The sequence below is a fragment of the Eschscholzia californica genome, unplaced genomic scaffold, assembly GCF_041429995.1.
Source record: "Eschscholzia californica isolate CP2 unplaced genomic scaffold, dmEscCali1.0.p SCAF_3, whole genome shotgun sequence".
Lineage (NCBI taxonomy): Eukaryota > Viridiplantae > Streptophyta > Magnoliopsida > Ranunculales > Papaveraceae > Eschscholzia > Eschscholzia californica.
Genome location: NW_028238420.1, coordinates 27,956,544 through 28,028,632, shown reverse-complemented (window position 1 = coordinate 28,028,632; position 72,089 = coordinate 27,956,544). Strand labels below are relative to the sequence as shown.

Genomic DNA, 72,089 nt, shown 5'->3' with positions numbered 1-72,089 from the left:
GGCCTTTTCCTCCCACTACTGGCTAGTGGAGAGAGTCCAGTGCCTTAATTTTCTCTGACTTCTTCTTCCACTACTGGCTAGTGGAATTAGTCCAAGTACGTGTGTACTGGCTACTTATTCTCCACCGTTGGATCAAAACAACCCAAGGTCTTCTGATCTGGTTTCGTACTCTATAAATAGGGATGAACTCCAAGAAGGAAAGACACACAGAAACAATTCGTCTTCTATTTCTCTCAGTTTTTTTTCTCCTCTCGGCCTTTAAGTTCTGTCAAGATCAGGAGATCAGAATTGAGGTTTTTTTTTTTTTATTTCTGATAAGGAATAGTTGAATCCTAGGAGATCAGAATTGAAGTTTTACTAACAGAAGAAGCCTTCAAACCCTAGTCTTTTTATGTAGAAGACAACCCTAATCAGATTTCCCTCTTCATTTTGTTCCAAGAGGGGTTGCCTATAGATTATTCCTCTTTTCTTCTTCTTTTGGAGTCATTGGGCTTGGACATGGAGTTTGGGCTTTTAACTTAGAAACCAAGGAGGGTGCTTATCAAATCTTTACTTATCATTCTTTGTTGGAGTCTTGGGCTTTGGGATTCACTTCTCATTTAGAAATCAAGGAGGTACCTTCATCTTTTCTCAACATCTTCAGAAAAGACAAAATACCCTTCGACTTCTTTCTTCCATAACTTCTCCGTCCGAACTCCGATTCAACTTATGTTTTCGCCGCCGGACTCACCATAGACTCCACTTATCATTTGATCTCTGAACTTCACAAAATTACCAAAATACCCCTTGTTCTATTTCCTTCTTGTCTTCTCTACATGAGATAAAAATGTGATAAATGTTCTGTTTTATTCTGAATTAAGCGTTAAGTTTCAAATAAGGTACCTACCAAGAAAAACACATAAATAATTAGAAATAAAACTCGAAACAACTAACTCGTCCAAATTAAGTGATCCAAATGTGGCATTTTAACGCCGCATCAATAGTTCACACACGTACTACAAGTATTGTTCTTCTTTGGACCCAGATACGTTGGCCAACCATTCCGGATATTATGCCTCTATGATCACCCATGCATGAGGCCAGAAGCTTCCCCACGAACTACGTTAGCCAACCACTCGAAATAATATTCCTTTGGGCGAAATTTCTCTTTTTATGTTTGACAAGTCGGTGCTCTGATTTCAAATATAATTTGTGGAGATCAAAGAAGCGTCTACGCCTGGAACCTCCTGTGTGATGAAGCAAAAGATGCCCTCGTAACTTCTCACAAACTCTGTCAATTTTTGCATTTCTACTTTCGCTAGAATATTTCCCACATCTGTGGTCCCAATCTAGATAAGAACCATCATGTCTTCTGAGATGGCTCGTTTCCTCGTCTCCTCTGATTTGATTTTTGCTAGCTTAGTGCTGGGCTCGCTCATCTCTTCATCTATCCCAATGGAGTCTGCCTCATCCATTGCAATTAAATCCTTAACATCTAGGTTTAGCTCAACTTTAGCTAGGTGAGGTTCAGGTGGTTTTCTTACATCTCCAAGGGGAGCCTTGGTCAGTAAGCTATGTTAATGCCTTTGTTGAGCACCAAGCGCTTGTGAACCCATCGACGACTGTCGATATCTTAGCCGACGAATAGGAATCCCTCCCCTTTGTCGGAAGAGTGTAGACAATGAGAGAAAGAAGAGAGAGAAAAGTGAGGAGGAGGAAATAATTTTTTTTGTAATCAGTCGGTAGCCTTCTGTCGTACAAGAAGGGTGAGATGGAGAAAAGGAGAGATGAAGTGGAAGAGAGAAGGGGATATTATGTGGAATTAACGTTTTTACATTTTTTTGGGATTAATTTCATATTGATCTTAAGAATATTTCCAGAAAAGGTTCAAATTTTGTTTGGCCCTCAGAAGTCAAATATAACTGTCAGACACTTATACAGACTGAAACGACGAATTAGTCAGAAATTGGGGGGCCAAAATTATGTTGACCCTAAAATTAGTTACTAATTAGTACTTAATGAGGAAAATGTGGTGATACTCCAAAAGACTTTAATTCATTTGGAACACCAAACATGATACACTAAAACCAACCGTAACGACAACGGCATCAATATAGACCCGTTGTTCCCTCTTCCTTTCTAACGGCCTCGGAAGATGGAATAAAATATATATAGTAAAAGAATAGTTCTTAAATGCAGTGAGAAAGTAATACGGGGACCTATTTTAGAACCCTATCATATTACTCCATATTATTTAAGCATGTAAATTATAATTTCAATAAACTCAAATAATTTACTACTCCTATTACAATTTGTACTACCTGATGTTGGCATTAATCACATGTTGAACCTTCATTGGCACCCAAGGCCGGCCCTGGCCCAAAGCGAGCAAAGCCTCGCTTTGGGCCACCAAATTTTGGGGGCCACATTCGGATGGGGCGCCTTTAGATTTTGTTAGAAGTTAAAGTTCTCAACCAAGATCCAGTTAAAAAACCAGTCTTCTGGGCCTTTTTACGTTCATTCTTGGCAACATGTGGCCCCCACCTTCTTTTAACCAATTGAGCAATTAATTCACCCTACTTTTTATGAAAAAGAATTCACCTGACTAACATCACACTTATACATTTCAACAAAAAAAAAAAAAAAAAAATCACACTTATACTTTTTCTGTTTCTTTCTCTCTAATCTCTCTCAACATTCAACAATCAAGTCAGCCGCATGCCCACATCTCCACATTATATGTCCAATATATTTGTTAGTTATCATATTTTTAGGTCTATATAAATTATTCAACATATAACTTTATATTTTCTTGGCTTCATCATTTAATTCATTTCTTTTGTTTATTGTTACTATTACAAGTTATAGTAATTAGTATAAGCTGATTTTCAACTCCCATCTCAACTTTAAGTTATAATTAAGTGAAGTGTAATTGATTTTTAGGTTTCGTCAATTTTGTAATTAAGTTAAGTCTAATTGATTTTTTGGGTTTTGTCAATTTTGTTTTGTTGAAGATATTATGTATTAGGGAAGAAAAGAGAGGAAGAAAACCATATAATTTAGTTGTTGTACATGTAACTGTTATTTGTACATTTGCGTATAAGTAGAGGCGAGTAAAATATATAGGTAAAGACGGGCTGAAACTTTACATACAAAAAAAACTTTACATACAAAAATATTTTTTTGTATTAAAAGTCGAACATATAGAATCTAGTAGACAATATCTTAATTAATTTTAACTCATTGTGGTCAATTTATGCACTTAAGGGGTATCATGCACATAAGAAGAGATTTATATAACAAATCAAAGTATCTTCTTTAACTAAAATTACAAGGTGTTAATTTAAATACTAATTTCGGACATACCTTGTAATTGTTATACAATTAGGCGTATATCTATTGTTATTCCAAAATATAATTTAGCAAATTTTTTTGTAGTACTGGTGTTAGTTACGGTTAGGAAAAAAGACTAAAGTCATCATTTGAAAAAAAAATCCTCGAAAGACAAGATTTAAAAATGTGAGAGAGGGATTTAGACTCTTGACCTAGTCATAGAACTTCTGTATATAAGATTGAGTATATTTACAAAATCACAGGTGGACGGAATCAGGTTCTAGCATGAACCATTCCACATGTGGGTCCGCGTTGAATATATGCGTACGTAAGAGTTAGGGCCACATTTCTGGTGTCCGCTTCGGGCCACCAAAAAGTCAGGGCCGGCCCTGTTGGCACCTCTTTTTGTATAGATCTGTGTAAACCCTTGATCTTCTTGTTTAAGCTAGTTTGATCTCACTTCTTTCACATGGACTTGAGATATATAATACAATCGAGTCAATTCTAATTTCGACTCAATATTTCGATTTGGCTTTTATATTTTGATCAACACAATCGGGTCCAAATTTTTTTACTTTGATCTTTTGGCGTTTTCAATTCGCCCTAATGGAACTGTTTTTTTAATTTAGTTAAAGAAGACAAAATAAGGGAAGGAGAGGACAGTGACAGAATTATAAGGGAAAGAAACTAAAAAATGACAAGATTTTGTAAGTCTATGATGGAACTTGTTGCTAGGAGCTAAATGGGATTGTCAAAAATAAGGGTCCAATAAGCCAGTCGGTCAATCATTGGAAGCCAATAGAAACTAACCCAAAATTAATTCATTTATAGTTTTTTAAATAACACATATCTCCATTTGTTCTTCAGGATTTCCGGTGAAGAGAACTCTTCTCTTTGCCAAGAAAGAGAGGGAGGGAGTTTGACGAGCCAACGACAAAAGGAGAAAGACAGCGTGAGCGTAGTGTAAATTGACTTGGTCAAAATAAATTAATCAAGTCAAGTTAGGTGTGAGTGTGGTACTACAAAAGGCCTTTGCTTTGGGGAAACAAAAAGATTTTCCGAATTATAAAATTTTGTTTGGAAAAATAAATTGTTTCCATTTTGTTTCCCCACATCCTAATGGTGTGAAAAAGACCTGGAAGACCGTTACCCGATCAGTTCGACCGAGACAAAAAGTGTATGTGGGTACCCAATGGGCATAACGGTCAGTGCCCGACTGGCCCGAAAGAATTGGCGGACGGTCACGGTCAAAATTCTATGTCGACTGACCGCCCACTAACCGAGCGACTAATATAGCCCGTCCAAATACCCGACTGTTACTAATGACCAAATAAACCCGTCCATAGTTTTAGAGTTTATAACTGTCGGATTTTATAGACTTTATGATGGTCGTTGGATATAGAAGACCAAACTGGCCCCAAACCCCAACTCTTCATAAATACCCCCTAAGTAACCCTAATTCTCTTTTCCTCTATTTTCTTCCAAGATCCAACTAAGTAAGTAAGCCTAAATTCCATACCTGAACGGTTGTCGGATACAAGCCTTGAGACTCTACATTCTCTCTCTGATTTCTCCTTCTAGGACATAATCTTGATCATCTTAGTTCTTTTTCCTTTCCATTTATATCATTCTCTCTTTGAATCTCTCCATTCATTCGATGTTTTGCATCGAGCAATCGTACTACGAATGTCTGTATAACTTTGTGTTATGTTTTTTCTCTGAATCTTTAGTCCTTACTAGTTCCATTCATACTCACTTACTAGTTTCATTCATACTGACTGGTTTGGTTCATATTTCTTATTTAAAGGTTGCTTTAGGCGGATGGAAATGAAATTATAAGTTTCTGTAATTAAAGTGTTATTGGAAAGCCTAATCTGGCACTATAAAGATACGTCACATTTTTAACGGTCTAAACCGTTACAAATATGGGAAAATCGTTACAAGTAGCCTAATGTAACAACTACAAGCCGTCACAAAAAAGTTTTCAGCCGCTACAAAAAACACCTTGGCAAATACAATTGTAACGACTGCTGGTCGTTATAAGAAGACTTTTTATAACGGCTATCTGCATAAAGGTCGTTACAAAAAAGTTAGCCAAATTCCAAATCTGGACTACTATTTGTAACAGCTCGCAAGACGGTCCAGTGTCCGACTGGCCCGAAAAAATAAACGAGCTTGGACGGTTAATGGACAAATAATTCTTGAAATTGGTTGCTCAAATAAATAGGTGGACACCAACATTTTATGTTCGAGTCGACCGATTTGATGAAGTTGGAGCCAGGTATCGACCGGCCCGGCCCGGACCGATCCCCACCACTACGCACGCCCCTCTAACACCATTTATTTTGCATGCCGACAAACTGTCATTACCAGCGACGTTTAAAAGTATTTCACATCTTTTTCTTCCTTGTCTCATCCCACTACCACTACCAGCATTACCTCTTTCTCTCTCACTGTGTCACTGTCTCACTCTCTTTCAATCTCTCCCCTTCTATCTCGCTTACTCTTTAACTCTCTCATTGTCTCTTTGTATCCGCAAAGGAGAGGGCAGCCCCCTTCGTCGAAACTCTACGTCTTGTTTGAGGGAATCCCCAAACCAGAAGCTTTCAAGCTTGGGGAAATTCTGAAACTAGGAGTGTTCCAGTTTCGGCGCATCTCCTAAACCAGAGAACTCCTTGTTTGGGGATCTCTCCTAAACCAAAAGCGAGTTTAGGCAAATCAGCCTTCCTCATCGTCGAAATAGAAAGAGAGGAAGAGAGAGAAGGATGGAAGCAGAGATAGAGATTGAGTAGGGAGGAGAGGGAGGGGAGGTGGTGGTAGGAGGAGAGAGGAAGAATATTTGAAAAAATACTTTAAAGAGTCATCGACGATTGAAATATGTCGGCAACCGAAGAGGGGTGGTGGTGAGTTGCGGACCAAAATGTTTTTTCCACCCGAAAATTTTAAAATCCGAACTTTTTTTTTTTATTTTCCCAAAATAATGACCCTTAGAAAGTTATAAGTGTATATAAAATTTTCCAACAAATAATATATAACAATCACTAACGAGGAACTCAAATTTAGAGGCCCAAAGATCTATTGAACAACTTCCATGGATAAATTAGTGAGATGCTCAAAAGTTAGGGATCATTTTGAAATTCGTAAAGATTACTGAAGTTAATTCCAACCTCATCAACTAAAGACCTTGTTTATAATTGTGGCTGATTCCTATGCCATAGTGGGGCAGTTTCACTTGAAAGTCACTTGCTACTTACTAACTTACTACTCTTCCAAAGTCCAAAATCTCACCATTACAGACAAGAGGGTGATGAGAAATGAAAAAAATTTCTTCCCCATTGATTGGTAGTGTTTCAATAAGTTTGTTCATATTATCCTCCATTGTTTGTTTTCTGCTCGGTTGGAAGACCTCCTCACCGTCTTATCCTTCTTTATCACATTCTTCATACTTGCTCAATGGGAATGAGTACAAAGAGCCAGAGAAACATCTAGATGAAGTAGCAGTAACAACCAAGAGATTTAGCAAACTTGAGAAGCTAGAAGGTGTTCTTACCAGAGCTCGAGCTTCTATAAGACAATATGCAACCCTTAATTATGAAAGTTATTACCAAAGTTCAGATCTTTATGTCCCGAAAGGCGATATCTATCATAATGCTGATCTATTTCATAGGTACGTAATGCTTATTGTCATTTAAAACATTTCTAGTATATGATTGAATTTAAGTAATTCTTCTTTTATTTGAAACTAAGTTTCGAACGTTGGTCTACCTAGTGGTGAGACATCAGACATATATACATGTATGTTACGACTCAACCAAAATGAGCTATACTGAATTAAAGTTATTAATTATATGTGCAAAATTGTCCTAGGAGTTACTTAGAAATGGAGAAAATATTCAAGATCTACGTTTTCAAAGAAGGTGAACCACCGTTATTTCATGACGGTCCTTTTAAAAGTACATATGCAACTGAAGGTATGTTCATTCACCAAATGGAGAGAGAAACTAAGTTCAGAACTCATGATCCTGATGAAGCTCATGTTTATTTCCTTCCATTCAGTGTTTACCAAATGGTTCAATATCTATATGTGCCTGACTCTCGAGACGTCTTAGCTATTAAACAAATTGCTTTAGACTATGTTACTCTCATTGCACAAAAATATCCTTACTGGAATAGAAGCCTCGGGGCTGACCACGTCATGCTTTCTTGCCATGATTGGGTGAGTAAATTTGGGAAGTTTTTTCATATACCATTTAAATTATACAAGAACTATTTGAGATATTGAACCCACCAATTCAACCCACTAGTTAGAGATATGACGTTTATTTTGAACGATAATTCGACACGAACAGTATAATCTTCGTCAAACATTCTAAAGTAAAAATGTATTTAACTAGTGGGTTAAATTGATGGATTTTTTTTAATACAGAAACTGATGTTTAGATATCACAGGGTCCACTCGTATCATTTCATGTTCCGAATCTATACAACAATTCTATTAGGGTTTTATGCAATGCAAATACCTCAGAAGGATTTGACCCTTGGAGAGATGCATCTTTAGCTGAAGTTAAACTCCGTAAAGGTGATATTGGCGGCACCATAGGAGGTCTCCCGGCTTCTAACCGTACTGTACTAGCATTCTTCACTGGGGGTTCTCATGGTGATATTCGTTCGATCCTATTTGAGCATTGGCTAAACAAAGATAAAGATATTCAAGTTTATAACAAGCTTCCAATGAAATTATCTTACCATGACATGATGACCAAGACTAGATATTGTCTTTGTCCAAGTGGGTATGAAGTAGCCAGCCCTAGGGTTTCCGAGGCCATTTATGCAGAATGCGTTCCGGTTCTAATTTCGGATAGTTTTGTTCCACCGTATAGTGACGTTCTTAATTGGAATTCTTTTTCGCTTCAGATTTCTATCAAGAAAATACCATATCTCAAGAAAATTCTAATGGCAATACCCGAAGAAAGGTATATTGAAATGCAGAAGAATGTGAAGAAAGTTCAAAGACATTTCCTAGTACATGGTACTCCTGAGAGATTTGATGTGTTTCATATGACTCTTCACTCAATTTGGCTTAGAAGGTTGAATATTCGAATTCATGATTGAATAATCTTTTGAGTGAACTCCCTATGTATGTAATTACTTAATTATGACGGAGTTAAAGAAAAATTATAACGGATTATTTAAATTTAGTTTTTCTTTTTTGAGCAAAGCAAAACATCTATACATAATCCAGGTTACGAAGTTCAGGCCTAGGGCACAATACAAGAAAGCATCATAGGGACCAAAGGCGTAACAATTTAACGTCTATACAGGACCCCGCCATATTACGAGCGGTTTAATTGCGAGGACAATAGGAAGTCGACACGTCCGTGCTACGCGTCTTCTCACGTAAGCCGTTGATCACGTGGCATAACCACCAGGGCACCTCCGGTTCAACGGGTAGATTAAATCTAGTAAAACCCTGAATCCCCCTCCTCTATAAAAGACTCCAACATCATCTCCTCTCCCAGTTCTAAACCTAAACGAAACCCTACCATTTCGCTATGGAGAGCCCACACTGGTTCATATAAGTCTATATATATGTATTCATTTCATTTGTCATTTTTAGTATCTCTTAAGGGTATATTGGCCCTTTCACATTGTAACAATTCTCTATATAATAAAATCTGTTGGCCCTCTTTAGGCATCTTGACCTATACAATTTCATGGTATCAAGAGCCGCCTAAGTGTTATTCTTCCTTCTCCTTGATTTCAGTGTTCTTCTTTCATCTTCTATTCTTTTCTAATGGCTGACTCCACTCAGCACACTTCTTCTCCTACTATTATCTCTACTCCAAACCCACCCTCTTCTTTTTCTTCATGTTCCTGAATTTAAGAAAAATCTTATCTCCATCCCTCTACTTCTTCGAGATATTGATTGTTTTATTCTCTTCCATCGATCTGGTTTCGTTGTTAAGGAAATTCCCACAGGGAAGATCCTGCTCGTCGGAACGATCTCTGATCGCCTCTTTCGCCTCTTTCATGTTCCTGCTGCTGTAACTTCTTCAGCTTTATTCACCAAAGTGGCGTCGAAAGGATCTCGTACCAGCCTTGAAATCTGGCACTAGAGACCTGCTCATCCACATTTTTGAAATTTTAAGTTTATTATGTCTAAGTTTAAATTACCAGTAACTACCTTTGTAATAAAAAATAATTTATGTGAAAATTGTGTTTCCGCTAAGCATTATAATCTTCCCTTTTTCTCCTGTTCATCATTATTCCACTTCTCCTTTGGAGATGATCCATGTTGATTTATGAAGACCAGCCCCTGTTATTTCTTTCTCTGGTTTTCGATATGTCCTTGTGTTGATTGATGATTTTACTCGATACACATGGATTTATTTCCTACAACAAAAATCAGAAGTAACTACAATTAAAAAACAATTTAAGGTTCTGGTTGAAAATCAATTTCAAAACAAAATTTAGGTTTTTCAATTAGATGGAGGTGGAGAATTTGTTAATAATCAACTTTCCCAATTTTTTGTTGAGTCTGGCATTGTTCATCGTCAATCATGCCCTCACACACTACAACAGAATGGTGTTGCAGAGAGGAAAATAAGCATCTCGTTGAACCATCTCTGACATTATTTTATCAGTCCTCTACTCCAACTAATTTCTGGTCTGATGCCTTCAATACTGTTGTCTACACTCTGAATCGGTTACCACAACAGAATGGTGCTGCAGAGAGAAAAATACGACATCTCGTAGAAACATCTCTGACATTACTTTATCAGTCCTCTGGTCCTTCGTGGATCTTCCCCATTTCTCAAACTATACTTCCGAAATCCAAATTGCTCTGATTTACGAACATTTGGATGTTGGTGTTACTCTCTACTGGTTCCTTATAATACCTCTAAACTTCAACCTAAAACAAAACCCTGCATCTTCATCGGTTACAGTTCTAATCACAAAGGCTATCGCTATCTGGACCAACATTCGTCTCGTGTTTTTATCTCTCGTAATATTCTATTTGATGAGGAGGTTTTCCCCTTTCGAAATTGCCTCCTTACTTCCCATCTCCCCTCAACTCCACCATTAACGAAGTCTGGTGTTTCTCTCTCATGGACTGTTCGTCCTTCTCATTCTCTCTCTTCAACAGAACAAATGGATACTATTATTCCTTCTTTACATGTGCCGGTCCCACCACTTGTCTCCCACCCTCCACCTGTCTAGCGTTTACGCACTTCTAATACACCTATGGGGGACGAATCTCCTCCAGCTGTTATTTCGAATATCTCCTCTCCCACAGCTGTTCCTCGCTCCCTTTCCCTTCCAACACCTGTCATTTCGCCTGCCACTTCTGAACGGCTTCTTCACAACCTAACGGAGGGTGTCTCCACTACCACGAATCAGACTGGGTCTCTGTTACCCACTACTGTTCCTGTTGTACCCACTACCACTGGTCAGACGCCTCAGATGGGCACCAGGTAAAGACATCCAATGGTAACAAGGAGTCGTGATGGTAGACGTAAGCCTAAAGTTTTGTTTACCTCATCCCATGTGTTACCTTTTTCCCTTCTATCTCAATTCGAAAATCCTAATTTCTCTGAACCCACCACCTATCATGAAGCTTCCAAACATGCTCATTGGAATCAGGCGATGAAAGAAGAGATCTTTGCGCTTCATCTAAATAAAACTTGGGATCTGGTTGCTCATCAACCTCACATGAATGTTGTTGATAACAAATGGATTTACAAAGTAAAGCAACGATCAAATGGCAAAATTGAACGGTTTAAAGCACGATTGGTAGCTCGCGGGTTTCATCAAGAACAAGGGATTGGTTACAGTGAGATATTTAGTCCCGTGGTTCGACCATCAACAATTAGAATTGTGCTTACTCTTGTTGTGAATAATGACTGGCCGGTAAGACAACTCGACGTTAAAAATGCGTTTCTTAATAGGGATTTAAAGGAAGAGGTCTTTATGACCCAACCACAGGGGTTTCAACATCCAGATTATTCCTCTCATGTGTGTCGATTGAAGAAGGCGATCTATGGCCTTAAGCAGGCTCATAGGGCTTGGCACCATAAATTCACCTCTTCTTTACTTCAAATGGGTTTTCGACAATAGTAATTCTTTTATATGTTGATGACATTTTATTTACAGGGTTCTCCAATTCAAAGGTCGGAAATCTCGTCTCTCATCCTCACCAGCAATTTAAGCTTACTAATTTGGGCAATCTGACCTACTTTTTGGGCATGGAAGTAAATAGGTCATCTGATTCGATTACTATCAGCTAAAAGAAATACACTGATGATCTTATAATTCGCTTTGGTTTGATTGAGTCGAAACCAACTCCAACACCAGCAAAATCAGGGGCGAAATTGTCCTCTACAGATGGTGACTTAGTTACAGATCCTCAACCATACAGAAGTTTAGTTGGAGCTTTACAATATCTCAATCTTTCTCGACCAGATAACAACTATGCCGTCAATCAAGTTCCCAATTTCATGAAAGCTCCTTCGTTATCTGAAAGGTTCAATCTGATGGATTCACTCTTCGCCGATTATCTTCGTTATGTTTAAGGACTTATTCTGATGCTGACTGGGATGGGTCTCCTGATGATAGGAGATCCACGTCAGGCTTATGTGTTATGTTGGGTCTCAATATCATTAGTTGGACGTCCAAGACTCAACCAACTGTCTCTCGGTCCTCCACCGAGGTCGAATTTCGAGTTGTGGCCCATACTACTGCTGATGCCACATGGATCAAAAATCTTTTGTTAGAACTTGGTGTTTCTATAAAGGCACCTCCGGTCATCTTCTGGGATAATGTAAGTGCAACCTACCTAGCTGTGAATCTTGTCCTTCATTCTCGAACAACACATGCAGCAATTGACTTCCATTTTGTCCAGGAGCAAGTTAACAATGGCCATTTGCGAGTTAATTATATCAATGGAGAAGACAATGTTGCTGATATCTTTACAAAGGGCCTTTCAACAACTCGGCTTTTGATGTTAAGAGACAAGCTTTCACTTGACAACCGACGTTCAGCTCGATGGGGGGGGGGGGGAGGGAGGGGGGATATAAGTGTATATATATGTATTCATTTCATTTGTCCTTTTTAGTATTTCTTAAGGGTATTTCGACCCTTTCACATTGTAACAATTCTCTATATAATATAATATGTTGTCCCTCTTTAGGGCATCTTGACCTATACAATTTCAGTTCAAACGTTTGATTCTTGATATGTTTCCCGACGAATCCCTCACCATCGCTGCTCCTGATGCATGTAGTTCACTAAACGAACCATCAAAGTTAATTTTTATTTGCCCTACTGGTGGTGGGAACCATCGATTCATTGTATCTTCCTGCACATAAAGGTTAGGCGAAGTAAATTCATCAAGGTTGGGGATGTACCTGAGGGCTTCGTTTACCGTCCACCAGGTTTGCATCAGATCCACTGGTCTCTGTTGAAAGATAAGTGTATTTCTTGCTTTCCACCACTCCCACATAACACAAGTGATAGTAAACCATCCTTTATTACTGTTATGTTGATTTAGAAGCATATTATTTAAGATATTAATTGGATCTATTCCTTCATACTATAAATTGGGAATATCAGTTAAACTAAGTAGCTGTTTAAAGATCATACAGTCTCCAAAAAGATGATCGATTGTTTCTATTTCAGTAGATCAACAAATTCGGTAAGTCTGAGGTATAGTTGAAACCATAATCCATATACTACTAAGAGTAGGGATACCATTATGTATTAGTTTCCACATAAACTGTTGGATCTGTGGATTCATGCCTTTAACTTTCCAAAATTGTTTTCAAGAGAATTGATATGCTATTGTTGGTATTAGAGGAAGAACTTTAATTTTAGAATAGTAAGACTTAGTAGTAAACTAAACTGTTGGAGTTGGACATCATACCAATTTGTGTCTCTGATGACCTTGTGGGATAATGATCCGTGTAATGGGCCTTACTGTATTTTCATTAAAATGCTGAACCAATAGCTCATTGTTCCATATCTTAGTGTTAGGTAAGAATAAATCAGACACCCAAAAATACTAGCTGGCAGTTCATGCTCTATAATTGGTCATTGATTAGGCATTGTTGGTAGCCAAGGATCATAGTTTAGTTTAGTGGAAGTACCATCCCATATGTTAAGGATGTTCATTAGTTAGCTTGTTAGTTACAAATAGTTAGTTATAGTTAGTTAAAGTAACTAAGTTAGTTAGAGAAAGTTAGTTGAGAATTCTGTTTTGGTTTGTTGTTTAATTAGTTGTAACAAAGTTCTCTCTCTATACTCTCTCTAAAACTCTATTTATATCAAATCTCAATTGTAATTCAATTAATGAGAAATAAGAGATTTCATATTTTAATCATCTTCTTATTTCTAACATGGTACCAGAGCTAATCAAGTAAACTTTTTCGATTTTTCTTTCTTCTTCTTTTTTTTCTTCATGCATCATTCAATCTTCCAATCTTTCGATTTTCTTCTCTTCTTCTTCATAATCTTTTGGAAATCTCAATTTCTTCCATTATTAAGATCATATGATGTTCTTGGCATTGTTGATTGCACATCTCCATGTCTAGTCAAATTTATTCATCCTCATCTTTCTGATCCACCTACTCTCAGTCCTGATTATACAAATTGGCATAGGCAAGATCAAATGATCCTCAGCTGGCTTCTTGCGCCTCTTACTAAAGACACCCACAGTCAAGTTCTTGATCTTACAACATCTCATGATGTCTGGTCTGAAGTTGAAAGATCACATTCTTTTTTTAAAGCTCGAGTGTCTAATCTCAAGAATGATCTTCAAAACTTGAAGAAAGGCTCGGATTCCATTCAATCATATTTTAATAAAGCTAAATCGATTGCTTTGTAGTTACGACAGGCTTCCAAACCAGTTGATGATGATGATCTCTGTGACATAATTCTTTGTGGTTTGACTTCTGATTTTGGTTCTTTACGAGCTGCTTTATCTCATCAATCTAATTCTATCTCTATCAATGAATTACTTGGCCTTCTCCTCATTGAAGAGAATAGATTACAACATGAAAGCTCATTCAATCTTGTTAATTCTTCTATTAATCTAACTCATACCTCTTCTTTTCGAGGATTTCATAGAGGTCCTTCAGCTTCTTCACATTATACAGGTAGAGGTCGATCTAACATGCGTTTTCATGGCAGAATTCCTATCAAAGACAGATCTTCATCTTCCTCTTCTCCAATTATATGTCAAATATGTGGCAAATTTTGTCAGACTGCGTATTAGTGTTACAATAAGAACAATTCAACCTTTCAGCCTAAATCCGGGATTTCTTCTATTGATCATCAATCCTATTTTACTGAATATTATGATTCCAACTCTTATCCTCCTGATTACTCCTACTTTCCTATCGAAGGCTATTCTTCTTCTCCGTATGCTGAACCTGATTATCATTATTACTCACCATCTCTTGATGTCCACCAGGCCTCTGATAATGAAACATATTTTCCTGAAATTCACAAGACTTACTCTTCCGCTAATTCTTCCATACCTTCTAACTCATCAGCTTCTACATCCACTACTTGAAATCCAGATTCAGGTGCTACTCATCATGTTACCTCTGATATTTCCAATTTGAATATTCAATCTGAACACAAAGGCAAAGGACATGTCAAGATTGGAAATGATACAGGTTTGTCTATTTCTCATCTAGTTCAACTTATGCTTCTTCAAATTCTAACACATTTCTATTGCAAAATATATTACATATTCCTTCAATTACTAAAAAAAAAACTCTTATCTGTTCGTAAATTTACAAAGGATAATAATTGTTATTTTCAATTCTATCCTAACTTTTTTAACATTAAGGATCTTCTAACAGATCAAGAGCTTGTTGTTGGTCCTTGCGAGGATGGATTATATCAACTCAAACTTCAAGCACCTCCTTCTCCAGCTACTGCTTTCTCATCCACTTTTCTTCCTGATTGGAACTCATCTATTTTTCTTCCTGATTGGAACTCTCGATTGGGCCATCCAGCTTTCAGAACTATGAAGCACATCATTCAGATAAATAAGCTTCCTTTTACATCTCTTTTGCCTTTTGTTTGTAATCCTTGTCAGATGGCTAAGAGTCACTCTTTATCTCATAAATTGTGTATCTCATTTTCTCTTCTCCATTGAAATTAATACACTCAGATGTTTGGGGTCCTTCCTCTTGTTCTTGTTTCAATGGTTACAGGTATTATGTTACCTTGTTAGATACTGTCTCAAGATATACTTGGATATTTCCTATTACTCATAAGTTTGATGCGTTCACTACCTTTCTTTACTTTAAATCCCATGTTGAAAACATGTTTTCTCTAAAGATTAAGTGTGTCCAGTCTGATTGGGGAGGGGAATTTCGCCTAAGTATCTTGAGGAAAATGGTATTGGCCATAGAGTATCACGGCCTCATGATTATGCTCAAAATGTCATGATTGAAAGGAAACACATGCATATAGTGGAAACTGGTCTAGCTCTATTAGCTCTGATTGGGGAGGAAAATTTCACCTAAGTATCTTGAGGAAAATGGTATTGGTCATAGAGTATCATGGCCTCATGATCATGCTTAAAATGACATGATTGAAAGGAAACACATGCATATAGTGGAAACTGGTTTAGCTCTATTAGCTCATGTTAATCCGCCTTTCATGCTTTGGGATTTTGCTTTTGAAACAGCAGTATATCTCATCATTCGATTACCAACTCCTTTACTTCATAATGCTTCTCCTCTTGAGGTCTTATTCCAAACCCAACCTGATTATGATTATCTTAAGATATTTGGTTGTGGTTGCTATCCTTGTCTCAGACCATATAACAAGCATAAGCTTGATTTCAGAAGCTCATGTCATATTTTCATTGGTTACAATCCTAAGCATAAAGGATATAGATGTTTAAATCCAAAGACACATCAAATTGTTATCTCTTCAAATGTTGTTTTTGATGAGTATTTATTTCCTTATGCTACTTTCTCTCAACCCCCAATTTAAACTCCTCCCTCCTCTTCCTCCATTTCCATTTTATTCTCCTCAGCCTATTTCTGTTCCTATTTCTTCTTCCACATTTATTCCTATTTCTTCTTCTGCTCCCACTCTTCCTAATCCTATTTCACCTTCTGCTCCTATCTTATCTTTGTCCTCCTTCCATTCCATCTTCTATTCCTATCCCATCTTCCTCTAACATTACAAATTCTTATCCTATGGTCACAAGAGGCAAAGTTGGTCCTCTAAAGCCCAAAGTTTATACTGTTTCAGTTTCTGATATATACTCTCTCTGATGATACATACTCCTACCACTTATCTTAAAGCTTCTAAAGATCCTGAGTGGAGACATGCTATGTCAGAAGAAATCAATGCTCTTATTCAAATTGGTACCTGGTCTCTTACTCCATCTACATCGCTTCATGAATATTATTGGGCGTAATGAGTTTTTCGTATTAAGAAGAATGTTGATGGGTCAATTTCGAGATATAAGGCCAGGCTAGTTGCTAGAGGCTTTAATCAGGTAGAGGGTATTGATTATGAAGACACTTTTGGTCCTGTGATTAAGCTTGTTTACGTTCGAATCATTCTCTCATCTATGTGGATGACATTATCATCACAGGAAGTGATCCATCTCTGATGCAATCAACCATTAACACTCTGAGTTTGCCATTTCTGATTTGGGGTTCTCTAAATTTCTTTCTAGCTAGGCATTGAAGTTTAACCTTCTTCTACTGGTTTACTCCTATCTCAAAGACAATATATCACCAATTTATTTCTTAAAACTAAGATGAATGAAGCAAAGCCAGTCTCTACTCCTATGGCAACCAATTGTGTTCTCAAAAAGGATGTTGGGGGTCCTTTCAGAAACCAAGTTATATAGAAGTACAGTAGGTGTTCTTCAATATGCTAACATTACAAGACCAAACATCTCCTTTTCAGTTAATAAAGTGTGCTAATTTTTCAAAGTCCAACTCAAGAACACTGGTGTGAAGTAAAATGAATTTTGAGATATCTGAAGCACACCATTGATCACACTTTCACTATTACCAAATCCCCTCTCTCTCTCTCTCTCTCTCTCTCTCTCTCTTACTGGCTACTTCGATAATGATCTTCAGGCATTTTTTGATGCTGATTGGGTTGGTTGTCCTGATGATCGTAAGTCCACTGGAGGGATTTTGGTTTTCATGGGTTCAAACTAGATTTCTTGGTGCTCTAAGAAGCAACCAACAGTGGCAAGGTCGAGTACTGAGGCTGAGTATAAAGCTCTTGCTGATGCAGCTTCTGAGCTTGTTTGGGTTCAATCTTTGTTTCAAGAATTGAAGATCACTTTTGCTTCATGTCCAATTCTATGGTGTGACAATCTTGGTGCTACCTATTTAACAGCTAATCCTATCTTTCATAATCGAATGAAGCATGTTGAGATTGCCTTTCACTTTGTTCAAGATATGGTTAGGCATCAGAAGCTCCAAGTTCGACATATTTCAACCCATGATCAATTGGCTAACATCCTCACCAAGCCTCTCTCACTCTCTCTCGATTCACTGCACTCAGAACCGAACTCAACTTATATCACTCTCTTTAGTTAGCTTGTTAGTTACAAATAGTTAATTATAGTTAGTTAAAGTAACCAATTAGTTAGAGAAAGTTAGTTGAGAATTCTGTTTTGGTTTGTTGTTTGATTAGTTGTCACAAACTTCTCTCTATATACTCCCTCTCTCTAAAACTCTACTTATATCAAATCTCAATTGTAATTCAATTAATGAGAAACAAGAGATTTCATATTTCAATCATCTTCTTCTTTGTATTACCATATGACCCAAAACACATTAGTGCGTATAGTATCCTTGGTTTTATTCACAGCTTGCCAGAAAGTGAAAGAGGTGTGACAATGGTTGGTGGACCAGTATTCATCATTCTTGACATATGTAGACTTTAAGAGTCTAACCCAGATGGCATGGGGTTGAGTAATATATTTCCAAGTCATTTTAGCTATTCATGACTCATTCACCTCTTGAATAGATCGGGTGCCCAAGCCTCCACATTTTCTGGGACTAATTAATATTTCCTATTTTATAAAATGTATCTTTTTCTCATTCAGTGCATGATCCCACCAAAAACATCACTCGATGCGGTCCTACTGGTCGATCACACCCTTTGGTAATGTTTGGTAACTACAACCGTAGGTACAAAAGGAAGGTAATATAGATTATGATTACCGGCCTGGGAATATATTTCAGTTTCCAACCTGACAAAGAATTGTGAAATTTCTACTAACCATTCATAACTTTGAATTTTGTTACATTTTTTAGTATAAGGGCACCTAAGTATTTGGATTGATCTGACATGAGAGGAGCTTGCGACTGAGCTGAGTAATGGGTCTGAATATGTTGTGCCACTCCTCTACTAAAGTGCAATGACGACTTGTTAAAGTTCACTTGTTGGCCAGAGAAGCTGGAGTAAATTTCCATAATGTCAATCACTGTATTTAGATTATTTACCGTCACGTTCCCAAACATAATCATGTGAGATACTAGGGCTGGCCTGATTAATTTTGAACCCTGCAAATTTCCCTTGAAGTTCATAATGAGAAATTAAGAGTGAGAGTGACTATGAGGATAGGATAAAAAGATACGGTGATAGGGGACAACCATGTCTAAGACCTCTAGAGGCCATAAAATCACCTACCAGTCGACCATTGATTTGGATATTAAATCTAGCTGTCGTGATACTTGACATGATCAACCATAGAAGAATGCCATGGATGCCAAAGGCTTTCAAAACGGTCTCTAGGAGTTCTCTATCACAGGCCTTCGCCATATCCATTTTAAGAAGAAGGCCCCTTTTTTTGCTCGGGAAGTATTCATATAATGTAGGAGTTCTTTAACCATAATAATATTATCCGTAATCTATCTATCAAAGGCAAAGGAATTCTGGGTCCACATGGTACTATCTTCAAGAAAAGGCCGGATTGGATTTGCAATCAGCTTAATGATGAACTTATAGACTGAGTTGCAAACGAAAATCGGCCTACACTCTGAGGCCATACTCGGGTTTCTAGTCTTAGGGATCAAGGCAATAGTAAAATTAAGAGAAGGATTGATGGAACCTGATATAAAAGCCTCATGAATGTGGGAGATAAGTTCGCCTCCAATGTTATCCAAGTTATGTTGGAAAAATAAACACAACAGACCGTCTGGTCCCGGGCTTTTATCGAACCCATTTCCATAGCTACTGCTCTGATTTCCTCTGACGAAGGAACCCTTGAGATGAAGGCCAACTGTTCAGTCGAGAGTACTTTGTACGCATTAATAATCTCAGCCTGGATAGACCGAACTAGTTCTGACCTAAATATGTTTTGAAAGTATTTAATAAATTCATTTGATAGTTGCTCCGATTCCCGAGTAATTTGTCCCGACCTAAGAGTGATTTGGTGTATAGTATTTTTCTGGCGTCTTGTTGGCATCTCAATATGAAAAGGTCTTGTATTCCGATCCCCGTTATGTACCCACTTCGCTTTAGCCCTTTGTTCAGCCCGTGTACATTGCACATTTTTTAGATGCATAAGTTCTTCTTGAATTTTACTTTCCATTAACAAGGTTTTCTCTATTGGAGGGAGTGACTCAATATCTAGTAATCGTTTTCTCAAAATTTTAAGTTTTTTTGCTAAAATACTAAAAGCTCTCTTACTCCATCCTTTTAATGAGTGATTTACTTGTTGAATTTGTGTCAGGAATGAGGCAGAATTCTTTTCCCATTCAGTTAGAAAAGTAGAGGAGTGATCCTTATGTTTGGTCCAAAACACCTCGAATTTGGTTATCGTGTTTAATGTCTGTCCTTGATCCTGCAATTTAAGAAGTAGAGGTACATGGTCACTATTAATACGAGGTAGATGAAATATGCTTGCCTCAGGAAAAGTTTGCAGCCAATTTGAATCAAATAGCACTCTATCCTGGTGTTCCTTTGTTGGATGGTCAATCGCCTTACAGTTCGTCCACGTGTATCCTGGCCCATTAAATCCTAGGTCCAATAGATTTGCTTCTCGAATGAAATTCTATAAATTAGACATGAACAGAATATTTGTATAACCCCCAAACTTTTCGGAGAGCATTGAAATCGCATTTAAGTCTCCTATGCAACAATATGGGCGGGTTAACCCACGAATTTTAGACTGTAGGTTAGTCCAAAATGGTTGCCTATCTTGTAGTCCCAGTGGGCCATAAATACAAAACAGATCCCAATAATCATTGTCTGTATTAGTTTTAACAATTATATGGATAAGATTTATCGAAGATGAAACAATATCTACTTGTAAACTAAGAGGCCAATGCAATAACAGACCACCTCCTCTACCAACAGAAGGCGCATAGTGATAATAAGGAAGATTATATTTAAGAAAACATGAAAAAAGTTTATAAATAGGTAATCTAGTTTGAGAGAGAAAAACCAACGATGGTTTTGTCACCCCTAGGAACTGGCCTAAAGTCTCTTTTGTCGGGTTGTTTCCAAGTCCCTGACAATTCGAAGCGAAAACATTCATGATGATCGCGGCATTTGGATTGCCGATGCCCCTTCGTCTGTGCCTTCAATCGCAAGTTGTCTGGTTGTTCGCTTATAATGTTTCTTTGATCTTTCTCCTTGTGACATTATTTGCATATTAGTGACGTCAGATGTTTGCATTGCGAATGTTGTTCCCCTATCCTCCATTCGTTGTGGTAACTATTCCTCTAGTCTCCCTGATGAATCGATGACCTCCACTCCTATTGCCGTCAGAGCTTTATACCTTTAAATCTGGCATATACTTGACAATATGTCACCAAAATTATTACGTATACTGGGATCGGGTGTGGCAATTATTCCACTGCGACATCAGCAAAACAATCATCTATATTCTAGGTGAAATGTTGGGGTCGGTCTATACCAAATGACCTCAGTTCTTTCATTTGATTTCGAATGTTGAACGAAACCTTGTACTCATCTTTGTACTTAGGAACCATAGCCTTTAGTACCAATTGTTTATGTTCATCGGACAGATGTTGGTTTGGAAGATCGTTAAAAGCAAGGATCGTGGGACAAAACTTAATAGTATGTCCCAAAAAACACAGAGCGTAGGCAGTTTTCAACTTTGAGTTCAATTAAAATCAATGGTGAGTGTGATAGTTTGAGATAAACTCTTTGTGGTAGTGGTTTAACCAGGCTAAGTTTATACGAACTCGTCCGAACATACTCCATTTGATAGCATCCTCGGTTGTAGTAGGAATAAACTTCCCTACGGAACTGACAAGGCAGTTAACGGTTGTATTGCCCAAGTGACCGAGTGGAATTCCGTGTAGTTAGACCCAAAACCATGCCGATTCAAACTTGTGATCACTAGGAGAGACGTCGTTACGACATGCTTGTAACACTATGAGTTCCTCCTGGATCACACATGGGGAACTTTTCATAGCCACATCTAATTCCGAAGAAGTAAGGCATTTCAACAAAAACACATTATCTTGCACTTTTGTTAAGTGAAACTTATTGGGAACGATGAATGACTCTCAAAAACCGAATCAGAGCTTGCCCAATATCAACCTTTTTTGCACTCTGAAACCAAACAACTCCCTGTTTTATTATGTCCGTCATCCATGGGGTAAGATCCTCTCCTTCCACCGTAACGCTGGTAAGGCAGCGAACTGTTGCAGAAATTGACTGTGTGATGACTCAATTGAAGGCCTAAATTAATCGTGAATGAAAGAGACTAGATCTCGACAAAATACTCCTAAAAGAATGGTTGTTTTGGGAAGATACCAAAAAAAACCGCTCAGATCTACTAACAATTGGCAGAAACCAACAAATAACCGACCTAAAAGGCAGTAACTGACGACAAATTCAAAAATGTGTGGTGGTACCGGTGGAACCCACATATCGCTCCGCCTCACTCTATAATTTACTAATAAAAACTAAGAACTTGTTAGTTTTGGTTCTACAAGCCTTTTTGTTTAAATTTAGTTTTTAAATATAACATAAATGGAGTTTGTAATTTTAAATAGGTGGGCATTTTGGGGAAACAAAAAAAATTTGCGGAGAAAAAAGTGGCAAACTCAAAACCTATTCCCAAACACACCCTTCAAGACGGTAAAACAATGACTAGAAGTTGTGGAGGAGATGAGATGGATGAATTTTCCTTAACTAATGTTCTCCATAGGAAAATATTCATTCGAGGTTTTAGAAAGAAACATGAATTTTCCAGAGAATTTATTCCCTAAAGATTTTTCTTTATTCCCCAATTCGCGGCCTAAAATTACACGTGTATGATAAGTTTACGTGAAAGTGATTTATAGAACAAATTGAATCAAGTTCAACTACTATATTTACACACCAGGTGTATTAAACAATTGTGACAATAAAAAAAAAGGGTACACTAAACAAGGCTTAGAGAAAAAAATAATATTAAACCCCAACTTTTTCTTCCATAAATTAGGAAGAAAAGACTTGTTAGGGAAATTGAGATTAGGAAACATTTTTAGTGCGTATCTTGTACGGTAAGTTATCGTGTTTCTTGTTCCGAGGTTAGACCTGGAAGGGCTAAAGGTTCTCATTATTATAAGTGTGTTTTCCAAGTACACCTCCATCCCAATCCATCCTTGGATCATATTTTACTTAGAGCATCTCCAATGGGACACTAACAAATACTCAAAGTCCTAGTTGTCAAGTGACAATGAAATTGTTCTTTTCTAAATTTCAATTATAGACACTTTAAACTTTTTTTTTGTCTCTAATGGAGATCGCTAAAATACCTCTACTCAATACACATATCACTCTTTAATTTAATAGAAAAGAAGTAGCTAAAAAACAAGGGTTTCTATTAGTTAAAATTATTAAGTGACACCTAGAGAGTCTGAAGGAGACACTAAATTTAGAGTGTCTCCCTTAAAAGTCTCATTAATAAATGTTCCATATCATCATAGAGTGTCTAGTAGAGTGTCTCATTGGAGAAGATCTTTTTAACAAAATCTATAAATCCGAAGTGTCTAGTAGAGTGTCTCCTTGAGACTCTCGAAGTGTCACTTAATAATTTAACAAATAGAAACTCTTGTTTTCTAACTACTTTTTTCTCTATTGAATTTAAGAGTGGCATGTGTATTTTATTTTTTTTTGGAAGACGACTACGATCTACGTATGTCGTGATATTTGGCATTTGATACATCATAGATGTGATAAGCTCGATAACCGCCTACTTAAACACTAACAAGACCGGGCCTATAGCCTAACAAGACAATGGCATGTGTATAAGTAGACGTATTCTGGAGATCTCCATTACAGACGAAAAAAACTTAGAGTGTCTCTATATTGACACTGAGGAAAGAGAATCTTCATTGACACTTGACAACTAGGAATTCTAGAGTGTTTGTTAGAGTGCCCCATTGGAGATGCTACTCCACCTAATTGTGGGGCTAAACACTAACGATCTTCATTAGTGTGAATCATTTAATAGTCAATTTACTGTATTCGTCTACTTAACTTAATCTTCATCTTCAGGAGACTTCATTGATATATATATACGGTTATTTCCCAAATGGCCCCCAACTTTGTGACCAGCTTCCTGCCTGGACCCCTAGATTAGCAAAAATACCCATATAGCTCCCTTTTTCCGTTATCTTTAACTTTCCGTTACTCTCTCTCTCCTCCATCTCATTTTCTCTCTCTACCCCATCATTTGACCACGCCACATCATCATCTTCTTCGACAGTGGTTGCCGGCCGGACAAATTTCCCGTCGGCGACCCTCAAATTTTTTTTTATTCTCTCTCTCTCTCTCTAAAAAATGAATATTTTTTTTTAAACTCTCTCTAGATCTTTAGAGAGAGAGAGAGTTTAAAAAAAAATTCATTTTTTAAAGAGAGAGAATAAAAAAAAATTTAAGGTCGCCAGCCAGAAATTTGACCGGCCGGCGACCACTGTCGAAGAAGATGATGATGTGGCGTGGTCAAATGATGTGGAAGAGAGAGAAAATGAGATGGAGGAGAGAGAGTAACGGAAAGTTAAAGATAACGGAAAAAGGGGGTCATATGGGTATTTTCGCTAATCTAAGGGGCCAGGCAGGAAACTGGTCACAAAGTTGGGGGCCATTTGGAAAATAACCCATATATATATTGTTTTTTTTCGTGATTTAAACGTATATATTTTGCAATTTGAAGAATCATTATTTAAAGAACAAATGTTTTCATATTTAAAAGAATAGAAATAAGTGTTTGAATTATAAAATTTGCATGATAAGCAAAATTGACAAGTTAGTTTTTGGAATCCTTAAAAGTGTTAAAATTATTATAAAGTATCTATTTATCATTCATGTGTTAAACATTAATTAATCATCTGGTCATTTTCTATTTCTTCTTATATTCTCAAAATATTTTTACTCTTTAAAACTCATTTTCTCTCTTAGTTAAAATTTTAGGGTCTTCTTCTTCTTCGGTGGTGGAGTTGCAACTGAGGTCGTAGAGTTGTGGTGACGGTGGTGGAGTGGTGGCGGAGGTGGAACAGTGGTTGTAGTGCGGAACTGGTGGAATGGTTGTAGTTAAAGGTGGTGAATTGGTTGGGATAGTGGTGAATGTTAATTGATGGTGACAAAAGAGGCAAATAATTTGTTTCTTTTTCATAATAAAGCTTTTTTAGTTATACAAATTTGAAAAACAACCTAGGTAACAAATGAGCTAGGTTTTTTGTCACGTAGTAACTTGGCATTTAAAAAGTGAAAACATCTTTCATCTCATATTTCTAAATTAAGTAGGTAAAGGGTACCCTAACTACTCCACATTTTTATATGTCTCCTTTCCCTCATTCTCTAACTTCCTAAAACCCCTCCCATCATCTCTATTCTCTCCAAAGATCAAATTTTGATTTTTTTTTAAGACTTCTAGCTCTGCAACTCTTGGGTAAATCTCTCTCTAAGATTGTCCTGAACCACACATGTTCCATCTATAATCAAAATCCCTAAATCTCCAATCTGCCTTTCTTCACTATTATACATGTAATTTGAGAGTTCTTTTTCTTTGCTCCGTCAAACTTCGGTCATTTTCGGTTGTTATTTTGGTTTAGTATATTATAAAATTTGTAATGCTTGAAATGTTGCAAACATGCAGACAATAAATGTACAAAGTTTTCAGTAAAAACTTAAAAATAAGTAAAATGTTAGTTTGTAGTGTAGTTTATTTTAAGCAAAATTAATATTTTCCCCAATTGTATAATGTTTTCAATGGTCAATTTCAACTCAACTTCAAAGCAATTCAAACTCAAATTTAATATAAGATTAGTACCACCCTAGGTAGGCATGAACCACATTTAGAACATAGCTCGAGAAGTCTTGCCCCTTTTAACTTGGGATACGTTTTGTTAAGCTTCCATTTCAATTACTTCACATTGCTTTGAAATCAAAATAAGCAGGAGTCAATTTCACTTAATTTGAGATGAATCGAGCTAAATATGTGAGTGTTTTGGCGCTTATTAAATTTATAATGATATTAAGTGAGAGAAAAAAATCGAAGAGAAGAGGGGGTTATTCATTCGGACCTTTGATCCGGGAGTGCTACATGTACAAAATCCTTGACAAGATCCTTGACATAATGAGTCATTTTCACTAAAAGACAAAAGAAATTCCAAATTTTTCAAAGTCTGACTTTGATCTAGACCGTTCTTTTACCCGTGTGACTCATCGTGTCAAGAACCTTGTCAAAGATTCTTCGTACAGTTAGATTCATTCGGACTTTTTATATGATCTTCACAACTTTGAAGTTATAAGGGATTTCAAAATTGGTCCCTCAAATTTCTTTCAATCACAAAAAGGGTCTTTGCATGCAAAATGGCGAAAATGAGTAAAGATCCCCTTCCTCACAACAAACCGTGTTTTCTTCTTAGCTGATTGGGAAGCCCTTTTTGATGATTAAAAATTAATTTTTAGGGACCATTTCTGAAAATGCTGAAATCCCTCGTACTTTTTGTTAGAGAAATTGTCTTTGAACAAACAAATAAGAGGGATGGAGATTAGAGGCTTGAAACGTGTACTAGGTACACTTTCCTTAAAGCAATATTTGCCCCCTCTCATCGAGATTACTTGAAGGTTACTAGGCAAATTGCTTCCCAAGATATGACAAGCCTTTGTGAAATTGCATCAAGTAATTAATGAAGATTTCACGATAGGAGCATAAGAACATTAAGATATGGCAAAGATATTTGTTGACACAAAAACTAATATAATAGTTTCTTCTATCTCAAATGCTCTACACTTTGATATATGTTGATTACTAAATCAGATTTGATAAACACTTATTTATAGAAATCAAAAGACATCTGTAATGAAAAGTTGTATCTTCTCCAAAAGATAATTATTAGTTATTAAACTTGAATTCAACTATTAATGTGAATAGTCACAATTATTTACAAAACTCTTTCAACTTTGAATTCAAACTATTATTGTCAATAGTCACAATTATTTACTTTTAACTTATAATTAGTATAATAGTAATTTTATTAATATTGTCCAAAAATTCCAACACTTTTGCCTTCTATCCCACGTGAGATGCTATGTTTGTCTGGCGTGCCATGTCAAAAAGCCAGTTTGGGCGGGATAAACACGGGGCATAGCATCATTGTTGTTCCTCTTTCTCTCTTCTCCTTTTGGTTAATAATAAATCAAAACACTAACAAGAGATAATAAATAACAAGAAAAACAAAAATATTTGAAATATATCTCTATGTAATCTCCTGTACATCGTCTGTCCTACGTAGATAACAGAACGAAGTGCAATGTTATCTTTTTACACCTTCGGAAGGCTCCGGAAATACGATATCGACTACCGATGATGTACGTGTCTGGGGTCCAAAAGAAATTGAAGAGAAAAAATAGACTTAAAAATCCAGTAACCGAATGGTCAAATTTCATATATAGTTCAAAAAATCTACTGGACAAATTTGGAGGACAAATCTGCAACCTAATCAAAAGTTGGTCTCATTTTGCAAATGGAGAATTAAAATCAATTCCTACAGCATCAGCTAAAGATCTTGTTGTTAAACAGTTAAGCATAAAAAAGGGAACATTTCCTATGCCCCAGTTTCACAGTTGCCAAGTCACTTGTTGTCTACTACTTTTCTTCCAAGGTCCAATCTCAAGACCACAGGAGAGAGAGAAATGAAGAACTCTTCTTCTTCTTCTTCTTTACTGATTATTAGTATCTCAATAAGTCTGTTTATTTTATCCTTGATTGCTTCTATTCACTTCAGTCGGAAGAACTCATCGGTATCTTATCCTTTCTCATCAGTTTCTTCAGACTTCTCCAGTAACCATTCTACTTTGTCAGCAAAACTTACAAAACCACCGAAGTCACAAGTAAATACTATGCATTTACCAATCTTTTGATAATCAACTTATCACCTATATATATATTTTGACACTCAAATTTATATGATTTATGTACACAATTTGTAGGTAGAAGCAAAAGTGAAGAAATTTAGCAAATTAGAAAAGCTAGAAGCAGGTCTTGCAAGAGCTAGATCTTCTATAAGAGATGCTGCACCATTAAATTATGAAAATCATAATCAAACTTTAGACATTTATGTCCCAAAAGGCGATATTTATCGTAATGCTGATCTGTTCCACCGGTACGCGTTACGTCTCCATTTATATATATATATATATATGATTGATAATCATACAGCTAGTTCATATATAGTGTGCTAAACAAATATATGTTTGTGAAAATCCAAACTTATCTGGTTTAAGGTAGCTAGGGCTTGTTTTTCTAAGTCATTTATGAAATCTGATTCGATGTTTGAATTGACTGAAGTCAGATTTCAAAAGTTGTTTTTGTTGTGTGACTCGTGATGTTAGACGAATTAGTTGCAGATAATGAGAAGAAAAAAAGACCATCATCATAAGATTTACATGAATGTTTGTAGGAGTTACTTGGAAATGGAGAAAATATTCAAGATCTTTGTTTACAGAGAAGGCGATCCACCATTGTTTCACACCGGTCCTTATAAAAGTACATATGCATCAGAAGGAATGTTTATTCATCAAATGGAGATAGAAACTAAGTTCAGAACTCATGATCCTGAAGAAGCTCATGTTTATTTCCTTCCCTTCAGTGTTTCCCAGATGGTTGCATACTTATATCATGAGCCCAAAGATTTCTTCGGTATGGAACAAGCTGCTCTAGACTATGTTACTATCATTGCACAAAAATATCCTTACTGGAACAGAAGTCTTGGGGCTGACCATGCCATGCTTTCTTGTCATGATTGGGTAAGTTCTCCCCTACAAGTTTACTATAGAATATTTTTGTTATAAATGGATATCGAAAATTTATAAGGATACTGAAATTTGTATAACTCAACCACTGTCAATTGAGGTATTTTCTATATTTATTGCAGGCACCTGTGGTATCATTTAGTGTCCCAAATCTATATAACAACTCTATTAGGGTTTTATGCAATGCAAATCGTTCTGAAGGGTTCGATCCTTCCAAGGATGCATCCTTGGTTGAATTTAACCTCGAGACAGGTGATCTTGCCGGCTTCGTTGGAGGTCTACCGCCTTCTGGCCGTACTGTACTGGCATTCTTCGCAGGGGGTGTACATGGATATATTCGGTCGGTCATATTTGAGCATTGGCTAAACAAAGATGAAGATATACAAGTTTATAACAAGCTCCCAGTAGAATTATCTTACCATGACATGATGACCAAGAGCAAATTTTGTCTTTGTCCAAGTGGGTATGAAGTAGCCAGCCCGAGAATTCCGGAGGCTATGTACGCAGAGTGCGTTCCAGTTCTAATTTCCGATAATTTTGTTCCACCATATAGTGATGTTCTTAATTGGAACTCGTTTTCTATTCAGATATCAGTTGAGGAAATTCCAAATCTGAAGAAAATTTTAACGGCGATACCAGAAGATAAATATTTTGAAATGCATAAGAATGTGAAGGAAGTGCAAAGACATTTCTTGGTACATGGTACTCCTAAGAGATTTGATGTATTTCATATGACTCTCCATTCAATTTGGCTGAGAAGGCTGAATATCCATATTCATGATTGATTCATTTTTAGAATTCTTCCATATACTCAGAAAATCTTAGAAATTAGTTATTGAGATCGAAGGGAAATGCATGAATAAGGGTTTTGATTTAATTAATTGAAGACAAGTTTTGGTAGACTGTAAATGATTGGATGTCATGATTTTTTTTTTTTTACAAGTGGAGGTCATGATCTTGTACACTTTTCTTTGATCAATAACACGACATAAACTCCAGAAAGTCCCGGAGGTCTCATGTTTGAATCCCAGATAAGGTGGAATCTTTGGTTATTTGAATTGGGATTATTAGGGTATAAATAATGTAGTTGGGCTTTAGGTCTTGTAAGAGTTTGAATGAGCGGTTATCGAGCTTATCACATCTTTGATGTATCAATGCCAAATGTAATGACTATCGTTGATCGTAGTCAATTTCCAAAAAAAAAAAAAAACACGACATAAGGATTTTACTAGCACTTTGTATTACTTTTATTCGCTACTTTCTCTGTCCCATTTTGTTTGGGTGTTACTTTTTTCACATGTATCCTAAAAATATTTGTTCACTTTTGTTATATTACAATAATTTAATTACTAGTATGATGACATTTCCAAAAAGTCGATATTTTGGGAAACAAAATATGTTTCCTGAGAATAAACGTTGGGAAATTTTATAGACAATGCTCAAAGTTGTTAAAAGCAATATAGCTAAAGGCAATCCCATGAATGGTTAAAGGCAATGTGATCTACTGGGGTAATGCCCATCTTCCTTCTACTCCAGTAAAAGGTTGTTGGCCGACGACGTTAATCATCCCACATTTTTTATTTCTTCTTCTTCCTTTGTTTTCTCTATCCTCTTTTCTCTCACCAGTCAGAAAATATGGAGTGGATCTAGGGTTTCAAACCCTAGATCCACGAAGAAAAATCTTCTCTAGTTACTTCCAATGACCAGGAAATTGTTTTCCTTGTTTCATGGCCATAGAATCTGGTGAAATCTGCCGAAGAATCTACTCTCTTTTTATGTACTCGTATTTTAGGTTTTGAGAAATATTACTTGTAACTAGGGCACCAGATCTCGAAATCAAACTCTAACCGAAATCTAGATTCAGAAATCAAAGGAAAAGTAGGTACAATCTATAAACAATAAGAAAACAATGTCTCTCTAGATGCCATGAATTTTGTAAGTAAACACGATATTTAAGTTTCATCCGTTGTTTCTGCATGATCAGTTAAGAGAAGATGAAACTTTCTTACAACACATTACAAGAATCACAAGCATTTAAAGGGGGAAATATTATTGCTATAGTACAACAATGACATGTTGTTTCTCTAGTTAGAAGTGGATAAATCGATCTTTTTCTGTCTTGTCTTGATTAAGACAGAGTTTCCGTTCTCTAATTTATAGAGAGATAAACGATAATTGAATACTGACTTATCAGTAATTCCTTCTTTCGGATTAACCGAGATGGACAAAAATAAGAAGAATAATTTTTGGAGTCGAGGCGAGAATAAATTTTTCTTCCTTAAGACATTTTACACCTACATATATAACAGTACCAACAATTAGGGTGTATGCCTTCGAGATACAACGACTATTCTTTCAGAATTTATGATGATACTTTTATATTCTGAAAGCGGGCGAACCTTTGTAAATAATGTGAGCTCTCAGACTGATGCGGATGGATCTTCTAGATGCTTTAATGTTATAACTTCACTTAAAATTTCTTTCTCTTAAGAATTCCAGACATACTAGCATATTTTTAAAGTCAGAATTGTATTTCAGACACACCAGAATACTGATTTTAGAAGAGAATAGCAGAAGAAAATGAATTGAATGAAAAATGAGATGAATTTGGGTTGTTTAAATAGGAATCGAATAGGCACTTTCATTTGGGACACACCTCTTGATTTTTTGGGACAAATCCATTAGTTTTTCGGACACAATTCTTAGAAATCAGGTTGTTTTTAAATTAGTTTTACCGGCTGGGTTTGGAGCCGTTAGATCTAGCTAAAACAAATGGAAGGAAGGACGATTGTTAGATGGTGGTAGCTATATCCCGAATTCAGCCTAATGCAGCAAAGAAATGTCTGTTAGATTGAGATCTTAACGAAATCTCGAAGCTAGCCCGACATGGAGGTGATGCAGGTTGTTGGACCCTGTCGATCCAACATTTCTAGATTGTGCCTGTAACTAGCCCGAGGTTCCTAATCGCGCGATCGTCGAATTTTGTTCAAATCATGCGGAGTGAACGCGAGCCGTCTAGATGTGGACGTGCTTTCTTCGCTCAAATGGTCCTTAATTAATCAAACTTGTCCCTTTTGACGTTTTAATCCCCAACTTAACTAATTTTCGTCCAAACTTTGAACTTGAATTTCTCAGTCATCCAGAATCAGATTTGAGTGATTTTTTGCTCTAAATTCAAAAGCTCGACAAGGCGAACACAGTGGCACATTCCTTTTCTGAGTTTTGACAACTAGGCTCGAGCCAAAATCGGCTCTGATTCCAACAATTCCCCACATGAATGAAAATTCGAGGTTTACTATGATATGTGCAGATATACTATACTGACAGACTGATACTTGCAGAGCTCATATGCGAAACTTCGTTGCATCGGAAGAAGGTAGTCTTTCGACTTAGAACCTTTCCTAGTGAGTAAATACATAGTTTACAAGGATGGAAGTGAACTTTTCGTCTTGAACTGAGTCCAAGGAATTGTAAACCAAAATAGCTATCACATAGCTAATCCCTTACTTAGGTTCTCGGTTATCTTCATTTCGACCCTCAACAATCCCGATTTCATGTATGCTTTAGAGAAATCGGCCATGACGACCTTTCCATAAAACCAACACCAGTTCACACACGTATATGTTATTCGTAATAAGTTATCTTGCTATACCTCACATTAGAATCAAGTTCGAAGTTTTCAGATTTATGTAAAAGCTTTTATGCTTCACCTCTAAGTCCAAGCACCACTGCATTCATCCTACGAATGGGTCAGAGATAGAGAACTCTTACAATGTTACTATCGAGTCAGGATATAGCTTCAGTTTCCCTTTGAACCTAGATCATGGGATCGCCAATCATCTAGGTAGGGTTTCACCATACCTTTACTCATTTACTTTAGGCGTTAGCGCCATTCCCTTTGATGATGGAAATACTAACTCTCTAGCTAACCTTTTTGTAAATAGATCCGCTAGGTTATCTTTGGATCTGATATAATTTATAGTTACGACCCTTCAGATAGAAGTTGCTTAACGGTATTATGTCTTCGACGAATGTGTCGAGACTTACCGTTATACATCTTGTTATATGCCTGTGCAATTGCTGCTTGGTTATCACAGTGAATATTGATTGGAGGCACCGGCTTTGTCCATATTAGAATATCTTCAAGGAATTGTCGCAACCATTCTGCCTCTTCCCTTGTTTTATCTAGAGCAATGAATTCTGAATCCATTGTCGATCACGCAATGCACGTTTGCTTTGAAGATTTCCATGATATGGGAGCCCCTCCCAGTGTAAACACATATCCACTGGCTAACTTAGTGTCATCGGTATCATATATCCAATTTGGTTGCATATCCCTCTAAGACTGCGGGATATGTGGTATAATGGATTTGTACTCCTTCATCGTCGTTAGATACCGTAACACTCTCGTTATGGCATTCCAATGTGTGTTATTCTGGTTACCGTAAATCTACTTATCTTACTAACTGAGTTGGCTATGCCTGGTCGAGTAGAATTCAGTAGATATATCAGACTTCCGATAATCAGGGAGAACGCTATATGTCTTACTCCTTTACCTGCATTCTTCATTAAGTGAATACTTTAATTTATCGGAGTATTTCCCACTTTTAGGTCATCTTTGCTGAATTTTTCTAAGATTTTCTCAACGTAGTTTGTTTTAGATAAACTTACCCCTTCAACTGTTTTGAAAACCTTAATTCCAAAAATGACCCATGCTTTCCCTTAATCTTTCATGTCAAAAGTTTTCGTAAATATCTTTTTAGTTGTATTGATGGTATCTAAGTTATTTCCCATAATTAACATGTCATCCACATACAAACATAGAATACCACATCATTTAACAGTGATTTTTGTATAGACACATTTATCACATTCATTGACCTTGAATCCGTTAGATAATAATGTGTTACCAAACTTTAAGTGCCACTGCTTTGGAGCTTTCTTTAGCCCATATAGTGATTTCACTAATCTATACATTTTCTTAACTTGACCCAGAGCTATGAACACTTGTGGTTTGTTCATGTAAATTTCTTCTTCGAGTTGTTTGTTTAAGAAAGCGGTTTTCACATCCATCAGGGAATTTCCATATTATATAAGGATGCTATAGCCACTAACACTCTTATTGAGGTGATTCGACTAATTGGAAAATATGTGTCGAAATAATATAACCCTCCTTTTTGTCTGAATCCCTTTGCAACAAGTCTCGCTTTATACTTGTCTTTAAGTGTATCTAATTTCAATTTCCTTTTAAAAATCCATTTGCAGCCTAGAGGCTTACAACCCGGTGAGGTCTACTAGTTCCCATGTGTGATTTTGCATAATGGATTCTATTTCACTATTGACAACTACTTTCCAGAATGGAGCTTCTGGAGTAGCCATTGCTTCGGTGAAAGTCTGAGGTTCATTTTCTACCATATAGGTTAAAAAATCATGACCAAAAGTCTTAGCTATCTTTATCCTTTTGCCTCTTCGAGGTTCAAGTGTTGTTTCCTCAGTTTTCATATCATCTTCTTTAGATTTTACTGGATTTTCCTGTTTCTAATCTGTTACCGTTTTCTACTTTCAGATGATACTTCTGAGTATTGTTTGAAATGAAAGATGTGTTCAAAGAACTTAGCATGTCTCAATTCTAGAACGATATTTACGTGTATATCTTCAATTTCAGACTTCTGTACTGGTAATCTATAGGCGCTCTTACTTATTCCGGGTCCTATATATACACAATCCACAGTCTTAGGTCCTATCTTGACTCGTTTAGGAGGAGGAACCAATACCTTTACTAGGCACCCCACAGTTCTGTGTATTTAAAGGATGACATCCTTCATTTCCATAGTTCATATGGATTTTACCAGTTTTTCTATGGGGTAACTTATTTAATAAGTGATTAGCTAGCCGATAATATCGCCTCCCCCCACAAGTTCTGAGGTAAACCAAAATTAATTAATAGAGCGTTCATCATTTCTTTTAACGTTATGTCTTTCCGCTCTGCCACACCATTTTGTCGAGGTGTATAAGGAGTCTTCGTTTGATGAACTATGTCATTCTTGGCTCATATCTCGGCGAAGGGAGATTCATACTCTCTCCCTCGATCGTTTCTCAAAGACATTTTCTTTTTATTCAGTGGAGTTTCTACTTCGGTCTTATATAGCTAAACTCTTTTATCGCTTTATCCTTACTCCTTAGTAAGGAAACATAACAAGATCGAGTGGATTCATCGATAAGGGTGATGAATTACTTTTTACCACCTCTAGTTTAACCATCTTTAAGTCACAGAGATCATTGTGAATTAAGTCTAGAGGTTTTGTGGCTCATTCTATTGATTTGAACGACTTCTTAGTAATTTTTGACTCTACACATGTTTGACATGTTTGTCTTGAGTCAATTTCGAATTTCAGAATTAACTCCAAGTTCATTAATTTCTTTAATCACTTATTGTTCACATGTCATAGTGTTTCGTGCCAAATATTGGAAGACTCAACAATATAAACAAAATTATTAGTTTTATTAATAACAATAATAGTTGGTTCGACGTTACAGAGGTGACATTTAATTTAAATAACCCCTACATAAGTATCCCTTCCCAACATACATCCCATTTTTTGACAGGATGAAGTTATTTGACTTAAAGACTAGTTTGAACCCATTCTTGCTTAGAAGAGATCAAGAAACCAGAATCTTTTGCATGTTTAGAGCATAAAGTACATCATTCAAAGTCACTTTCTTTCCCAAAGTGAATTACAGCACGATCTTCCCCTTTCCTTTGACTTGAGTGGTTGAGGCGTTTACCATGAACATGGTCTCCTTTCGGCAAGTTCCTTGTAGGAAGAACAGAGGTTTTTGTCACCACAAATATGACGAGTTTCTACGGTGTCGACCCACCATTCTCTCTGGTTGATAACAAGGTTAACTTCAGATACCACTACACAGAGGTTCATATTCTAAAGTTTTTCAAACACGTTTTCGGATAGATTCTGATTTTCAGTGTCATCTACTAGCGAGTTTTGGTCATTTGCCTTTTTATGTCATTTACAGGTTTTAGAGCGGCAATCCTTAGCTAGGTGGCTCTGTTTGCCACAGTTGTAACATTCGTCGTTGAAGTTGTTCCTTTTCTTCCTTTTCTTCGGCTTTCCTCCGTTCTTAGACAAATGCTTACGGTTTGAATTCTTACTTGGCCTGATTTCTATGACGTTCACATTAGAGAGCTTTTCAGTTTTATGTTCGGCAATGCGACTGTCCTCTTTGATTCGAAGCTTTAGGATGAGTTATTCAAAACTCATATCCTTATTGTTGTGGCAGAGATAATTTTTGAAGTCTTTCCACCCCTTCGGTAATTTTTCGATCAGAGCTCGAACTTATGAAGGTTCATAAGTTATCATGTTCTCTACTTGTTGTTCTAGCATGAGACTCTGCAGTTCTTGGACTTGGGCCATTACTAGTTTTGAATCAGTCATCTTGTAGTCGAAGAATCGTCCTCCGATGAACTTTTGACACCCTCCTTTTCAGTTTTATATTTATTGATCAAAGTGTCCCACCATTGTTTAGAAGTTTCTATAACAGAGTATAGATTATGGAGGTCGTCATCTAGACAATTTAGGATATAATTCTTCCACAAGAAATCATATTGTTCCCATGCATCTATTACAACGGTACGTTGTGCCTCCTCCTATATTTCTGCATGGGTGGTCTCTCTTCGGTTAAGTATTTAACCAAACTCAGTGTCGTTTGGTAGAACATCATCTTAACTTCCATTGGCTGAAGTCAGTTCCTTTGAACTTCTCCGATTTTTTCCCGTTTGTGGTGTTAGGCGGAAGAACTTGTAAAGTTGTTCTTGTTCTTGCCATTTTTCTGAAACACACAGAAAATAAATCAAATCAAAATCTTATAACCAGAAAAAATAATCGTTAATTAAAATATCATAAGATTGTTGTTACTCTGGTTAGAAGTTGATAAATCGGTTTCTCTCTGTCTTGTCTTGATTAAGACCGAGTTTCCGTTTTTTAATTTATAGAGAGATAAACGAAAAGTGAATACTGACTTGTCAGTAATTCCTTCTTTTGGATTAACCGAGATAGACAAAAAAATAAGAAGAATAATTTTTAGAGTCGAGGCGAGAATAAATTCTTTTTCCTTACGACATTTTACATCCTCGTAACAGTACCAACAGTACGGGTGTATGCCTCTGGGATACAACGACTATCCTTTCAGAATTTAAGATAGTACTTCTATATTTTGAAAGCGGACAAACCTTTGTAAATAATGTGAGATCTTGGACTGGTGCGAATGGATCTTCTAGACGCTTTAATATTATAACTTCAATCGAAACTTCTTCTTCAAAATTCAAGACACACCAGAATATTCTAAAATCAAAATTGCCTTCAAGACACACCAGAATACTAATTTTAAAAGAGAATGAATTGAATGAAAAATGAGATGAATTTGGGTTGATTAAATAGGAATAGAATAGGCACTTTCATTTGGGACACATCTCTTGATTTTTGGGGACAAATCCCTTAGTTTTTCGGACACAACTCTTGGAAATGAGTTTGTTATTAAACTGGTTTTTTCAAATGGATTTGGAGCCGCTAGATCTAGCTAAACCACGCGAAAGGAATGACGATCGTTAGATTGTGTTAGCTATATCCTAATTTAGCCAACGCAGCAACGAAATGGTCGTAAGATCGAGATCTTAACGAAATCCGGAAGCTATTTCGACACGAAGGGGATGCGGGTCCTTGGATCTTGTGGATCCAACGTTTCTAGATTGTGTGCGAAACTAGCCCGAGGTTCCTAATCGCGAGACTATCGGATTTCATTCAAATTGCACGAAGAGAACGCGAGCCGTGCAGATCTAGACGTGCTTGTTTCGCTCAAATGGTCCCTAATCTAACTTGTCCCTTTTGACATTTTAGTCCCCAACTTAAATGATTTTCTTCTAAGCTTTAAACTTGAATTTCTCATTTATCCAGTATCAGATTTGAGTGATTCTTTGCTCTAAATTCAAGAGCTCGACGAGACGAACGCAGTGGCTCGTTTTGTTTATGAGTTTTGACGAGTCGGGTTGAGCCAAAATCGGCTTCCAACATAACAAGTACCTTATAATGAAAATAAGTTACAATCAGAACCCTAAATTCAAAAAGAGATGAGCATACAATTGGTTGGTACCTGATAATAAAGACGGGAACCTTAAAATATCATTAAAAATGTTATTGGTTGAATGCCAGAAAATAGTAAGAATGTAAGGTAGTAAACTATCATTGTGAAAATTCTAATATTCTAAAATTTGAACAAGAATTCGAAAAGAAACAAAATGATTAACCGAGTGAGAGAGAGAGATGCGATTTTCGGAGGAATTTGGATTTGGATCTTGTCGGCTGGCAATTTTTTTCGGAGAAGAAGTAGATGGCTGATGGGCCTAGAAAGTTTGATTAATAGGTCACCACCCGCAAGTATACGGGCGTCAAGTAATAACCCGGTAAGACTGGGATCGTCCACGGAGACTAAGTGAAATCTATTCTAAAACTAGGAAGTAATAAGATTTTAAAATGATTTGGTTTTGGTTTTGAAATGAATAAAATATTAAAATAAAATAACAGAAATTAAAATAAATACAAATGATACAAGTAACTCGAATGGGGGAGGGCCTAGGGTTTCTAAATTCACCATATACAATCTATTTAAGAACCAATAATTAGACGACTTGAATCTCGCTTTTTATAACTCAGAATTTCGGATAATGAACTATCCTGATTCCAGATAATGTTTTCGTTTAAAACCAATAATCAATACAAATGTAATTGTTTTATTTCGAAAACATAAATCTCTAAACTACTATCTATCAATTAATAAGTATGCATCGTCAAATGATTTAACCTAAGCACGATGCATCAAATCTAAAAGCATAGATAGTGAAAAGAAGATCGATTTAACAAACTAAAACAAATTAAGCTTTAAGGTATAATCAAAGAAATCAATTAAAAATATGTTTCTAAAAGATCGAATATGGATTCATCCTAGCCCTAGATTAAAGAAAATTAGCTACTCATGCTGAAAGAGATAAATACTTAAACATATATAAGTAAGAGAGTAAAGAAAATTATCTTTTCTTGCTGCTTTTCAACCGAACAGACCCTAAGGGAAAACGATTTTCTCATCTTCTCGGAAATATTTTCTCTGTGGGAAAATTATTTTCCATTCAATTTTCTCATCTTCTCCAACACTCCTCTTTCTTCTCTGTTTCAAACTTCTCCTAGTTCTTCTCTCTCCATACAACTATGAACAAAGAAAAGTACAGAGACACAAAAATGAAGAAGAAATAAATACTTTTCAATTAGTTCTCTCTCTGACTCTCTCTCTCTCTTTACAACTTCTGATCTCTCTTACAAAGATACAAAAGATTAAAGATTGATTCTCTGTTTCTCTACTAATCTCTCTCTTTCTCTTTCTTTTCTTTCTCTCACTAAAAGAAATTACAGGAGAAGATGATAAATATCAAAATTGATCTCTGTTCTCTCTAAACACTATTGTTAAAATTCTTGTTGTTCTTCCCTTCTCTCTCTAAAATAATTTCATTAATGCCCAGAGAATAAGAAGAACGACCCCCCAAAATCAATCCAAGAGACCTCACTGTCTAGCCCAAGAGGAGATGCCCCCTGCTCTATTATCTCTCTGTTTTTAAAGCAGAACCGAAACCAGTCTATCTCCAGCTATTCTCTATCAATTCTTTCCTTCATCTCTGCATAAAATATCTGGTTCTTTCTGTAGACATCAGCTAAAATCAGCAACTCCCAAAGATCCTTCCATTAAAGAATGATATCATTGCATCTTTCCCTCACAATCCGTATCACAAATCTTCTTTATGATATTCTCTTTCTCTCTCTAAGATTTTGAGAGGAAAGAGATGAGAGCAAGAGAAGGTTTCCATCAGTTCTATCAATTCCCAGTTCTTTCATTGTACAAATATAATAATCTTGTTTCCTTCTCTGTTTCCATCCTATTTGGAAAGGATTCTTACCTTTATGTTCTCTATCTCCATTGTTGAGGTTGAGAGGAAAGGAAGGAGAGATGCAACGGCCTAATCAGTCACGTAGATGTTGTCAAGGGGAGGGAGATCTGGTACATCGCGGAGCACTAAAGAAAGCTGCATCGTGCGGCATGGTGAAGCCATTTGTGCTGGTTAATGCTGAGCCGTCTAATTTGTCTAGTGCTACCGAGAAAAGCCTGAAGCAAACCCGTCTCGCCCAAAAATAGCCCGCACCTGCCTTTCTGCCGTACATTTGTTGCGTGTTGTGCATCCGCCACATGCTGATGAGAGATCTATATTGACCTTTGGTCAATTTGTTTTGACTCGCACTTTAACCTGTTATAGTTTCTTCACACGGTCTCCGATTTGCCTTCTGTTTTCACCGTTGGGTTCGTCTTAGAATCTACTTTTCATTTGAACATCAATATTGGCCAATTTATCAGACTCCCCAAATGACCAAAATGCCCCTAGTATGTCTTTCTCCTGATTTTAGCTATTTTTCGCGCTTAATTCCATAGAAGACACCTAGACAAGATAAACAAACAAATCATCAGAGTAACTGCTCGAATTGGACTAACTAGCCTTAGTTAAGAGATTCAGATGGGACATTTTCATGTCTCATCAGTGGTATTGCCCTTAACAAATTTGGGCATTGCCTATAAACTCTCTCATAAACTTTTATATGGTGGAAAACCCCTATTATTTTTCCAAACACTTTTTCTCTCTTTACTCGTTCCCTCTATACTCTTTATCCCACTCTCTGCTTAAGTGATATCTGTAAGATTTTATATGTCTCTAAGACTACCTAATGTTGTTAGTGGAATCTCAAACATCTATATATTTAACACTAGATTTTCAGGATCGCATGCATGAAATAGTAATGAGTTAGTATCGGAAAGAAGAATACCTTATTCGCTTTCCTCGAATTCGATTCCGTCGCCTTCTCGGATGATCAAGAGGTTCAAAGGAGTACCTCCTCTACTTGAGACACTGAGTCGGTTGACTTGAACTCCCTCCCTTTAAGACAGCGAGGACCTTCATGAATGTTGAGACGAAAAACTCCTTCTTCTGGACTAGTTAGAAAGAAATGAGAGCTTTTTCTCTAAAATCTTCCCTCTCTAAGATGTGTGAGAGAGTTGATTTTCTCTTGAGAAAATTCCACACCTTTTTTGTTCTATAATGATCCTTATATAGATAAACCCTAATTAGAATCCCAGTTCAATTAGGTTTCAATAAGAGCCCCAAAAAAGATAAATATCATAGTCACATCTGATCGGGAATCCCATTTGATAGGGTTTCTCCTAATGGTATGCCTGCTAGACCAGCCCCTTAATGGGCTTGGTCTGTCCGACCTACCCCTTTCTTATGGTCGGCTATGATCAACCCATTACTGGGCTTGATTTGGTCGACCCATAAGTGGGTTTTGCGCTTTTCCGGACTTCCTTTTCGAGCCTGGTTCTTACTTTTTATTTGGCACTATCAGACTGGATCATATCCATCCATAAGCAAGCTCCCACTTGTCATATTCTCTACGTTCAAGTTACGCCTCTTATGTGTAACCCGTTGTAGGATCCGGTCTATGTTAGCCGCGGATTACCGAAATGATCTGACGATCGTAAGCGACTTCTAGATAGGCATTATGATCCCTAATTATACCAGACTAGACGATCTTCTGGATAAGGTCATCGTTATCCTATTCGCCAAATTGCACGCATTGACATCTTGAATGAAGGATACTCCTTCAGAAGGACATCCTCCTTCAGACAGAATGAATATATCCTTTAGTCTCCCACTTGTACTTAGAATAAGTGCAATGCTTAATTCCCAAGTCTTTTCATATCTCATCTGATACGTCATGTTTATCTGACTTTCTTGATCTAGAGAACAAACTGTCAAGTCATATGATTAATTCTTAATCTATTTGAGCACGGCCATGCATTTTCCAGTTGTCACTCTTCAAGTGGCCTAGAGGTACTTTATCCTAATTTTACTTTGGAACACTTATTCCATTCTTGTACTCCCACTCAACTTCATGTTTATCGTGCCTAACCTGGTTACGTTTTCATAACCTCCTTTGACGACGCGGCGTTCAACAAAACCAAAGTTTGACATTCCTTACATAAATCGAGCAGAATACTCGTGTTTTGAGGAATCTATCCAATTTGCTAAAATGAGAGTTATGATGTTCATTTCTTCAACTTTTGAAGCAATCTCACTTTGTGGGTTTCCAGTGTACTATACACCCATGAAATTGACTTGAATACTCGTTATTCCTATAGTCCAAGAAACAACGCTATCTGTCATGTCTTCATAAGTTATTATTGTCTAACTAATGATCTGGACTAGGAAATGTTATAATGGAAAGCTTCCATGTTCACTTAATAGGGTTTCCTTTATTAGATCATGTATCTAATAAGCCTACTTAGAACACTCTATTATTTTGGACTGTTGTCTAAATTCTAAACTACAATCTAGCTGACGAAATAAACTATTTTATTTCGGATTTAACAAAAGTTTGTGAAAGTTGAGTTCCCCACGTAAACTCCTTTACGTGCCTAATTTCACGCGTCTTTCATGACATTTATTTATGACCCTAATTCCTTAGATTCGTACATCTTTCACGTTCGCTCTAAGGTGACAGTTTGGATGTGGATCTAATCCATATTTCACTTTACATATTATCTTGCTGAGGAATGTCTTTCATCAGCTATTACGATAATGTTAGCTTCTTAAACTTAATTTAGTACTTCTTAGGTTCTAATTTTACTTTCTTTTCTTTGTAGAGTTTGCAACAACTCTCACCAAGAAACTCCTCTCATCCAGTCGTCCTTCGTTTTGAGATTCATATCTCAATTTCGGAAGATTGCATTTTATGACTGTCTTCAATCTTTATTTTCAGAGATTTCCCCCCAGACGCTCATAACCTTTTAAGACGCTCTCTGTTTTACTATTTCGAAGCATCTTCTTCGAAACTTATGGGTACGACGTCTTGTACTCTAAGTATTTCTAGATGTTTTAGGTAAAACTTAATCATCTCTATGATTGATCTTATTCTTCGAGCATAAGTTTTTCTCTCATGTGTGCTTCGGCTCATCATTATCTTTTCAGATTCTGAATCTTACTTAGCAGTGTACCACGAGAGATGGGTAGAATCTCTGTATAAGAGTATTTCTAGTTAGACCTCTTCAAGATCCTCTTGAAAGAGTCTTATCATCCTCTTTGTCTATTAGACTTCGATGGCCAAATTATTGTGCCTTTGTTGGTTGTCCTTTTATTGAGTCAGTTCCTTGACTGTTTTAACATTCCCAATGTTTTTCTCAATATTTTGTATGTCTCACATACTTGGGACAGAAAACGTACTTGATTTCTCAATATTTTTTCTCAATATTTTGTGAGTAAAGTCTTTACTGATCATACTCCTGTGACTCTTGGTTGACAAATTTCACACTTATCTGTCAAATTCATCCTTTTGCATCGAAATTTAAAATTCTTTTGCTAATTCGTTGAGAATGACCATTTAGACGCGTAGACCTCTTTATAGGTCTACCCGTATTGTCACGAGGTAAAAGATGCCACTCTGCGAAGGCCGACCCAGCATCGATGAACAAGGGCGCAACAGGTGTCTTAATCTGGGTAGGTGTTACTCAAAATTCTTTTGGGACTTATTACGTTTTTATCATGCATGCATTACTGTGAACTCTAGCATAACCATTTACGACATAAAACGTAAATAAATAAGTAAGTAAATGCGTGCGGGTAAATAAATCAAGTAGACTAGATCCTAGTATGGCCCTTAACCTGGGAGATCTAATCTTCTTAGGTATGTTTCGCCTTTCGATTCGTCTGGATCTCCTTCCTTGAATCTCTATTGATTTCTCCCACTTGAACCACGATCTCATCCTTCGGTTCTTAAATGGACTCTATTGACCCTACACTCTAATTACAAGACTCAACGATTCGCAGATCGTATAAAACTTGAAATTAATTATTACATCGGTCCACGACCGAGACGTGTCGGGATATCCCAGTCGCGTCCTAGACGCGTTGGGATCCCCAAACGCATTCTAGATGCGTCTGAGACGTACGCGTCTCGGACTCCAGCAAACCTCGGACCAAGATAAGCTCCTGGTCCGACCTTTTCGCATCTCTGGACATATCCCGAGATGTGCGGGACGTGCCAGACGCGTCCTGGCCGGACAAACCGCCAGTTTCCAAAATTTTTTAGAAACTGTCGTTTCACCTTCTTCATCCACGTTTTCTAGGGTTCCAACCTGCTATTTTATGATGAAAAACATTAAAAAAAACTCCTATTTTAGAACTCTTTTTCAAATAATCATAAGCCATTAAACCCGTTTTCGGAAACTATTTTCGAAAAATAGAAAAATCTAATGTTTATATGCATTGAAATAGCTTTAAAACTCTATTTGATTACGTCTAAATCACACTCAAACTAACCAAAAATGTGTCTGAATCTTTAACTCAAACTCATTTATATAACTAAACAAGTCTTAATCTAATTCGACTAACCAGAACTAGTTACATGCAAGAGGCTCTGATACCACTATAAGGTTTTATATGTCTCTAAAACTACCTAGTATTGTTAGCGGAATCTCAAAAATTTCTATGTTTAACATTAGGTTTTTAGGATCGCATGCATGAACTAGTAACGAGTAAATAACGGAAAGAAGAATACCTTATTCGCTTTCCTCGAATTGGATTTCGTTGCCTTTCGGATGATCAAGAGCTTCAAAGTAGTAGCTCCTCTACTTGAGACACCGAGTAGGTTGACTTGAACTCCCTCCCTTTAAGTCAGCTAGGACCTGGATGAAGATTTAGACGAAGAACTCCTTCTGGACTAGTTAGAAAGAACTTGAAGCTTTTTCTCTAAAATCTTCTATCTCTAAGATGTGTGAGGGAGTTTATTTTCTCTTGAGAAAATTTCACACCTTTTCTGTTCTATAATGGTCTTTGTATAGAGAAACCCTAATTAGAATCCCAATCCAATTAGGTTTCAATAAGAGCCCTAGAAAAGATAAATATCAGAGTCCCATCTGATTGGGAATCCCATTTGATAGGGTTTCCCCTAATGGTATGGACGGCCAGACCAGCCCCTTAATGGGATTGGTCTGTCCGGCCCACCCTTTTCTTATGGTCGATTATGATCAGCCCATTACTGGGCTTGATCTGGTCGGTCCATAAGTGGGTTTTGCACTTTTCCGGGCTTCCTTTTCGAGTCCGATTCTTTCTTTATATTTGGCACTATCAAACTGGATCATATCCATCTATAGGCAAGCTCCCACTAGTCTTATTCTCTCCGTTCAAGTTACCCCTCTTATGTGTAACCCGTTGTAGGATCCATCTATGTTAGCCGCGGATTACCAAAGTGATGCGACGATCGTAAGCGGTATCTAGCTAAGCATTACGATCCCTAATATGTATAATGAGATAGCTAATATATTACCGAAGTAAAAAATTTATTATTCAGTTATGTCCAAAAGAAGAAATTCTACGATCAATATCTTCCAACGTAATTTTCTAGTAGGAGAGGCTCGATTCAGTTTTCTGATTTGGTTTCATGGCAACTTAGTTTTAGTCATGAAACGTGGGGGATGTGTGGAGCTATGATATGTCATCATTGTCTTCCCAAGAATGTAACCTATTTTTATGTTGAAATGGGAACCGATATAATTAATTCCGAAATGGTATATGAGATATATATATATATATATATATATATATGTCATCGTACATGCATTGACATAATGTTACCATTATACAATTGCTCTCTAATTTGAGGTTTTGAAATGAATATGCATGCAAATGACAACCTAATCCGCATCCAATTAGTATAGGTGTGTCAAAAGAACAATTGTCATAAAGGGGAATGGGACTATTGCCTAAAGTAAATGAGTAAAGTCATAACAGAAACCTTATCTAGTTGATCGGAGATCCCAAAATCTAGGTTCAATGGGAAATTGAAGTCATATACTAACTCGCCAGTAACAATGAAAGAGATTTATCTCTTACCCATCCGTAGGATGAATCAGTGTTGTTTGTAATGATTGAAGATAAGGTTATCTTGTAATGATTACTATAGTTTAGAATTTTGTTTTTTTCTAAATGGGTATAACCTGATACCTTTAATAAGAGATAATTTATATGAGTGTGAACTGGTGATGGTTCCGTGATATGGTCGTAAAGGCCGATTTTTCTAAAGCGCTCATGAAACCCGAGAATGTTCAAGGCCGAAATGAGCACAACTGAGAACTGAAGGTTACAAGGAGTGTCATGTGTGATAGCTGCTGCATCGGTTTACAGTTCATAGGACCCAATTCAAGACATAGTTCACTAAGGTCCTTGTAAACCCGGTATCAATTGACTACGGAAGATTCAAAGCCACAGCTATCTTTCCCGATGCATGACATCTCCTGTTGTGCTCTCATATGTATGTGTGTGTGTGTGTGTGTGTATGTTTGTCTGACTGTCATCTATTTGTATGTCGTATATCTTTTATTGGTAATATCCCTCATGTGGGGGATTTTTGGAGAATTATTTATTGTATAAATAATTTTTGAGTGGAGTAAATTTTATTCCATAAATACTTCTGAAAAGACATAAGTTTTATGGCTAGTCACAACACAATGGAGAGGCATCTTGTAGAGTCACGATTAACTCTATAAATACTCTAATTTGATTTCTTTTTCAGATAAGTATTTTGGACTGTTTTAAATCAAGTATTTGAAGACAAAAATTGAGTCGTCTAGAGTCGAATATGAGACCATAGTAACTCGATAGTTCATTGGAGCGTATAGAATTGTAGCAATTCTTTCTATATGACGAAATCGTTATATCTTGAGAGATAAATGTTAATAGATCCGTTAGAACCATTGCATTGACATAATTGTCTTAAGCAAATAACGCCCCTTGATTAAACAAGATTAGTTTTTCGCTCTCATCTTTATATAGTTTTATAATATGATACTATATAACTATCAAGAACCGATCTCGTAAATCTGATAACAACATAGATGTCGTCTAGAATTGATGATGGAGGGGTCGCCAGAGTTTATGGTGGAGGTGGAATAGGTGGAAGGGGAAGATGGAGGAAGAAGAACCTGAAAATATATTAAGGGTGGGTGATGTTTCCAGGAAACAAAAGATTACAAACTTTTTTGTTTCCTCCCAAAACTTTGTACCCAAAATTGTTTATTTCTCCAAAACATTGACCTTCCAAGGCTACCTTTTATATCAGTACCAATAATATGTTCTAGTTTTTCCTAAACTTCTACCAATATTGTATTAAATGAAATACTTTTAGATTATAAATGAGTAGTTTGGAAGGATATGCTTAGTTGTAGAGGATAAGCAAGTTTTTCTTAATAAGTTGAATTTTTCAAAAAGTCAAACAAAAATGGGACAGAAGAATAGTATACGGTAATTTTTCTAAAAGTCGAACAAAAGTTGAATTGGTAGATTGTATTCTTCCTTGAACGCCTACATGTAGATCAAATGTCAACATTGATTTATGGCCGCGACTTTGAGAAATAAAAAAATAAATCTTCGGGGAATAAAATTTTTCTACAAAATTGGTCATCTGAGAATGAATTTTGTTTTTCAATTTGTTGCTATAGGTCTTTCAATTTTGGAGTTAAAAAAATTTGAATTTTTAGAAGATCCCATAAAAGAATTTAGAAGGAACTTTCATAAACTTAAACAAAATCTTTTCGGGGATCTAAACCCTAAACTCCTTCCAAGTGTTTCTTCTTTTCTTATCTTCTTCTTCAAAACTTCTTTTTCTTCTAAGCACTAAACCCTGAAAATATAGACAACAAACCTAATATGGTTAGAAGTAATGAAAAATATGTTTTAGGGCTCAAAATTAACAGATTTCTAGAATTTAGAATGTGTTTACCTATCTTGAGGAGGATTAATGGAGGAAGAAACTTGCTTTGGACGTCTCATAGAAGATGTATTAAGAGCTTCAAAAGATTATGTTTGATGATTTTTATGATTTAGAATGTTTTTCCCTCTTTATCTCTCTAACTTTATTTCTGATTTTAGATAAATAAAGGTAGTAGGGGTTGAAAATTTGAGGAAGATAAGTAAGTGAAATGATAGAGAATGAAGAACGAAAAGTTTGGCTAGAAATTATGGAAGAGATGAGATGAATGACTTTTTCTCCAAAGAAGAAGAAAGAGGGAGACTGGACTTAAAATAAAATAAATTAATTTTTTTAATTAAAGTATTGAATTTATTCTCTAGAGATTTTTCTTTATTTCCCAAAGTCGCGCCTAGTTTATATAATTTATGGCTAAAATTGTGGCAAATATACAATCAAGTGATACTTCTCAACTAATCCTTAACCTTCGTGTAGTTTGACTATTAAGACACCTAATTTGGGAAATAAACTTTTTGACCTTCAAAACTATCTTTAATTCGTGTGTTGATGGTATTCGCTATTATTGTCAATTTCAAATAGCTATATTTTACTCCTTTATCGGTCCTCTCTCTTTCTCACTTCTCTCCATGTGCGAAACTATGTCGAGACTAAGGGGGGGGGGGGGGGGGGGTAGTGGTTGGGGACATTGGGGGACATTTTCATGTCCCCCAATGTCCGTGTTATTGGTTGGGGACATTTGAAATGTCCCCAAATGTCCGTGTTATTGGTTGGGGACATTTCAAATGTCCCCAAATGTCCGTGTTATTGGTTGGAGACATTTCAAATGTCTCCAAATGTCTGTGTTATTCGTTCGGGACACGAAATTAGGGACATTTCAAGACAAATTGTTTTTGGGGACATTTGGAGACATTTTAGTGTAAATTTGGAGAGCTTTTGGAGAGAAAATGTCTCTCAAAATATGGAAGACACTTGGGGACATTTGAGTAAGGAAGATAATAAAAATAATAATTATTACCAAATCATATTATAATAATATTATCTTATTATTATATTACTACATTATTGTATTATTATTATTATTATTACTATTACTATTATTATTATTATTATTATTATTATTATTATTATTATTATTATTATTATTATTATTATTATTATTATTATTATTATATTATATATTTGAGTAAGGAAGGTAATAAAAATAATAATTATTATCAAATCATATTATTATAATATTATCTTATTATTATATTACTATATTATTGTATTATTATTACATTATATAATATAATATTATATTTATATTATATTATATTACATTACATTATATTATATTATATTATATTATATTACATTATATTATATTATATTATATTATATTACATTATATTATATTATATTATATTATATTATATTATATTATATTATATTATATTATATTATATTATATTATATTATTATTATTATTATTATATTAATATTTAACTATATTAAATAATAAATATTTACCAATTGTCCATCAATGTCCACAGATATCTACAGATGTCTACGAAAGTCGAAAAATATATATTTAGAAATATTAATTAATATTTTTTATTTCATATGGTAAGACAGTAATAATATTAAAAATAATAAATATCAACTAAATAAATATCAATGTCCACAGATATTAACGGATGTCTACGAAAGTCGAAAAATATATTTTCAAAGTAGTAGGGCAAATTTATTTCGTATGATTAGACAATAATGATTACATTAAAATAATAAATGTCTACCAACTGCCATCAATGTCCTCAGATATCCACAGATGTCCACAAAAGTCGAAAAATATATTATTGAAACATGAGTACAAATATATTATTTCATATGGTTTGACAATAATGATAATATTAAAATAATAAATGTCTATCAATTATCCTTCAATGATGAGATAATAATAATAATAATAATAATAATAATAATAATAATAAATAATAATAATAATAATATCCACTACACATTTTGTCCATGGATTCAATATGTTGAAATGTCTCCAGGACATTTTGTCCATGAACCAAATGTCTTGAAATGTCTCTGAGATATTTTGTCTATGAATCAAATGTCCATAAAGACATTTTGTCTACGGACAAATGTCCCGAAATGTCTTGAAATGTCTCTGGAACATTTTGTCTCTGAGTGTCCTCCAATGTCCTGAACCACTATCCCCCCCTAACTCAAAGACCATAACCTGGGTCAGCTCTTAAAAGGTTTGCAGTAAGATACTATGAGCTAATGGACTTAGTCTGGCTGGTAGATGCTATGTCCATTGCTCATTAGATTATGTGCCCCCCCCCCCCCCCCCCTCACCGCCTGTAAATTTTTTTCCTGCATCTATTCTGTTGTACTTAATTTTCTTGTTATTCTTAACTTTTTTATTTTTATTTATCTCTCTTTTACTTGATCTTTCCTCTTTTATACATCTTCCTTTTCTCGGGGAGATCCCTTTTGTCAGAATTTATCCTCTTCATGGATGGCAAATTAGTAATTAGACAAAATTGTTTATGTCACATTTTTGTAGCTCTAATGTAAATGATTATATGCATGCAGCAATTGTATTGAATAAAAAAAGGGTTATTTTCCAAATAGCTCCCAACTTTGTGGCCAGCTTCCTGTCTAGCCTCCTATTTTATCAAAAAGACCTAGATGGCCTCCTTTTTTAGATTCCGTTATACCGTTAACTAGTCATCACCTCTCTCTCATCCACATCATCGCCTAGCTCTGCCACCTCATCATCATCACTGGCGAAGGTCGCCGGCCGGCCAATTTTCTGGCCGGCGACCTTTAAACATTAAAAAAAAATTAAAATTATATTATTCATCATTCCTCTCTCTCTCTAAAAAAAAATTAAAATCTGTCCTCTCTCTCTACAAACTCTAGCGAAGGGAAAGCTTAGTATTTCAAGAACACATTTTTAATGTGTGAAATTTTTTTGTTAAGGCAATCTGGAATTTTTTAATATCGCCGGAGAATCTGTTCACGAACAGATCTGTTCGTGAACAGACCCACCTCCGGCGAAGGGCTTTCCCTTCGCCGGAATTTTTAGAGAGGGAGAAGACAAATTTAAAAAAAAAAAATTTAGAGAGAGAGGAATGATGAATAATTTAAATTTTTTTTAATGTTTTCGCCGGTGAAGATGATGAGGTGGCGAGAAGATGAGGTGCCAGAGAGAGGCGATGAGTCGGATGAAAGAGAGGTGATGACTAGTTAACGGTGTTATAACAGAATCTAAAAAAGGATGTCATCTAGGTATTGTTTATAAAGTAGGGGGCTAGGCAGAAAGTCGACCACAAAGTTGGGGGCTGTTTGAGAAATAATCCAATAAAAAATGTCTTTTTCTTTTGTAAGCACTAATACTTTTTTTACTTTTAATATACAAAATTTTCTTAAGTTAACCCTATCTGGAACGTATTCCAAACTCCGCTCTAGCTTCTATCACCTTTTCTTTCTCTTTTTCTTTGTAGTCACAAAAATTAACGAGAGAGAACAGAAAACATAAAAGAACCCAACTAAAAAGAGCCATGCCATTGAGGCATTGAGCACTCCAACTATGTAATTACACATTCATAGACCAAAATGTCAATTGGACAAATTTGAAGGCAAATTTGACGAGAAGATCAGAAGTTGGGGGGCGTTCGGGAAGTGGCTAATTAATTAAATATTACTCAACTTAAGTCCAACGGCATTTACTAGAGACCTTGTTATTTACAATTTTGGCATAAACGGTACGTTTCTATGCACCCAGTTTTAGATTTGCAAGTCCACTTGCTGCCTACTACTTAGTATTCTTCCAAAGTCAAATCTCAATAACATTACAGATAAGAGAGTGATGAGAAATGAAGAATTCTTCTTCTTCTCCATTTATTATTAGTGTTTCAATAAGTCTTCTTATATTATCCTTGTTTGTCTGTTTTCTGCTTGGATCAAAGAACTCGTCGTTGCCATCGTCTTACCCTTCGTTGTCACTTTTCTCATACTTGTCCAATAACCTTTCTTCCTTCTCAGTACCCAAACAAACAAATCCACCAAACTTACCAGTAAGTTCTGTTAAATATTCATGCAACCAGATACATATATAATATATTACTTACTACATTTTACGATTTACGTTCATGATAATCAATGTGCAGGAATTCAAGGACCCAAAGAAAGATCTTCATGATGTACCAGTGGAGAAGTACTTTAGCAAATTAGAGAAGCTAGAAGCAGGTCTAGCAAGAGCTCGAGCTTCTATAAGACAAGATGCAAGCCTAAATTATGAAAGTTATAACCAAAGTTCCGAGCTTTATATCCCGAAAGGCGATATATATCGTAATGCTGTTCTTTTCCATCGGTAAGCATTATATACACTTAGCATATTTCTCGGCTTACGAGCAAAGTGATAGCACTAATGTAGGTGAGACTCTAGTTAATGAATCCCCCGAGGCTTGTCAGCTTGCATACCCAACTCGGTTCGGGTCCATTAAGGTTGAAATTTATTGGGATGAATTAAAATCTTTATGATTCGTCCTAATAATCAGCGAAGATTTGATTTTGTTTACATCTACATGTAAAGTTAATTTATTCGAAAACTCTCCTGTGTATATATAATATTACTTAAAGCGGGGGCCCTCAAATTTTGGGGGCCTTAGGCAGCCGCCTGGGTCGCCTAGGCCCAGGGCCGGCCCTGCCCAGTAATTTCTCATGAGGTGATAGACCTTTAAGAATAAGGTGTGGGAAGATTATTAAATAAGTAAACATCCGTCAGAACGCACTCTCTCCAAAAGAAAATAGCGAGGAATGCGAAGAGATGTTTTCGCTCCATAACTCCAATTTGCTGAGGGGCGTGGACGCGACTTCGTTGATGAATAACCCCATGCTTAAGGAACCAACGTTGGTGATCATTAGTCATAAATTTTGTCCAATTATCGGAACGAAAGGTTTGGAGTTGAGGAAAAAGAATATCACCTTTGCAGGAGTAAATCATGGATATTTGAGAATGAAATTGCGTAATAACAAAATAAAAAATAAAAAAAACGATAAGATGTTTAGTGTCAGAACTTAGCATGCCTGAGAAAAAACCCAAGTGCATGGAGAAAAACCGCCAACTAATGTAAAAAAAATAACAACAGTCAGACGTAGAGGGAACTGAAAAAGGACCCCACAAATTGACATGAATAAGTTTAAATGGACGAGAAGAGGTAAAGGTACTAGTTGGAAATGGTAAACGAGTTTTCTTAGATTGAAGATAAACATCGCAAGGAATTTTGTTAATAATAAAAGTAGAATTCTTAAATGGAATTTTGGAAATAAAATACTTAAAATGGGAAATTGAATGGTGGCCTAAATGCTAATGCCATACATCCAATGAACAACGATTATCTCTAGAAAAAGAAAAAAATTGTAGGTTCTATACGAAGGAAATAAAGTCCATCGTGTGAATCACTAAGCCCAATCGTGATTTATCGTGTGGCCTTGAAAGACATGAGAAGACGAATTAAAAGTTACTACACAACTAACTGATTTAGTAATTTCGAAGATAGAGATTATGATGCAGGCGCATCCAAGACGGGCCCACAAGGCCACACGGCCATGGCCTAGTCGGCCAGAGTTTAGTAGTTTAGTAGGAGTCCTAATTTTAGTATGATTCATAATGAATATAGGTTTAGGAAGTTTCTTTATTTTCAGTATCTCTATTATTTAGAAAAGTCTAGTTTGTGTCTATCTAGGAAAGTTTAGTAGTCTATAAAAGGAGGTCCAGTCTGTTTTATTATTCATGTTGAAGAGAAAACCCCTTGAGTTTAATAAAGTTTTTCAGTTTTTAGAGTTATTTTATTTTCTTTATTTACTTTTATTTCGTTCTTTTAATTCCGCTGCGTTCTACATCATGTGGTATTCAGAGCCATTAGAGTTTTGGGCGAATGATTCTGGAAATTTTTTTCCAAACCAGTTAATTCAGAAGTCTATTCCTCAAGAGAGTCATAATCAACTATAGTATACTCATCAAGGGATAACGAATCAATGCTTATGCACATCTTGTTTTTCTCCAAATAACTCGTACGATTATCATTGGAATCCTGGAGAAACCTTAAGAGAAAATCTATCACAACCTCCATCTTTTTATTATCCGACATCAACCGCACCACCACCACCACCTCCGTACTCTAATTATACACCACAACCTTCGCCTTATCAATACCAACCACCACCAGTGTTTTCTACCCCATCACCTCCATCTTATTACTACTCTACATCAACCCCATCTCTTTCTTCTCCTCCACCATATTCACCAACACCCCCATCTTCCTATTATACACCAACATCACCCTCACCACCACCTCCATACACTTATTATTCACTACAACCACCAACACCGATAGAACCATCTTCTCTTGACCGTTCCGCGGCACCAACACTTTTGAAGCAATCCACATCATTGTCCGAAGAAAAAGTCATTGATGATAAGAAGAAAAAGGAGGATTCGATAAAAATACCCATTGAACGAGCTCTCAAATCGGTAAACACTACGGTTTCCACTACGCCCACTAAAGAGAAGACTCCAACTTTCGCTTCCGAATGGGACAACATTAGAGAAGGATTATCTTCGGTTTCGATGTTAGAAGAAGCGTTTGTCGAATACAAGAGAGAGAACACCGAAAAATTTGACCGCATTGATCACCGATTTGATCAAATCAATGATACAATCAGAGATTTCAACCTCAAACTCCAAGGTATTCGTTCTAACTCTTCCCCGTCTAAACACCAACAGCCTACTAGTTATACACCATCTTCGTCCCAACATTCTACAACCACCCCTACTACATCAAATACTTTTCTTTCCCTGGAAAATCAAGGAACCGTTTTCCTCCACCCTAATAAAGTGCATGTTCACCCAACAATAACAGGAACAAACAATTCTAGTTTATCTATAAACAATGTCCCTCCACATCACCTAAGTGTTGAACCACCATTCATCCCCCTTCACCATACCAGGATTGAATATCAAACCATGCCAAACCGAACAACACACCATCCGCCCGTTACCCATAACCAGGCAGAATTATTCATGCCCCTACACCACCATAACAAGTCAATTGAACCATCACCAACCAGTTTCATTCACCTAGTTACACCACCAATCCCATCGTTCACCTTTCCTATGGCTACCCAAACCCGGAATAACTACCAGACCTTCCCCGAAGCTTCCCAAAACCAATCAGTCAACCTACTCGTTACCCACACTCCGAGTTCTCCTTCTTCCTCAACTTCATACCGTATAAGTGTGCGTTCTTCTTCTCCACATCTATACAATAGTCCAACGACCATAAACCATTACTCATACCCTCAACTTTGTGAACACATCCTATCCCTTACCTCTTCCACTATTTTTGTTGATTCTAGAGGCACTTCGACAGAAAATTTAGACTCTAGGCGTGAGGCTTTCGATGCACTTCCTTTTGTTTCTGTTGGCACCCCAAGATCCAAGCTAACAACCCCGTCTCATCTGTTAAAAGACGACGATAACTTCAAATCCGAAGAACCAACGTTAGTGATCATCGATGAAACTGTTTCTACTGTGTTTCCTCATGGAATTGATTGTACTTTTGTTAATGGTGAGGCCATGCAACATATAAAAGGAAATATGATCATTCATCTTCGAGAAATTTTACGATGGTTTGCAATTTTTATTGGATCTTCTCGTAAGGATTCCACTGATGACGCCCTCTTTGATACTATAGAAAGCCTTGTTGCGTACTTCACAATATTACAAGAGGATACTCATAACAATACTCAGATTGTTGCAAGTTCTGCAAATTTTCATACTTTTATTTGGGAACCTGGTGATTCGTTTGCTTTTCTTTCTCTACACTTTCCCTCTCTTCGTATGATGGTCAAATCGTCGTTAAGAGTATTCCAGATATTATTGAAAGAAGAGAGGCAGGAATCGTGATGGATTGGAAGAAGAATTTTAAGGTTAGAATTTTTATAGAGGAAAGTATGGTATTTGCAATCTTCTTCATCAAACTACAAGATGACGGGAGATGTCGAAATTTGTTGGAAGATTCTTTCTCACGATCGATCTTTCGAAATTCCTTGCAATATGAGATTGAAGCTAGTGCTATAATCCATAATGGTGTCTTTTGGTTATCGTGCCCCTTCCATGCAAAGTGGGAATTACGGATCGCCATGATAGAATTCATCGTATGTGGGTGCATCAAATTATTTTCTTCATCGAATCGGTCCGGGACGAACCTTCTGGGGAAAGGGGAGCTGATGCAGGCGCATCCAAGACGGGCCCACAAGGCCACACGGCCATGGCCTAGTCGGCCAGAGTTTAGTAGTTTAGTAGGAGTCCTAATTTTAGTATGATTCATAATGAATCTAGGTTTAGGAAGTTTCTTTATTTTCAGTATCTCTATTATTTAGAAAAGTCTAGTTTGTGTCTATCTAGGAAAGTTTAGTAGTTTATAAAAGGAGGTCCAGTCTATTTTATTATTCATGTTGAAGAGAAAACCCCTTGAGTTTAATAAAGTTTTTCAGTTTTTAGAGTTATTTTATTGTTCTTTATTTACTTTTATTTCGTTCTTTTAATTCCGTTGTGTTCTACATCAGATTAAGTTAAACTTAAAGGAAGGAATATGTAAAACATCAATGAGATGAGACGAGGGTGAAAACGAGATAGACCCAAGTGAAAGACACTAACACGAGTGTCATTGGGTAATCTAACAAAGTAGTTGGGAGGGGCTACATAATAGTTAGAGAATTAAAAGAGCTCCAAACAAATGTGCTTTGCAGCACCGGAGTCGATGAACCAAGGGGAAAAAGGAAGAGGCATACATGTTAAGTTCATTGACGGGTCAGAAGTGCTTAAAGGGGTGCTTGTAGAGCGTCGTTGATGTTTGAGGAATTTAAAGAGATATTGGTACTGGTCTAGCGTCATTGAAGATTTAAGGCACTACTGAGTCAGTTGGGTCTTTGGAGACTGAACCAGTCAATGGGGTGGGTCTGGATTGAGGGGGATAGTCGTGGAGCTTATATCAGGTCGACTACAGGTGTTCATGCACTCGACAGTGATCACAAATGGGTTGTTTCCATTTCGATCTTGGTTTTTGGGTTGGTCAGGCCGACAAGCAAATCAGCCATCATTAGTGTTAGCGGCGTGGCGGCTTCAACACTAATTTTGGTTGACTTGACGATTAGTTTGTTGACCTTCTTCTTGCTTGACGAGAGTGAATAAGAAAAATAGAGGGAAAAACTCCATGATGAGTAGGATTTGGCTTTGAATGGCCAAGAATATGAAGACCTTGAAGGAACTCCATTGCTCGTTCCTGGTCAGAACGAGCAGGCAACGATTTACCATGCCCACACGTGCTTGGTTCGATGGACATTAAAGATTGTAATTCATCCTGAAGGGGTTGTGAAATAAGTAGAAACATCTAACCCCTCTTGTTTATAGAAGGAATTAATAGAGTTCTTATCAAGAAGAAGCTAGACATAGCACTATACACAAGCATTACACTACATCACAAACCATTATTGGTTGTTATGTTAGTTGAGGCTGGACGATACTTGTCCATCACATTAGCACAGGATGCTAACTACTTTTAGTGGTTATTTGTTTGTTATTTTTCTGTTAGAGAGTTTGTTACTCATCTCTCTCTCTATTTAAACTCTTGTAATTAACTCATTTTTGGTTAATGAAAATCGTTTCCACTATTGTATCAGAGCTCAGTCTCTCTCTCTCTCTCTAAGCGATCTTCATCTTCTTCTATCTTCTTCTTCTTCATCTTCATCGATCTTCATCTTCTTCTTCTTCAAAATTCAACTATTTTTCGACTTTCTTTTCCTAAACTTCATCTTCTACTTCTGTTCTAAACAAAAATCAGAAATGAATCGACCTAAAATTACATGGGAAACGCAATTACTTCAATGGGAAACGCAATTACTTCAATGGGAAACGTGATCCCGATCAAACTTCACAGTGATAATTACTTAGATTGGAGGGCACTATTTCTAGCAATTCTCAAGAAATATAAGGTTTTAGATCTTATTGATGGATCTCGATCTCAACCTGATCAATTTCTTGATACTGAGATGAGAAAAGTCAATCTTGAGTACTTTGAATGGCTTGAAGAAGACCAAACCTTATTAATTTGGATCAACTCAACTTTATCAGATTCGGTTATTCCCTATGTAGTTGGTAATTCAACTTCTCGAGAGCTTTGGCAGAATCTTGAAGATTCATTTGCATCATCTTCTACCTCCCATATCTTTCAACTTCTTGATAATCTCAGAGATTTAAGGGAGGAAAATGAAAAGATGCCAGATTTCCTCACCAAAGTCAAGAAGATATCTGATTCTCTTACTGCTGCTGGTAGTCCAGCATCAAGTGTTGAACTTGTTGCTAGTATTTTGAGTGCATTACCACCTGAATGTGATACCTTCTCTGCTGCTGCTCGACTTCGAAGGCCTCCAATCACTGTTACTGAACTTCAAAATTGGCTAATCAGTGAAGAAATCTCTCTGTTTGAAAAGCAAAAGAGGTATGCTTGCAATCTGAATCAAGCCTTGTTCACTAATCCACAATCTCAACCTTCTACTAAGAGATTTTCTCAATCAAGAAATCAACAATTCTTTCGAAACAATCAAGGAAGAGGTTATAATCATTACCCAAATGAGAACAAGTCCTCAACTTATCAGGCACAAAGTAATTCTAATGGAGATAGACCTACATGTCAAATTTGCCATAAAGTTGGTCACACGGCAGCTGAGTGCTATCATAGGATAAACTTTTCTTATCAAGGTCGCAGTCCACCTAACAATTTAGCAGCTATGCTAGCTACTGCTAACATTTTGGGGGAAAATCCTTGGTATGCTGATACAGGAGCATCACATCATATTACTCCAGATGTGTCGAATATAATTCCTTCTTCTTCTACTACCTATCATGGTAAAGAAACAATTACTGCAGCCAATGGCCCAGGTATGCTCATTTCTCGCACTGGTAATTCTTCTTTTCAACATCATAAATATACTTTCTCTCTAAAAAATGTGGTAGTTGTACCTCAGGTTGCACACAATTTATTATCAGTTAGTCGATTTACTAGAGATAATAACTGTTCTGCGACTTTTGATCCTTTTAAATACTATGTGAAGGATCTCACATCGAACCAGACTCTTTTCCAATGGCCAGCTAGAGATGGCTTATATCCTATTCACCTCAATAAAGACCCTCCATGGTCAAAACCTCAAATAAAGGCTCTCACTGCTCGACCAACAACTGCTTCTCTTTGGCACAAGAGGCTGGGTCATCCCTCTTTCACAATTATGCAAAAGTTAAAGCATTTGTTTTCTCCTACATCTTCTAAACCATTATTTTGTTCAGACTGTCAATTAGGGAGAAGTAAGAAGCTTTCTTTTCCTATGTCCACTACTGTTTCTTCTAAACCTTTACAAGTTTTACACATTGATCATTGGGGTCCTACTTCTATTGCTTCTGTTAGTGGTTTCCATTATTGTGCTAATGTGATTGATGATTACTCCAAATTTTGCTGGATTCTTCATTTGCATAATAAGTCTCACTTTACTGCTGCCTTCATTACTTTTATCAATTTTATTGAAAATCAGTTGGGCCCTAAGGTTCAGACTATTCGAACTGATGGTGGTGGAGAGTTTCTCTCTATTGTATTCAAGCATTTTTTACAAGAAAGGGGAATATCACATCAATTTACTTGTGCTCATACACCTGAGCAGAATGGGGTTGCTGAGTATAAGCATAGACATCTTATTGACCTCACTAAAACCTTTCTCATTCAATCTTCTCTCTCTAGTTCTTATTGGCTTGAGGCACTTACCACAACCAACTATATTGTAAATTGATTACCTACTAAGTCTTTGAACTCTACTTCTCCTTCAGAAGTACTATTTTACTCTTCTCCTGACTATGATTTTCTTAGAACATTTGGATGTGCCTGTTATCCATGGCTCAAACCATACACCTCAAGCAAATTAGAACCAAGGAGCAAAGAATGTGTCTTTTTGGGTTATTCACAAACTCAGAAAGGTTATAGATGTTTAGATACCATCACTGGGAAAGTGTACACTTCCAGACATGTTGTGTTCAATGAGGATCATTTCCCTCTTAAATCAGCTCACCCAACACCTACATTGCATTCTGTTGCCTCCAATGTTTCTTATCCACTTCTCTTCACTCCCTTTCCTATCACACCAAGTGCTCCTATTGAATCTATTGTGCCTACAGAACCTATAACACCTATAGAACCTATTGAACCTAATACTCCTATAGAACCTTCAGCACCTATTGTTATTCCAGAACCCATTGACTCTCATTCAGAACCTACTACATCTACTGTCCCAAATTCAGTTCCTTTACCTATTCTACCACCACAACCTACTCATCCAATGCAAACCCGAGCCGAATTAGGTATTTACAAACCCAAGACCTATTTGGCATCTACTAAACATCCACTTACATCTGCTCTTAGTGCTATTTCTGTACTTCCCACACCTACTTCATTTACTCAAGCAAATAAGGATCCTCAATGGAGACTTGTCATGGCCAATGAGTTCAAAGCTCTTGAGGACCTTCAAACTTGGTCTATTTTTCCTCCTTCTAATAATCAGAATTTAGTTGGTTGCAAATGGGTGTATAATATCAAACAGAAGTCAGATGGTAGTATTGAGAGATATAAAGCTAGGTTGGTGGCGAAAGGTTTTCATCAACGAGAAGGGATTGACTTTATTGAAACATTTAGTCCTGTGGCTAAACCCACGACTATCAGAGTTCTTCTCTCGCTAGCTGTTAATTTTAATTGACAAATTAGACAACTTGATGTGAGTAATGCCTTTCTTCATGGTCAGCTCAAGGAAGAGGTCTTTATGGCTCAACCTCCTGGTTTTTTAGACAAAACTAGACCCAATTATGTGTGTAAATTACACAAATCAAATTTATGGTTTAAAACAAGCCCCACGAGCTTGGTACGAGGAATTGGTGGATTCTCTTTTTGCTCTTGGATTTCAAAAGTCTTATTCAGATAATTCTCTATTTGTGTCTTCAATTAATGGAGATCTTACATATGTCCTGGTTTATGTTGATGGCATATTGGTCACAGGCAACTCACCTTCTCCCTGTACCTCTCCCATCTCTCAATTAAGCACGAAATTTGCTATGAAAGATTTGGGCAATCTACATTACTTTCTGGGAATGGAAGTTCATAGGGATAATTCTGGTCTTTTCTTATCTCAAACAAAGTACACTTTAAATTTGCTTTGAAAAGCTCAAATGAGTGATTTTAAGCCTTGTTCTTCTCCTTTGGCTCATAGATTTAAGCTCACTCCATCAGAAGGTACTCCACTTGAGGATCCATCTCACTATAGGAGTTTGATTGGGGCATTACAGTATCTAACATGGACCAAGCCAGATATCAACTATGTTGTTAGCTTGGTTTGTCAATTTATGAGTAAAGCCACTATTGCTCATCTCCTAGCAGTCAAGAGAATACTTAGATATCTCAAATGGACAGTGGATTGGGAAGGAAGCATTTCAGATAGCAGGTCTACCTCAGGCTATGTTGTTTATTTGGGAGGGAATCTAGTTTCTTGGTCTTCTAAGAAACAACCAACAGTTTCTCGGTCTTTGACTGAGGTGAATATAGGTCTTTAGCACATACGGAAGCTGAGACTATCTGGGTATGCTCTTTGTTAAAGGATCTTCATTGTTTTCTCTCTCTCTACCTCCTTAACTCTGGTGTGGTAACATCTCAGGTCTGGCTTTGGCATCCAATCATGTCTTTCATTCCAAAATTAAGCACCTTGCTTTGGATTTTCATTTCATTCGTGAGTTAGTTTCCAATAAGAGAATTCAACTCTCTCACATCACCACCAATGACTAGATTGCTGATGTTCTCACAAAGCCTTTGCCTGGTCCTCGATTTGGTTTTCTTCGATCCAAGCTAAAGCTATTCTCCATACCTTCAGCTTGAGGGAGGCTAATAGAGTTCTTACCAAGAAGAAGCTGGACAGAGAACTATACACAAGCATTACACTACATCACAAACCATTATTGGTCTATGTTAGTTGAGGTTGGACGATACTAGTCCATCACATTAGCACAGGGTGCTAACTACTTTTAGTGGTTATTTGTTTGTTATTTTTCTGTTAGAGAGTTTATTATGAGTTTGTTACTCATCTCTCTCTATTTAAACTCTTGTAATTAACTCATTTTTGGTTAATGAAAATCTTTTCCAGTAGGAATAACCCTTTTGAGTTGAAACACTTTTATGGCATTATTTTGATAGTGACGACAATGAAGATCTTGCCAAATATCAGCATCATTATTAACATACAGAATAGAAGAGCGAATATCCGAAGTGAAGGAATTAATAATCCAACTAGAAACCAAATCATTGCATTGTTCCCAAGAGTGTAAATAATTGGGGGCAGTTGGTTCATAGATTGTCCCATCGACAAAACCAAGATTATCCTTGGATCGGGAAGCCATTTTCGTCCCACGTGAGTGGATATTATGATGCAAATCTTTCTGATTGTCTACATACTCGTCATTCTACAGCGGTTTTCCATATTCTTAGACTCCACTCTCATTCCTTAGAGTGCTAAGGAAAAACCTACAGTATCTCGCTCTAGCATGCTAAAGTTTTGTATTATACTATTTCTAATATGACTTCTGAGATAATGAGATTACTTGGATCACTTTGTTTTGTTAAAGTATTAAGAGTCAAACTCTTTCATCCATCTGGCATTCTTTGTGAAAGTAAGAGTGACATCCAAGTGACTGCCTCTCCAACTCTTTCATCCATCTGGCATTTCTAATATGACTTCTGAGATAATGAGATTACTTGGATCACTTTGTTTTGTTAAAGTATTAAGAGTCAAACTCTTTCATCCATCTGGCATTCTTTGTGAAAGTAAGAGTGACATCCAAGTGATTGCCTCTCCACCTCGTACACAATTTGATATACTTCAAATTTTGGACGAACACTATGATACTCCTTGTAAGATATATCTGCTTCTTGTAACTTCATCCGACTACACCATATGACCATGGCTGCCTATGTACCCTTTTATAGGATCAAGCCTATCGTAGTTCTACCAACCCTTCACATAAAGATTACCTTGTCGCCATTACGCCCTTTCGAGCAACTTAACACGAGCCGATTTGTAGCAATTTCAAGCAATGCTAAAACTTGCTACACGTCACCACTTTAGTCAACATGTCCGCGGGATTCTCATCTGTGTGCACCTTCATGAGAGAAACATCACCTTCCTCTATGACATCTCGTACTAAGTGATACCTGACATCGATATGCTTAGTACGAGCATGATGAACCTGATTCTTCGCCAAGTGGATCCCACTTTGGCTATCACACCATACATCTACGCACTCCTGCTTAATCCCTAGATTATCCAGGAGACCCCACAACCACAATGCTTCCTTCACACCCTCGGCCATAGCCATATACTCGACCTCCGTAGTAGATAACGCAACTGTAGATTGTAACATCGATCGCCAACTACCTAGAGCACCATGTACCCTAAATAAATAACCAGTAGTAGATCGTCTTCTATCTAGATCGCCAGCATAATCTGAGTCAACATAACCGCTTACCTGACATGTGTCTCCACCAAAGCACAAACCCGTATCAACAGTACCTCAAGACCCACTTCACAGCTTCCCAATGTGTCTTCCCCGGGTTTTCTATAAACCTCCTAACCACACTGACAGCCTGTGAAATGTCTGGACGAGTACACACCATAGCGTACATCAAACTGCCAACTGCACTAGCATACGTTACACGATCCATATGATCCTTCTCCACCGTAGTAGTGGGAGATTGTTTTCCCGAGAGCCTGAAGTGTGGTGCCAAAGGTGTTGACACCGCCTTCGCATTCTGCATCCCGAACCGAGAAACTACTCGTTCGATGTAACCTTTCTGACTCAAGTACAGTTTCTTACTTGATCGCTCTCTCTTAATATCCATTCCCAGTATCTTCTTTGCAGCGCCCATGTCTTTCATCTCAAACTCTTGATTGAGTTGAGATTTTAACTTATCTATCTCCACCATGCTTCGAGAAGCAACAAGCATGTCATCCACATACAAAAGGAGATAAATAAAGTCACCTTCGCGAAGCTTCTTGATGTATACACAACAATCATAGTCACTTCTGCGAAAACCATGCTTTAGCATGAAAAAATCAAATCGTTTGTACCATTGACGAGGTGATTGTTTCAATCCGTAAAGAGATTTCCTCAAACGACATACTTGATTTTCTTTGCCCTCAACCTTGTATCCCTCAGGTTGAGCCATATAAATTTCTTCTTCCAAATCTCTGTGCAAGAAGGCGATTTTAACATCGAGTTGTTCCAGCTCAAGATCACTGTGAGCAACAATACTCAATAGCACCTGAATAGAAGTATGTTTCACGACCGGTGAGAAAATCTCATTGTAGTCGACCCCTTCTTTCTTTGCATAACCCTTGGCCACTTGTCTTGCCTTATACCTTGTACCCTTGATCTCGGAAGAATCCTCTTTCTTCTTGTACACCCATTTACAACCAATAACAGACTTTCCTTTGGGCAATGGGAGAACCTCCCATGTCTTGTTCTTGTGAAGAGACTCCATCTCTTCTTGCATAGCAACCAACCAACTCTCTTTTTCCTCCGCGGTAATAGCTTGTTTGAAGGTGACCGGCTCGATATTTAACCACATTTGCCTGCCCGTAATGCCTAAGAGGTTTGTCTGACCCTAACCTCTGTACCGGCTTATATAACCGTTTCAGCCTAGTGTGTACCGAAACATCCTGCTGTTGTTGTTGTTGTAAAACTTGTGTAACTTCCCCTTGAACCTCCTCATGATCGGGTTCATCAATTTCCTCATCCTGAGTATTATCCTGATGCTCCACCTGATCATGATTCCTAGAAACCCGTTGGTCTTCGGCTTCTACTTCCACTACTTGAGCTTTAGTAGACCCAACATCACCACAACTAGGCACTGTAGCTTTCGTCATAGCTACAATAGATGACTCATCAAACACCACAACTCTGCTGATAACAAACTTCTTGTCTTCCGTACACCATAGTCGATAACCCTTGACTCCTGTAGCATATCTTAAGAAAATTTCCTTCTTTGCTCTATTGTCAAGTTTATTACCTTTAACATGGTAATAGGCCGTACAACCGAAAACCTTAAGTCTCCCGTAATCTGCATGTTCACCTGACCACACCTCGTAAGGTATGCCGCCATCTAAAGAAGAATGTGGAGACCTGTTCACAATATAACAAGATGTAGCAACAGATTCTGCCCACCATTCTACGCCTAATCCCGAATTGGAGCGCATACATCTAGCCTTCTCAAGTAGTGTACGGTTCAATCTCTCTGCGACTCCATTTTGCTGAGGTGTGTTTACTACTTTCCAATGCCTCACAATGCCTTCCTGATTACAAAACTCCTTAAATGCCCCATTCGTGTACTCGGTCCCATTATCCGATCTTAACGTCTTCAGTTTTCGACCAGTTTTGTTCCCAACCATTACTTTCCACACCAGGAATGCGTTGAATACCTCATTCTTATGCTTCAAAAAATAAAGCCAGACAAATCTCGAATGATCATCAACGAATGTAACAAAATACCTGGAACCACCCTTGGAAGGTAACTTTGTCGGTCCCCAGACATCGGTATGTACGTAGTCTAATACCTCTTTGCTCATGTGCTTGCTTGTAAAGAACGTCACCCTGTGTGCCTTCCCGAACACACAATGCTCACAAAACTCCATGCAAGGCTTATTCATGTCCTTCAACAAGCCTTTCCCACACATCAAAGATAGACCCTTTTCTGACATATGCCCAAGGCGCATATGCCAAAGCCTCGTACTGGCCGTTGGATCCCTTCCACTGTTTCCTACTGCTACATCTCCCGTAATTGTTGTCCCCAAAAGTTTGTATAAATTACCGTAACGAGTACCTCTCATTACCACCAAAGAACCCTTAACGACTTTTATGGAGCCATTCTCAATAATTATCTAACAGCCGTTTCGCTCTAACACACCGAGGGAAATTAGATTTTTCCGCAAATCGGGTATGTGTCTTACGTCCATCAATGTTCTCACCACTCTGTCGTGCATCTTGATACGTATTGTTCCAAGTCCCACAGTTTTACATATAATATCATCACCCAGTATAACTGTACCACCATCTATACTCCTATAGGTAGTAAACCACTCCCTATTTGGACACATATGGTGTGACACCCCTGAATCAAGCATCCACTTATCGGAGATCTTCTCAGACACATCTGTTACCGAGAAACATTCGTCAGGGTCTTCTGACACATATCCTGCCTCTTGCATCTCTTGTTTCCCCTTGTAGTCTTTGTTCTTTTGCTTCAACTTTCTCTTTGGACAAGCCGCTTTAAAGTGGCCAAACTCACCAGAACTAAAACATGTTTTCTTGAAAGAGCCTCTAGATTTGGATCTAGATTTCCCGCCCTTTCCCTTTCCCCTTTCATTACTCCTCCCCCTCGTTACAAACAACCCTTGTGCTTGATCCTTGTCTACTCCACCCGACGCCATACTGCTAGTAGCAACCTTACGAAGGTCATCCGCTAATAGCGAATTTCTCGTCTCTTCCATGCTTAGACTATCATCAACAAGCATCAAAGTTTGAACAAGGTTCTCATAGGATTTAGGCAATGAAAGTAACAATATGAGGGCTTGGTCCTCGTCCTCAACCGTAACATCAATATCCTTTAAATCTGAGATAATCCTGTCATACCTATTCACATATTCCTGAATAGAAGAACCCTCTTCCATTCTACATGTGAATAATTTGGATTTTAAGTAGACCCGATTCGTTAAAGTTTTCGTCATGAAGTTGCTTTCTAGCTTCAACCACACACTCGCCGCTGTTGTTTCTTCGTCTACTAGGAACGCCACGTCCCTCTCAAGACACAACATAATTGTAGCCCGTGCTTCGAGATCTAACTCTTCCCAATCCTCATCTGACATATCTCCTGGTTTCTTTCCCGTCAACGTCTTGTGTAATTTCTGCGAGGTTAGCAGATTTTTCATCTGCATCCGCCAATAAGAAAAATCGTTTTTCCTATTGAACTTCTCTATCTCATATTTCCCTGATTTGACCGTATCACTTCTCGATCCCATCTTCTCTTCGTTCAATCTCAACAAGGCTCTGATACCAATTGTAAGAACTAAAAGTCGCGGAAGCTATCGAACCTATCCTAGAAATTGATCCGGTTATGAAGATTAATCGAAAAGTTATGCCAAAACTAAATATGCAAGCAGAATTAATGAGGTTCGGCTTTAAAGCCTACGTCCTCGGGCAAACAAGAAATCTTTATTGAAGGATAGATGAAGACGACTCACACAACCCGCAAGTTCGTCCCAAGATGGTACCGTATAGAAATTAACCTTCTATACTAAATCTTCGACGACCGAGAAATTTAGCACCGCTAAAAAACTATGCACAAAATTTCTCTCTCACTTGCTCTCTCTCTAGCTCTCTAAAGAAGAGTTGTTGTTGAGTAGTTGTGTTGATGTATTTTACAAAGCACTTAAACCCCCAATATATAGTATAAGCCACCGACCATAATAGGATTCAATTGGTTTCTAGGATTTAGAAATTGCCTCAATTTGAAACCGCCCTTGTTCAATTTGAAACTGCCATGTAGAATGAAACCGCCTATTGGAGAATGAAACCGCCTATTTCATATCTTCCTCAAACCGCCTCTCACACTGCCAATTTGTTATTTCATGGTAGATTCAAACACATCGTCTTGGACTATGACTTTGTACAGTAAAAGGTTGCGGCAGGAAGTGTGACAATTTATTTCGTCTGATCATGCTTAGTTAGTCGATATCCTTACAAAGAGCCTTACTCGTTTTCGTTTTCATAAGATTTGTAAAGTTCAATTTGCGGAAGGTGACAATAATGTCGATTACTCTATAGTGAATGTGTGCCACAAAGGTTGCATACTCAACTATGTTTAGGTCCAGTGAGTTTTAGCTTGTGAGAGTAATCCCATATGGGAGAATGGGTATCTAGCAACCTAAGAATATAATGCCAAGGTCCTCTCCACTCCTTTCCAATTGGTTTTGAGTTAGATGACCACAAACTTAATATGGTAGCAGAGGTAGACCAACACGTGATAGGCTTAAAGCCACACGTGCTCCACGTCACGCGAAAGAAAAAAAACACACGTGTTCGGCTCAAAGAGCACCACACTTGAGGGAGCATGTGAGAATAGTTCCACATGGGGAGAATGGGTATCTAGAAACCAAGAATATATTGTTTAGGTCATCTCATTCATTGCCAATGGTTTTGAGTTGGATGACCGCAAACTCAACAGAGCTTAATCGGAATGTTAAACTTTCCGATTCATCCTAATCGGTGTAGATTTCTTTTTCCTTATTTATGTATCTTTTGTATCCATCTACATGTAAAGTTGCTTTATTTGTAAACTCTCTTGTGATTATAAGTACAATAAGGATGAATGATATCATTAACCTCATTTAACAAAATCGTATACGAAGTCACAATTTTTTAGTAAACGAAGTAGAATATTTCATTGACAAAGGAAAATCTTACAGTGGTTAGTTGACAAAACTAACCTCATCAAAAACAACCAATTAAGAGGAGAGAAGATGATTATAATGGCTCAAAGCCGAATTTTGCCACCCCTTTTAGTAATTAGATCTGACAAAACCATGTTGTTCTCCTTGGCTTCTTGCTATTCCAATAGATAATGGAAGCTTTAGCCTGAATAGATGTTTCCTCCAATGATGTTTTTTGTCATACAAATCACCCATCATCTTCTTGTTTCTTCCAAGCCATATATTACATATGATTGCGGTTGGAATGCATACCTTGCAAAATTTGTTCTTATCTATTTTTTCTTTGTTTTCATTTCTTTATTAGCTTCCCTATTGCCTCTAATCATTCCATTCTTAAATAGTAATCCTTTCTAGACTTCAGAGGCAAAAATGCAAAAGCAAGTGCATGTGGACTCTTCATCTCTTTTACGCATTCCACATCTGTCCGGGTTGAAGGAACCCAGTTTGGCCAGTCAATCAATAGTGGGTAAATACTTGTGTAGAATTCACTAGAGGAGGAATGACACTTAACATGATATTGTATTGTTCCAGAAATATATCGTCAGGGATCGCAATTAGCTTAGATTTTTCCTGCAGAATTTTTGTAAAGAATCGACAGAGAATCCTTTTTATTCGAGGGAGACAAAAATCTTGAATCTAAAGGAGGTACAAGATTGTTTGCAGCCATTGTTGTTGCAGTAAGAAACTCTATAAATTCCCACAGTCATTTTCGAGCATCTTATGCAGGCTTAGAGTAAATTTTTCGTAACTAATAGTATTTTAATTTCTCAAAATAACCTGTAACTATATCAACGATACTTATATTTCTTAACACACCTGCAACAACAACATTCAGTTTAAAATAGATTTCTATTCTCAAAATAAACTAGTCCCGCTTTCGCTAGTAGGCATCTTCCATTGGGAAAGAATGACTAACTGGGACAAACGTCCAATCTAGCTTATTCATAATCCTAATATTTTATACATTTAAATCAAGAATTTCATTTTCATGATTGGGTTGAAGAAGTAATATGTGAATTTTTTTAGGAGTTACTTAGAAATGGAGAGAATATTCAAGATCTTCGTCTACAAAGAAGGGGATCCGCCGTTGTTTCACTCTGGTCCTTATAAAAGTGTTTACGCAACTGAAGGGATGTTTATTCATCAAATGGAAGGAGAAACTAAGTTTAGAACTCAGGATCCGGATGAAGCTCATGTTTATTTCCTTCCATTCAGCGTAACAAATATGGTTCAATACTTATATCAAGGTGATGCCTTAGCTATTAAACAAACTGCTTTAGACTATGTTACTCTCGTTGCACAAAAATATCCTTACTGGAACAGAAGCCTTGGGGCTGACCATGCCATGATCGCTTGTCATGATTGGGTAAGTAATGATTCATTTTTTGTACAATATTTGCATTATAAGCGTAAGGACTGTACACAGGGTGTAGCAGTTTTACTAATAATACATTTATTCGCTATTACTACTCTTGGTTTAGGCTGCATAAAACAAAACAATATAAAAAAGAATATGTAATGAAGTATTGAAATTTTTTATATTTCACAGGGGCCGCTTGTATCATTTCATATTCCCAATTTATACAACAATTCTATTAGGGCTTTATGTAATGCAAATAGTTCAGAGGGATTCGATCCTTGGAGGGATGTAGCCATGGCTGAAGTTAAACTCGATTCAGGTGATATTAACGGCATTGTCGGAGGTCTACCACCTGAGGACCGTACTATACTTGCATTTTTTGTTGGGGGTTACCATGGCGATATTCGTTCAGTACTATTTGAGCATTGGCTAAACAAAGATGAAGATATACGAGTTTATAACAAGCTCCCTAAAGAATTATCATACTATGACATGATGAACAAGAGTAGATATTGTCTTTGTCCAAGTGGGTATGAAGTTGCTAGTCCTAGAGTTTCAGAAGCTATTTACATAGAATGTGTTCCAGTTCTAATTTCAGATAATTTTGTTCCACCATATAATGACGTTCTTGATTGGGACGCATTTTCAGTTCAACTTTCGACGAAGGATATCCCAAATTTGAAGAAAATTCTCATGGCTATACCCGAAGATAAGTATATAGAAATGCAGAAGAAGGTGAAGATAGTTCAAAGACATTTTCTTGTACATGGTACTCCTAAGAGATTTGATGTGTTTCATATGACTCTTCATTCAATTTGGCTTAGAAGGTTAAATATTCGAATTCATGATTGATTAATTTCGGGAATGCTTTTCATATACCATTGTAAGAATAAGGTGGATGGAGATCATGTAATGCATTTCCTTCCCTAGATTAATAAAATAAATAAAGTTTTTTAAATAAAGTTTTTTCTTTTTACAATATATAACTTTGACATTACGAGTAGACATGTTGATGTAGATGCAGCGGAAATTAAGAATAAAATAAACTAATACGAAGAACGATCAAAATAACTGTAAATACTTAAACTTCGATTGATTTGTCTCTTCAAGATGTAAATAATAAAGACAGACTGGACCTCCTTTTATAGGAATTAAGATTCTTCTAGATAGACTCAAACTAGAATTCCCAAAATATCAAAATACTTAAACATATCAACTTCCTAAACCTAGACTCAATAGGAATCTGACTAAACTTAGACTCTTACTAATAACCTAATGCTATGGCTGACTGGCTTAAGATGTCAAGACGGCCGTAAGGCCCACGGACAGCGGGCCTGGCCCTGGTGTGCCTGCATCAGCCTCCCCTTCTCTCACAAGGTTCGTCCCGAACCGTTTCGATGAAGAAAACAATTTGATGCACCTGGATACGATGAATTCCGCCATGGTGATCCATAATTCCCACTTTGAACGAATTTTGCATTGAATGTGAAGCACAGAATTGTGTAAGTTATCATCAACTTCGGTACGGAACTCATGGTGCCATGACTCTCGCAAACTAAACTGTAGTGAATAAACAACGTCTAGTAGATTGCGACATCTCCCGTCGTCTTGTAGTTTGATGAAAAAAGTCATAACCACTACATTCTTGTCGATGGGAAATTCAACCTGGAGTTTCTGCAACCAAGTCATCAATGTATCAAAAACTTCTTTAAATATCTTCTCATGCAAGATAGGAACTTGAATTGCAACAGCTTCGTTAGGAGTAATACTCTAACAGAGATATTTTCCATTAAAGAAGTATTGCAACAATTGCTAAACTGTAGGGATTCTTCTAAATCCACCCACAAAAACCACATCAGGGACGCTAATCTTATTCATCTTAACATATCTCATAGACTTCTGAACGGGCTCCCTATACTTTCGAAAGAACTCCATATTTAATTGCTCGAACCCAGCATGGGTAATGGTGGTATAAACTTTTTTAGATACAAACTGATCTTTTTTCACTTTCTTTAATGGAGAACTAGTATTTTGAGACCCGAACTGATTTTCATCTTCTTTAGAAACATAACATGCAGATTCTAGCTTGTTTGGTGCAAGATGGACGTGCCTCGCTATATCAGTTGCTTCTTAATTGTCCACCTTTTCCATAAGCCATCTGAGGCTACGACAAAAAATTCTATCTCTGAAGTCAAACTCAAGATTTCGTATCAGGTTCAGCAAGTACCCAATCCTTCAGATGGATATCGCCAATGCTTCTAGAAACAGAGAGTACCCCATGAATTCTCCAAGCACAATGGTTGATCACAACATATCCACCCTTACTTTCAATTCGTTTTCGCTCATCATCACATCGGGTCGTGTGGTCCTTTGTGATGGCTTTGGCTACACCAAGTCTACATAGAACTGCCCTGCAATCACCTAAGTTCGAGACGATAATGTCTTTCTCGTCAATTAGGCAAGTGACACAACAAGACCCACTGCTTAAACCCTGTTTCAAAAATTCTTGGTCAGTGTTTAGATCTCCTGCT

The 72,089-nt window shown here is 36.9% G+C and overlaps 3 protein-coding genes across 3 annotated transcripts; all 3 read left to right on the top strand.

Annotated features, from left to right (window-relative positions):
• Positions 1–6,521: 6,521 nt before the first annotated feature.
• Positions 6,522–8,506, top strand: LOC147549330 (putative glycosyltransferase At5g03795). Its single transcript, XM_086670025.1, has 3 exons — positions 6,522–6,979; positions 7,180–7,528; positions 7,762–8,506. Exons 1-3 carry the CDS (start codon positions 6,627–6,629, stop codon positions 8,422–8,424), a joined length of 1,365 nt encoding a protein of 454 aa, XP_086526151.1. The 5' UTR covers positions 6,522–6,626; the 3' UTR covers positions 8,425–8,506.
• Positions 8,507–27,379: 18,873 nt separating this feature from the next.
• On the top strand, positions 27,380–29,459 carry LOC147549329 (putative glycosyltransferase At5g03795). Its single transcript, XM_086669779.1, has 4 exons — positions 27,380–27,678; positions 27,778–27,950; positions 28,248–28,593; positions 28,722–29,459. Exons 1-4 carry the CDS (start codon positions 27,481–27,483, stop codon positions 29,382–29,384), a joined length of 1,380 nt encoding a protein of 459 aa, XP_086525905.1. The 5' UTR covers positions 27,380–27,480; the 3' UTR covers positions 29,385–29,459.
• A 21,904-nt stretch (positions 29,460–51,363) lies between these two features.
• Positions 51,364–70,539, top strand: LOC147549328 (putative glycosyltransferase At5g03795). Its single transcript, XM_086670017.1, has 4 exons — positions 51,364–51,592; positions 51,686–51,888; positions 69,225–69,564; positions 69,748–70,539. The coding sequence occupies exons 1-4, from the start codon at positions 51,392–51,394 to the stop codon at positions 70,408–70,410; spliced, it is 1,407 nt and encodes a 468-aa protein (XP_086526143.1). The 5' UTR covers positions 51,364–51,391; the 3' UTR covers positions 70,411–70,539.
• Positions 70,540–72,089: the final 1,550 nt, after the last annotated feature.

Excerpts from the sequence above, each read along its gene's own strand:
- LOC147549330 (XM_086670025.1), top strand. The coding sequence starts at position 6,627 with ATGAAAAAAATTTCTTCCCCATTGATTGGTAGTGTTTCAATAAGTTTG. Across the intron at positions 6,980-7,179 it reads AATGCTGATCTATTTCATAG|GAGTTACTTAGAAATGGAGA; the intron begins GTACGTAATGCT and ends AAATTGTCCTAG. Across the intron at positions 7,529-7,761 it reads TGCTTTCTTGCCATGATTGG|GGTCCACTCGTATCATTTCA; the intron begins GTGAGTAAATTT and ends TAGATATCACAG.
- LOC147549329 (XM_086669779.1), top strand. The coding sequence starts at position 27,481 with ATGAAGAACTCTTCTTCTTCTTCTTCTTTACTGATTATTAGTATCTCA. Across the intron at positions 27,679-27,777 it reads CAAAACCACCGAAGTCACAA|GTAGAAGCAAAAGTGAAGAA; the intron begins GTAAATACTATG and ends CACAATTTGTAG. Across the intron at positions 27,951-28,247 it reads AATGCTGATCTGTTCCACCG|GAGTTACTTGGAAATGGAGA; the intron begins GTACGCGTTACG and ends GAATGTTTGTAG.
- LOC147549328 (XM_086670017.1), top strand. The coding sequence starts at position 51,392 with ATGAAGAATTCTTCTTCTTCTCCATTTATTATTAGTGTTTCAATAAGT. Across the intron at positions 51,593-51,685 it reads CAAATCCACCAAACTTACCA|GAATTCAAGGACCCAAAGAA; the intron begins GTAAGTTCTGTT and ends ATCAATGTGCAG. Across the intron at positions 69,565-69,747 it reads TGATCGCTTGTCATGATTGG|GGGCCGCTTGTATCATTTCA; the intron begins GTAAGTAATGAT and ends TATATTTCACAG.